The sequence below is a fragment of the Phyllostomus discolor genome, chromosome 11, assembly GCF_004126475.2.
Source record: "Phyllostomus discolor isolate MPI-MPIP mPhyDis1 chromosome 11, mPhyDis1.pri.v3, whole genome shotgun sequence".
NCBI lineage: Eukaryota > Metazoa > Chordata > Mammalia > Chiroptera > Phyllostomidae > Phyllostomus > Phyllostomus discolor.
The window spans coordinates 77,394,234-77,466,322 of record NC_040913.2 but is presented as its reverse complement, the minus strand read 5'-3'; the positions used below and the strand labels follow the sequence as shown (position 1 = coordinate 77,466,322).

The 72,089-nt window shown below is 41.4% G+C and overlaps 1 pseudogene; it reads left to right on the top strand.

Moving 5' to 3' along the window:
• Positions 1-25,322: 25,322 nt before the first annotated feature.
• Positions 25,323-66,511, top strand: LOC118497251 (annotated as a pseudogene).
• The last annotated feature ends 5,578 nt before the right edge of the window (positions 66,512-72,089 follow it).

The window sequence follows — 72,089 nt, the reverse complement described above, 5'->3', positions numbered from 1 at the left end:
GTTATTTAAGAAACAGGGGGCATTGGGTCCTGGCTGGCGTAGCTCAGTGGATTGAGTGTGGGCTGTGAACCAAAGTGTCGCAGGTTCAATTCCCAGTCAGGTCACATGCCTGGGTTGCAGGCCATGGCCCCCAGCAACTGCACATTGATGTTTCTCTCTCTCTTTCTCCCTCCCTTCCCTCTCTAAAAATAAATAAAATCTTAAAAAAAAAAGAAACAGGGGAAATTGAGAAATGATTGCAGTGCAGCAGTAATTAGGGTGTACTTTTTGCTATTTAAGTTGGCTAATTCTCTACATTTCTGAAACAATTTGTAGGGTTTTTTTGTCCTAGAAAATTCAGGCCATGTTTTCACAAAATTAAGTGTAAAGCGATTTGAAATACAATGAATGAAAGCAATGCATAGCCTTCCAAAAAAAATATTTGAAGACTGAAAAAAAAAAGAAAGAATATTACGGAACACTCTAAAGTGCTTTTAAAATCTTAAATTCTCACAATGTGGATCTACTGGCCATTGAATACCTTCAACCCAGCTTTATTAGGTCACTGAACATATATTTTTTTGCCATAAAAGAGCCTAAGGGAAATATTTTCCTTTAAATGCTAAAAATGTGCTCTTTTTCTGTTGAGTAGTACTTGCTTGAAAAGAACATCCCTGGGAGAGGATGGATTCTTGTTTTAAAAGTAGCTCCTTGAATTTTGCAGGACAGGCGGTGGGAGAGGGGGGCGGCTGGAGTGGGGGGCTGGTGTTCAGATGGAGCGTCTGCATTTAACCTATGGCTCCTCGTGTCTGGGATCTTTTGCTCCCGTAGCCATTTCATTCCATTTCTTTCTTAAGTGACTAGTTGACAAAGTGCCATAAACTTGACACAGCACGGCCTTCTGAAGCAACAGTGCTCATGTTAGCAGCGCCACACGACCCAAAGTCACGGCGAGCGAGGAATTTCAGTCAAAGGGAAGGCAAGGGCGATCACGACTGAAGTGTCACGGGAGGATGGAGTGAAAGTGGTGTCATACCTGAAGCGTCCACTGTGCGTGCGTGCGTGCGTTTGAAGGAGAGCGAGCTCGGCAAGAAGTTGTTTAATTGCTGCTAGTTCCCTGTGAACATGTTGCTCCCTTTGACTCTCAAATAACCAGTTCACCCAGAACTTTTTGGAAGCGGTGACCCGCATCTCCCGTGTCCCCACTTCCTCACCAGCCCGCCTCCCCTGCCCCCTCCCCCCCTCCGCGTTTGGGCTAACAGGTCCCCGATTACTGAAGCGTCACCTCTCACTCCCCAGTAAATCTGCGCAGCCCACTCGGACTGCAGCCTGTCTGCCGCCCGGCCTCCCATTGCAGCAACCAGGGCAGCAGAGAGGGAGGCGGCGCGCAGGGCAGGGAAGACGGAGGAGGACCGACCCGGCCTCAGCATGGGGAAGGCGAGCGCGGGGCGAGTTCGCAGCACAGGTAAACAGGCTGGCGCGGCGCAGGGCGCTGCCGCCGCGGCCACCCAGCGATTTCCAGGCACGCAACTCCGCCTCCAGGGCGCTCTCCCTCGCGCGCTCGCCCAGCCGCTCGCTCGCAGCCTCAGCAGCCGCCGCAGCATCACTTCACACAAAGGACTGTTACCCGCTGAGCAGCTCCGCCACCTCCACGTTCTCCTCCAGTGACAGCAGCCCCGACAGCAGGGTTCGGGCGCAGCGGCGGCGCCAGGAGGACCTGTCACTCCCAGCAACCCAGGAGGTGGCAGCGGTTTTTTTTTCTTTTGCTTTAATTTTTTACCCTTATACCTCTTCGCCTTTCTGTGGTTCCACCCACCTCCTCCCTCCCTGCCTCCTCCTCCTCCTCCAGCTCCCATAAACAACTCTCCTACACCGCCCCCCAATAAATAAATAAAAGGAGGGGGGCAAGGGCGGGAGAAGTGGGGGGTGGGTGGGGGAGAGGAAAAGGGAGGCTAGGCAGCACAAGAGAGCGAGGCAGAGTCCGAATCGAGACAGTCCGGAGTCCGCACGCACCTCGCACCATGAGATGGCAACGCGCCCCGCACCGCTCCGGGGGTGCCAGCCCTCGGGCCCCGCGGCCCGGCCACGCCACCGGCTCTTCGCTGCCGCCTCTGCCGCTGCTGCTGCTGCCGCTGCTGCTATGGACCGCGGCCTTGGCGCCGGGGGCGGCCGCCGGCGACGACGCGGTTCCCGCGGGGGCCTCGGTGTGCTACTCGTCCCCGCCCAGCGTGGGTTCGGTGCAGGAGCTGGCTCAGCGCGCCGCGGTGGTGATCGAGGGAAAGGTGCACCCGCCGCGGCGGCAGCAGGGGGCACTCGACAGGCAGGCGGCGGCGGCGGCGGGCGAGGCAGGGGCGTGGGAAGGCGAGCGTCAGCTGCCAGCCGCTGGCCGCGGAGCGCTGGGGTCGCGCGCCCAGGATCCGCTGCCCACTGCCAACGGGACCGTGCCCTCTTGGCCCACCGCCGCGGCGACCAGCGTCGGACCCCCGGGGGAAGAGGCGCCCTATCTCGTGAAGGTGCACCAGGTGTGGGCGGTGAAAGCCGGGGGCTTGAAGAAGGACTCGCTGCTCACCGTGCGCCTGGGCGCTTGGGACCACCCGGCTTTCCCCTCCTGCGGGAGGCTCAAGGAAGACAGCAGGTACATCTTCTTCATGGAGCCCGACGCCAACAGCAGCAGCCTTGCGCCGGCCGCCTTCCGAGCATCTTTCCCCCCTCTAGAGACTGGCCGGAACCTCAAGAAGGAGGTCAGCAGGGTGCTGTGCAAGCGGTGCGGTAAGTCCCGCGCCCCTGGGGCGTGCTTTGGCCGGGTCCAGCGGGGAGGCGGCGAGCGGAGCGCGGCGGGCGCACTCCCGGGGTTCGACGGCTGCGGAGCAGATGCGGTCTTGCAAGTTCAGTTTCGGGGTTGCAGACTTATCTAAGCGAACCTCAAGAGACTGAGGTTTCGCCGGTTGAATTCCACAGGCAGCGCCTTCTCCAGTTTCCTGTTTTCTAGGCTTTGCCATTGATGAAAGCTTAAGTTTGGTGTTTGGTTGGGCCACCTGAAACTTTTTAATCCCTTGGTTTCGTTCACCAAGCAGAAGGGAAATGGCCCATTGCTTTCTTGTGAGTGCAGTATTGAACTTGGCTTGGGTTAGAAACTGCTGATTATGGGCTGTCTTGGTGGTGCTTTTTCTTTGAAAGAAGAAGGATGAGTCCAACAGGGTTTTCACACCTTGCCTTCACTTGGAGAGGACGGGGGCTTGTGTCTGCGGAGAGCCCGGACAAGGGAAGGACAGCGCACTGAGATTTCTGTAAATGTGGCAGGTTTGGGTGAACTCCATGTTCAACAGATAGGTTTAATGTGTACCTTTCGAATGTGTGAGGACTATAAAGTTGGTGGGTTTTGTGCGTGTGTGTGTGTGTGTGAGTGAGAGTGAGAGAGAGAGATCATTTCAAGCATTGTTGTTTTCGGTTTGGAGTATATTTTGGCACGGGAGTGGATCAGAACAGATGAATGTAATTATGGAGCTTCACGTGTAGGCCCTGAAGAATTTTGGGAGATAAGTTTAGCAGTTGATTTCTCAGACCTTTCTGCGTTACCACTGATAAGTGATATTTCCATGGCTCCTTAATATGGATCACGTGTGAGAAATTAGCTGATAATCTAATTACGTTTTTGAGGTAGCATTACATTTACAAAATAATTTCTAGGTTCTAAGTATCTGTAGAATTTCCTGATTATCACATCATCAGGAAAACATAGCAGAGTTTCTTTTCAAACCCCAAATTAACATGATTACACGTCACAAATGCTAATATGGGTAACAGCTTCTTCCTGGGTCTTTATGTATCTGTCTAAGAGATGGTTATGTTAATTGCATGTTTTTTACAAAACTCAGCATCATGCTGTGGTCAGTCTGCCTGAGATGCAGAGTGTGTCCGTTCCTTTAAACTTGTATCTGAGATGGCCAATAATTTAAGTTTCTGGTTGGCATTTGTGGTGGTTATATCCTGCAGTTAATTAACGTCTCATGATTTGGTTTTAATGGCAGGAAAGAGCATTGTTCACCCACCGTTTCCTTGTCTTAACACTGCACTTTGGGCGCCAGAGACCTGTTAAGATTGCACCACTCTGTGGACAGAAGCTGTTCCCGGGCGGTGGTGCTGAAGGCAGCTGAGTGACGTTGGGATTCCCTAGGTCCGGCTGATAGGTGTCACTGTAAAACATGGGGAGCGCTCTGCTGGGAGTTGTCTCACTAGGAAACGCAAGAGCTCCACACCATTGTGCTGCAATGCATATGTTGTTCTGCTACAGAATCTGAGACAAAACCTTTTTAAAGCCATGCCATCGCCCCATTTCGATGTTTTATTATCTGTAATTCAGGAAGGATTTTTGCCTGTCCCCAAACCATATGGGTTGTGAATCATTTACTGTCCATGGTGGGAAGTTAATATAAAGGGGATTGTAGTTGGCACTGATGCCTAGGGTTGGGGGTGTGACTAGATTAGCAGTGGTGTTGGATTGCCTGCCTCCTAACTGGAAATAAATGCTGGGCTTCAGGGGTGAAGTTCTTATAAGGGAAATGGAAAAATCATGCTGTCTGGTGGAATACTATACTTCTGAGGCAAAAAAAAAAAAAAACTTTGTCGAAGGTAGTTTTACCCTTTTGTTCTGATAATCAAAAGAAACACATAGTTAAGTTAGTTGTAGGTTGTGGCATGGTCAATAAAGGAGAGGTTTTTTTTTTTTTTTTTTTTTTTTTAATGAACTGGAAATCTCCCTGCTTGTAATTGAGGAGATTAGGAAATCATGGGGTTACTGATCCAGGTTTGTGTAATTATTGGATATGTTTGGTAATTTTAGTGTTACGTGCTTTAAAGTAGGATATCACTTGAAATGTTAGCAGGAGTAGCTAAGGACTAAGTGAAATCCTGCTAAAAGTTTCTCTTCCATTTTTATGGACATAGTAGCTGTTGTAACATTGTAGGATAAAAGTAAATCATGTAAGCTATTTTAAAGTAAACTCAGTAAATCCGCACCTGCAATGTGAGGGGTGAAAGTGTATGGGGGCTTGTGAATTCTCCGAGTTGTATGGTCACAGTTGCAGTGTCATTCAGAACCTACCAGGCAAAGGAACACAAACAATTGGGAAAAAATATACAGGGAGAATAGGGGCTGGTTTGTCCTGGTTGAGCTGCTTCTGTGCACTGTTGGTCGGATTTCAAGGGCAGCCATGGGGCAGAGAGTTCTTATCTAACAACAGAAAGCTGCCCTGGGGGCGTGATGCTGTGTTCCTGCCTGAGCTGTGAGGTGAGGCTGGAGAGGGAATGTGGCAAAGTCATTCTGCGATCTCATCCCCAGGGGAACAGTTTCCAGCTTTGTTGCATTCGGCTGCAGTGTTGTGTTTTTTTTTTTTTTTTTTTACAAGTTGCTCACTAGTGTAGAAACCACACATGCAACAGATTAGCCTTAGCACTGAGCTGATAGAAGTTTTCCCTGAGTCTTTTTTCCCCCCTCATCTAAGCTAAACTCCTGAGTAATGTCTGCAAAAAAAAGCTCTTCTCTGAAGAATAGACTTTTTGAAACAGAAACTGTTTAGAATCTTTTAGAAGACAACCCAGAATTTCATAGCTTGTTTGCTTTATATTTGAAGTTTGTGTAAATTACACTTCCTTTACAGTTGTCTAAATTCTTGCTAGCCTTTGCTTTTTCTCTTATTCACAGAATGAGCTAAAAAATGTGTCTAGGTTTTATATTCACCATACTCCAAAATAACTAGCTGTTCAATCAAATTCCTATTAAACCGATCATTGTTTGAAGTGCTCTTTTTAGTTTTCGAAGCATTGCTGTTATAACAGGCAGAAGCTAATTTCCAACAAGGAGTAAAAATTGGGGTGAATAATATCTATTATTGGGCCACACAAGATTTATATATCAGTCGTATTCTTATAAGCCAATCTAAATACTTGTTATATCTATCATGTAGTATCTAATATGTTGATAATGTAAACATGTTTATCAAATATTTATGATAGCTTGGCTTTTTCTTATATCCTCAATAACTATTTAATAAAGTGTGCTGGCCTGACGGTGTTATGAACATGAGAAAAATGTTGGGATTTTCCAGCCAGCTTTGAAGAAAATTATTCTTGATAAAAGCTGCATTAGGGAAGTAGCAATAGAAACAGATACAGCTTGACTGGTTATTTTTCATAAATACACATGCAAATTTAATTTCCCAAGTGTTTGTGACTGCTCTCTTTAGACTGTATAAATCTTACTTTCAAAAAGCTATCCTATATTTAAAACACTTCTTTCTGATGAGTAGTGAAACTGTATTTTTGTTAAAAAAATGAAACAAAGTTATTTGGAAAAACAACCCCTTAAAATATTTTAAAATATTTTAGGAGGGTAATTTAAAATATATGAATTAGAATATTTTACAAGCACTAGGGGATAGTTCTCATCCACTGTGGGGGATGTTTTACCATATGTCTTAATGTATTAGGTAAGGCTGGGAAGCTTAAGTAGCACTGAGGGTCAAAACCATGGGCCGTGCTCCTGCTGGCCTGTATATTTATAGCAAATGAGAGCAAAAGACGTGATTGGGTGGGTTAATGCCCTTGTCAAATGTGATCTATTCACTGTCTAGGAAATCTTCTTTGCTTCAATGCCCATTTTTCCTGTTATTTTTTCTTAATTATAAATTTAACATCTTTTAAAACCTATTTTAGAATTTAAGTGACAATATATGAACTGGCCAGATGTCCAAAGATCCTCAAACTCTCATCTGCCCCTTAGTACTTTGCAATCCTTGGGGTTTTTGTTTGGTTGTTTTTGATATGCTCAAATGGTACCAAAACTTTATCCCTATAGATAGCTCTTATTGAATGGTCATTTTGATTAGCCTTGTGGAAATAAGTGATAATAATGAAAACAAAAAGTATATAATGAGTAGTAGTGGTGGGGATTCATTGACTGTTACATCGATCGGAAGTACATAATGGAAATAGGATATAATGGAAATAGAAGGTAAAAATGTACGGCTCTTGCTGACTTATGCAATTTGTTACCAAAAATAACAGTGTAACATGCCTCAGTCAAAAATTTTCATGAGGAAATAAAATGTAATTTTTAATGTTCTTATTCGTAAATAACAGAAATGGCTGCTTTAGAGTTTTCTATTTATATGTTAGTGCTCTAGATTTGTGTAACACGTGTTACTTTGTGCTCATATGTTGTCACAAATAACTTAAAAATAAAGTAACATTCTGAATGATTGTATGCCCCAGATACTCCCCTGACTAATATCAGTCACTTTATAATACTTGCACAACTGATTAGTGATACATGCATCCTCTTATACTGTTAAATCTAAAGTTGAATTATTTGAGAACTTAAATAATTCTCAGCATACGGACGTAAGTGTTCCTGAGTTAAGTATTAGTCAGGAGCTTTGTTTTCATATTGTTTAGTGCCTGTGAAGCTTACCTCCTGCTCTCCATCCCCAAATGACCCGTGCAGATTGAAGTACATACAGTAAAAGACATTTCGGTGAAGTTAATACAAAATGATTCCCCCCAATATAGACTTGCATCCAGAAATCCTAGAAAGAGATATGTAGGTGGTAGTCTACGTTATTATTATTTTTTGTTCTTCAAGAGAACCAGATTCTTTTCTCTATGGCTTGGTTCCCCCCATTAGTACCTAGTGAAATTTATATTTTTTTTCATAATCACTGAAAACAAAACCAGCAAACAAAAACAAAGAGAAGAGATTTAGTTCACTCACAGCTCGTGTGGTACATGGGAGACAGTCCTAACAGCTCCCAATTCGGGTTTCAACGGTGTTTGCCCTTCGTGTTTCCCTGGGAGGCCACCACAGCAGAAGGCTCAGGTAGATGTGAGTGGATTCACGAGTGGAGCTCAGGCTGTGAGAGACCAAAATGTATGATTGCGGCTCATCATCACACTAACTAGTCCTTCCCTGGACACCGTGGAACCAGCTGTCTGGGTCCAACTATGACAGAAAACCAGGTCTTAGACCACCAGCCTGTGAAGGTGGATGGTCTCTCAGTTTCTGACAGGCTTTCTGTCCATCCCAGAGGGACAGCGATGGTAACCTCAACTGCTTCTCTGCCCCAGAGGCCTTGCCCTCCAAAGCCCGAGGCCCCGGCTTTGGGGATCTGCCCCAGTGTGCTGTGAGAAAGCAGCTCAGAGTGGTGTGTGATTCCAGAGCTGGTAGCTGGATTTCGGAGGTAATGCCGGGCCAAGAGAACCTACAGGATGCAATCATTTCTTTCTTTCTGCTCCGCTTTGCCAGAATGTGTGAGCTGAACTGAGCCCAGCACAAGGGGACATGCCTGAGGAGGGCACTAGAGTCTTGGTCGTGGGTGTACCCGGGAGCCCAATGCAAGGGCAGCAAGACCTAAGGGAGGTGCCACATTGTCTGCTTTGTTCATTTGGAAAGCCTTCAGCAGTAATACTGTCGTTCCAACGGTTGTCTCTAATTTGGGAATTCCTGTTAAGGCAAAGGAAGCTAAGACATTGAGGGACTAACTAAAACCACATGGTTATATGACTACCACCCGTTGAATTTCTGTCTTTTTGCCTCTTTGTTATGCACCTGTAACTTGATTGCTATATGTAGATTCCATGTCTGTTCAATAATTAATTAAATGAATAAAGGACTAAAGCTCTCTAGCTCATTAGGTAGTGGCAATCACTGTTTTAGGCTACATTCTGAAAGAAAAGGAAAAAAATTCTTTTCTGATTGTCTCTCTGTGATGTGGTGAGCTGGGTGTGCACAGGAAGTGGCATTTGGAGACATTTCCTTCCCTCCCCACCGGGAGCCTCACCTCTGAATCCACCTTTGGGCTTCGGAGAAAGGCTGTTTAATTTCCTAAAATTTGTGTCTCCTCAATTATTTATGGACATCATTTATGCTGGGGAAAAAGCATTTTCTGAAATCCTTCTGGCTCACTTTGGGTGCTAATGCTCAGTACTCAGGGATCCTCTTTCCTCCACCTCCATGCAAGTATTAACTATCTCCACCTGATAAGTTCAGTTCTTTTAATTGAGGATAGAAGAGTTCCACTTCTATCCCGAAGGAGTACTAAAAAAGATTTTGGATGAGTTACTTTTCACTCTTTTTTCCCCTTGTTTTTTATATCTTGTCAGCCCTCGGCTAGACTGCAGGGGGGCATGGCAATGTCCATTTGGGCTCCGGTGAATAATGAGATCCTCCCCCTCCACTCTCTCAGCCGGCCCTGGAGACACTGTGGGTGGGATGTGTTGTCAGCAGCAGCATTTTCTCTCCCCGCGGGGAGTGTCCTGGCTGCACCTCTGTACCGAACATGGAGGCTGGCTACCGAGGGGGACAAGGATGGCTGCGTTGGCTTCAGACAGAACTTGTCTCGAGATGTCACCCTTGGGAGGTGATTCTGGCCGCCAGGGCTCTTGGGTGACTGCCGGGACAGCCGGGTTCAGCTCAGAGTGAGTGTGCTCAGCATTGTCCTGTCACCAGCACAGAAGGGTCACTGCTGTGGACTTGCCCAGGCGCCCCGCTTCTCCGCCAGCCAGGGCACTGGTGGCATGCCCTGTCCTTCGCGGTCTTCTGCCCACCACCGCGCGCGCCCACTGCTTGTTCTCTGCGGCACTAGCAACTCTTCTCTCGTTGGAGTGAGGATTTCATTAAGAATGCTAACATTTTGAAGATAGTCTTATCTGATGAGCAGTTTTTTCACCTTAAATTTTATAACGACATAAAGTTTACCAATGTAACCATTTTTAAGTAGGCAGTTCAATGTCATGAAGTATAGTCACACTGTTGGGCAACCATCATCATCATCATCATCATCCCTCTCCAAAACTCTTCCATCATCTCAAACTGAAACTGCATCCCCATTAAAGAAGTACCAACTCCTCATTTCTCCTCCTCCCCCCAGCCCCTGGTAACTACCATTCTACCTTGATTATTCAAGGACCTTATATAAGTGGCAAAATATAGTCATTGCCTTTTTGTGACTGGCTTATTTCATTTAGCACAATGTCTAAGATTCATTCACGTGTTCACATGTGTCAGTGTTTCCTTTTCAAGGCTGGCTAATATTCCATTGTGTGCACACACACAGTTTGTTTCTCCACTCATCAGTGGGCACCTGGGTGGCTTTCACCTTCTGGCTGTTGTGAATAATGATGCTGTGAGCCTGGCTGCACAAATAGCTATTCAAGACCCTGCTTTCAGTTATTTTGGGTCTATACCCAGACTTGGAATTGCTGGCTCAGATGGTAATTCCATGCTTAATGTTTTGAGGAGCGACCATCCTGTTTCTCACAACTGAACCATTTTTCATTCCCAGCGGCTAAACACAGGGGTTCCCATTTCCCCGCATCCTCACCGATGAGCACTGTTTTCTGTCGTTTCGATAATAGCGATCCTAATGGGTGTGCAGTGGCAGCGAGCAGTTTTGTGTTGTTTTCTATTCAAATCTAGTGCCTCCACTTACACTGGCATTAATGAGGGCAAAAGTTCTTGGAATAATACAGAGGTGTCTATCTGTTTAGCTTTTAATTTACCCAGCATTTAGGCTCCTGAATCTGAAGCCACCAAATGACAAAATTATAACAGATAATGGCTTTATAAAAAAATAAAAGGTTTAAAGAGTAAATTTACATATACATAAGAGTATGTTTTTCTAGTCACATTGCTATTGATGTGGTTCAGAAAGGTATCTTATCACACTTGGATTAGTATCAGAATCTTTTGACTGATTTATTTATTGATTTTTCATTAAAAAATTTTTTCCCTTCCTATATTCTGTCCACTACTCCAAATCACCTTCCATTTTAACACTGCCCTGGTGGATGAGTCATTCTAAAATACTAAATTTTATTACAATTTTTTCCTGGCTTAGAAACTTTCAATGGATGCATCATAGTTAACTCTAGATCCTAACATTCAGTGCCCTCTTGAGTCCACATTACATCTAATCTTTCTCACTTTTACTGTACGAACGCTTTCATGTGGTCTGTAGCAGTTGAACAAGCCACACACTTCCCTAATGCTCCTATTCGTACACTCGCCCTTCCTCTGCCTGGATCTCCTTCCTCCCTCGTTTCCGCCCCTGGAAACTCTACATCTTCTTCGGGGCATGGCTCCCACCCTGTTGCTTTCTTGGCGGCCCCAGTGACGATCCTTGAACACAGAGCACCTTTGCTGTATACTTTGTATACCTGGTGCTATTACAAACTTTCCTTATGTCATGTTGTGTGTGTGTGTTTTTTTAACTGAAGTAGTTAATATTCTGGATGTGGCTGTGTCTTGCCTCACCCAGTAGGCCACAGCATCCTTGTGGTCAGACACTGGAGTGTCCTCAGCTTACTCACAAATGGAAAGTGCCCCATCTTCAGAGTCAGAACTCCTCTCCACTCCCAGCTTTGCAGTTTGGTCCCTGTGTGGTTTGGGGTACATAACCTTGCTTCTTTGGTGCAAAGCGAGAAGGTAGAACTAAAGTGCTTTTCGTGGTCCAAAGTGCATCTGGTCCTCAGCTCAGAAAGGACCCGAGTGACAAACCACATCTGCTCCTGCTCCTGGAGCTCGTCTTTTCCTTTCTTCTCGTGTCAGTGTGGTTCTGAGGAGAATAATCTCAGAGCATCAACTGGGAAACTTTTAGACGATTTGGAAGGGGAGTAAGAGACCTCAATGAGAGGGAGGAGAACATGTCTCCTTCTTCCCCCAAACCTTCTTACCCCGCCATCGCCCTTCTGTGTCATTTTTGTTCTACTGTCTAAATACTAATTTATTTGTATTCATGAACATCACCAGGAAGCAAATGCCACAGTTTCTGCAGGCCTGTTGTGGAAATTATAAAGTATGAGTAATCGATTAATCCACAACTATAAGCTTAAAAAGCAAGACAGTTCAGTCATTTGTTTTAATAAAACACAGAAGATTCAAAGACTTTTACTGTGAATTTTCACTACTTTAACAAATGTCCTTCTGGCACTGTTTGGGTTCTGAGAATCAGCACTGCTGTGGAAACAGATGAAGCCAGCACAGAGAGCAGTGAGAGCGTGGTTTCCAGGTAATGGCCCCAGTTCTGCTGATGGCTGGGAGGGGGTTCCAGCCTGAATGCAGGCTCGGGTTAAGAGACCTTCTTTTTCAGCTCGTGATTCTTGTGACTTGAGGAAAAAAAAGATATATTTTCATCATTGTGTGAGTAGAGTGAGCAATGTAGAAACAAGTTCTGGAATGAGGAATGCTCTGATCTGAATATTTAAATTCCTGCCCAAAGAGACCCTGGTCGTGCCACAGGGGCCCTGCAGGGCGGGGCAGGACTCAGCCAGGCTCCCTCCAGTTTTATTTCGTCCTTCTGTTTGGCCTCCCTCAGCCCCTGGTGAGCTCCTCTCACCCAGGAGATCCAATGCTGCTTATAAATTGTGGTTCCGAAATCCATATCTGGCCCAACCCGGTTTTTGGCTCCAGATCCAGGTATCCAACTACTTACCAAGTAATCCATCTAAGTGTCCTATAGACACTTTCTATGAAACATTTTAAACAGTGTCTCACCATCTCCCCTGCCAGTTCATCTGTATAACACGGAAATTACTACCACTGCTGCTGTCATAATCAGTCCTGTTGCTACCAGTGGTTTCCTTGATTGACAGCTTCTTCTGTGCCAGATAGAGTAGTAGGTGCTGCTGCGCATTCAGTTAATCCCTCGCCATGTAATAGTGTCAATGTCTTGATTTCTCGAAACCAGGAACCTGTCCTTCTGCTACAGATCAGTTTAGTGATCAGATCCCATTGATTCTACCTCCTAACATGTCCCAAATGCTTCCCTTCTGCCCCAACTTCATTGTTTCTGTAGTACCTCTTCTTACTGTAATGGCGACAGCATCTTATCTTGGCTCATGGATTCTTCTTTTCTTAAGTCGATTCTCTGTACTGTTGCTTGGGTGATGTTTCTGAAACAGAAAAGATCATCCCATACTCTTGCAGAAGGCTCCAGAGTTGCCCGTAGGAGAAAATCTGGACTCCTTGGAAGGGCATATAAAGTCTTTCAACTGTTGTCCAAGTGTTCTTGTCCAACTTGGAACCCTGTGCCACACTGATGACAGTGCTCCACATGTACCAAGTGGCTTCAGGGCTCCGTGCATCTGCATGTGCTGTTCCTCTTCCCAGAAGGTTGGGTAAATAGAGCTTAGAGATAGATAACATATTATCCCATAGTCCTAAGAAATGTTGGGGTAGAAGAAAGTATAATGCCTTAGATATGTTCATTGTATATTGCCACATGGAAAAGAGTTTTATACAATATGTATGTGATTACTTTTATTTACCTAGCAATCATTTACTTACCTCATCAATCTGTCTGTGATTCTAAAGAGAAATAAAAGTCTAGAAAGCTATGTAACAAAATGTTAACAGTTGGGCATTGGAATTATCGATGCTTAGAATTTTCTTCATTTTGTTTCTCCAATGAATGTGCATTACTTTTGAGCAAGGGAAAGCAATAAATGCTATTTTTAATAGAACTACTGATTTTTCAGAAGGACCAAGTCTTACTTAAGGGACTTTGCCCTTTAAAATATCACCTTTCTTAGAGTAGATGTATTAGGGTAGACTGACTGCTGTAACAAGCGGTACCCCAAATACATAATGGCTCAACTGCAATCATTTATTTCTGCCCAGCGAGTGGACAGTGCATGAGATGTTCTAGTCTTTCCTTTCCTCTGAAAGAGACCTGTGCTAACACCTGAGGCATAGCTGAACCTCACTTCAGACTAGATTGGTTGAAATAGGCAGGATTCCCATTTGCGATGGTCATTTTATTGTTAATGGCACGGCTATTCTCTGAAAAGTGAACACATTTACCTTCTGCTGCCTCGTTGCAGTGGGAGAGTCCAACAGCTCTGTGCAGAGCAGACCGGACCAGCCATCTATGTTTATTATCGGTGAATAGCACATTAACGACGTGCTCATTCTGATGCTCAAGTAAGCATGTTATGGGTTAGTTTTGCAATAAGTATTTAAAGTTTAATGCGCACCAAGTCTGGTGTCATTTGATATTGAAAATGCAGAGGGTCAGACCAACCTTCACTGTTTACTTTTCTGGAGTGTTCGGATGCCTTTTAGAGCTCCATGCTTAATAAATCATTTTGATATAGGGACTGTGGAGAAATATTCTGAGGCGTTATCACTGCTGACTTAATTGTGTTTCATGATGTACACATCTTAGTAGGATACATTAAAGTGGTTGATAAAGCTGCCTGTGAAAGCAAAATTTGTCAGGTTAAACCTGCCTGGTGTGTTAAATGTATTGATGAGTAATTTTCCTACTGTTTTAATCACTTTTATTAACTTTTCAGTAGCTTTATTTCTAGTAATTTGCTAAATAATGGTCATTAGGTACTTAGTAATATTTCTTTTTAAAATGCTGTTGAAAAGTCTATGAAAATGATTAAGGTGCCAACACCATCCACCTACTTCCTGTTAGTGAGACTTGTTGGTGATTTTACAGTCAGCTGGGTGGATGCTTGGACTTCTTTGTGCAATCCAAGAGGAAAGGGAACCAATTCTTAACACGTGAGTAGAGACAATGGGTTAATGGGCTTGAAGCTGTGTAAAATAGTCTTTTGTGCACCTGTGTTATTGTTATGATCTCTTTATTTTGTTAAATATTGAAGATAAAAAGGATGCTTCAGAACTGAGTGTAAAATATAAATAATGATGCATGTGCTGTGCTCTTCTTTAGTTTCTCTTTGTCATGGGTCATTTGGCTTTGTAAGGTCTTCAGTTGCAGGTGGCCGTAGAATAGCTTAAGGCATTGTCCTATCTGCAGGTCATTCAGGGACATATCTATTATTTAATTAAAATGAATTTGAAGTTTATTATTAACTTACCCCTTATTTTTTCAATCAGTTTGTGTAGCCCCCAAATCCCATTTGTTTCCTCTGAGATTTAGGCATTTCTGACATGTGAGAGGAATTGTAGGGGCCATTCTGAAGATGTTGCTTGAATAAATTCTGAGAATCATGAGAATGTTAGACAAAGGTAGGTACCCAATAGAAAAAGAAAATCAATGAAGGTACTTTATGAGTTTATTTATTTGATAAATATTTATTGGGTAGCTTTTATTTGCTAGTCTTTGGACTGATTTCTGGGATGATAGTGAGGTGATGAACAAATCAGACATGGCCCTTTCTGAGCTACTAGGGTAGAAGGACAGGAGAGTCACACAATGTATTGTATGATATGCATATATTTACTATTGTCCTAAGATGTATAAGGAAAAATACAAGGTATTGTGAGAACATGTAACAGAAGAATCTAAGTTTGAAGGGTACAGGGAAGTCTTGTTGAGAAACACAGTTCTGATGGGGGAGTAGGAGAAAGGAGGAGAGAGGGACATTGCCAGTCCTGAGATAGTGATGAGGACCAGCAGAGAGGAGAGTCCGTGTGAAGGAGGCGAGAATGAGATCTGAGAGGTAAGGAAGAACAAATATGCCATTGTGGAATTTTTAGGATGATGGCCTTTGTCCTAAAAGCATGAGAAACACTGCAGGGTTTTGTTGGGTTGGCCAAAAAGTTCATTTAGTTTTTTCCACAAAATGAAAGACATTTTTAGTTTTACCAATAACTTTATTGATTTGGATGTTTTGAGTATGTCAGCTGTCTCCCACGTGGCATCACGTTCATTGGTCTCAATGTTTCAATTTGATCAATATCAACTTCAACTGGTCTACCTGACTGTGGAGCATCGTCCAGCGAGCCCACAAACTGCATGAGTCTTTTTTGTGTTTCAGTTGTCAGTTTTGCCTTTCTTGAAATAACAAAGCATAATATGCTGAAAATGTTGCACATTTTCTTCCATCTTCAACATTAAAATGGCTACACAAAAATTCAATTTCGATGTGTTTTTTTTTAAATGCACACTGATATGACAGCCATCACAATACAATCTAACAAAACTGTTTTGACTGAAGTTAAACACAACTAAGCGCTACTAAAGCCATCTTCTGGGGAAAAACCCAAATGAACTTTTTGGCCAACCCAATCAATGTGGGAGTTATGAGATTTCCATTTAAAAAATGTCATGACTCACTTCTGTGTAGAGAATGGACTAGAAGGGGCCTAGAGTGCATGCGGCGAGCTCCGGCAGGGCTCCTACCTGAGTGAGGCCAGCATGTGGGGGCTTGCACTGGAGTGGCAGCAGAAGACATGAAGAAGCATAGAGATTTGAGACTATTTTGGAGGCATCTTTCTGTCTTTGCTTTGAAGGGGGAGTGCTCTCGTGGGGGTTGGGTGGGGAGGATGGCTCCCGGGTTTCTCCCTGAGCAGTTACCCGGGAGTAAGATGGAAAGGGAGTGGTAGGGAATGAGATGGAAAATATTGTAGGAGGAGGAGGACTGGGTTCAGTTTGCTTTTAATTTGTCCAAATGGAAATGCCAAGTCAGCACTTGAATGGGTGGAGCTCCGAAGAGAAGGCTGGGTTGGGTGTATGAACGTGGGCGTTTTAGACAAGGACTTGATATTTCTGTCTCCATGGAGTAGATGCAGTTGCTTAGGGCACGTGGGTAGGGGATGAGGAAGAGTGGGTAGAAAATGAAGCATGAGGAACAGTAACCTTTAGAGACGAGGCAGAGGAGGAGCCAGAGGAGTCAGAATGTGATCAGCTGTGTCTGAGTTCCCAGAGAATCCTTTTGAAAGATGGGGAAGGGAAAGCCCAAAGCAGCATTGCCTACTACTACTGCCAAACACTTTCCATTTAAAAGTGCTCATTGTTGGTAGGGATATAGAGGCCTTCTAAAGCAAGCTGCTGGTGGAGCCCAGACTGGGTGGGCTGAAGTTAAAGGCCAATCTGGATTGTTAAGAGTGGGTTTAGTAATATTTGGATTTATTTGAACATAAGTAGCAGGAAGCTCTTTTAAGAACCTCAACCTTTTTTTTGGCAGGGGGGGCATGGAGGTAGAAGAATGACCGTACTTGGGTAGTTTGTATAAAGATATAATTTTTGTTTTAAAAAATGATTAACTTGATTAAGTTATGTATAGTGTTACCCAAGTGTTGCTGAAGGTCACCATTATATCGGTGTTTTTCCCCGTGGCTAAAAATTCTTTCCTACGTCCCATGGAAGCCACTTTAATGACAAATTATTGTTCAAATTTTTCTTGACACACCAACTTGAGAACCAACTGCTGTTTCTATAGTTGGTACCCAGGTCTTAAGGGAATTTAATGCATCACATCAACACTTGTGAAGTGACATCTATCAATCTAATTTAAACAAATATTTGAGTCAAAAGGTCCTTGGACTGTGTATGTGGTTGACACAGAGCCACCTTTATTTGAAGCTATGACTGAGCATTTTAATGAGCCCCAGTCAAGAAGTGCAAAGTTATTATTCTGACACTCACTGAGTGCATTTTCCTGCCTGTCTATATAAAGACTTTTTATTGTCTAGTAAGCTGCTGAATTGATGCATTCATAGCTATTATTTGCATAAGGAGTTTCAACTACTATGGGAAGAATGGTTTTGAATATCCTGTTTTCATTTGTTTACTTTCTGTGAAATAATAGTGTTTTCATATAAGGATTTTTTACCCTGGGTTTTCCTAATTTTAATTCAGTATAAATATGCTGGGAGCCATATTTATGAAAATTGCATATTGTAAATCAAAGGAAATGGGGGAAAGGATGAAAACAAAATCTCTAAAAGACAGGAAGAGAAGCTCTGAGCCCTCCAGCCTCTGCAGCAGGCTACTCAGTCCAGTTCACCTTGAAGAACCATGGATAGGTTTTTGGACCTGATGTTTTCTGACCTGGGACAGACCAGTGGTTTGCAAAAATGATTTGTAGGTTAGAATATGAAAATCCTTGGCCTAGCCTCCTGGAGGGAATCATCGATTTGGTTCAGGGAACCTGCATTTTGGGCCATCTCTCCAGGCGGTTTTGGCATGCACTTAGATTTGGGAGCACTTGGACTCTGCAGCCACTGAAATTTTCTCAACTAATAAAGTCAACGATTCTCTGGAAGGCCAAGCGATGGTAGGAAAAGACAGAATTATAATTTACTGAGTTCTTATTATGTGCCGAGCATTTTTGCATGTTTTACCTCCTTTGTTCCTTCACTCCATCTTGTGAGCTGTATCATTTTATTCCAATTTTAATTTGAGATTCGGAAAGGTTTGCAGAACTTTAAAGGTCACACAGCTGCTGAGTGACAGAACCTGTATTTGCATTCAGGTCATTTGATTTCCTCTGTTAGAACCACAACGAGGCAGGACAGTGCCGCCTGGTAGAATTCTAGTCACTCCATCATCCCAGGTGTTGTCGTCTTGCTTTCTCCAGCGTAGTGGGCACCCATTGGGAATGGTAAACTTTGCTGTTTCTCTTCAAAGATAAACACGTGGGTGATTGGGTAGGGAGGACTGGCTGTCTTTTGAGAGCACTGAAGTCAGATCCCCTTGGACGAAACTAGGTCTTCAGCAGTCTGCAATGAATAAGCTGGGTTATTGTGTCCAGAGATGACATTGTGTCTCTCAAAGGTCATTGTCATCACATGTCAACATTCATGTTTCTCCAGGAAGGGAATGAGACATGGCTGGGTCCAGCAGGGGAAGACCTGGAGGCTGGAGTGGATTTAGCACACGGCTTGGGGGTCAGGCCTTGGCTCCTAGACCTTCATGTGTCACTTGCGACCTTGGAAACATTGCCTGATGTTTCTAAACTTGACGTGAAATGAGAACAGTGTGTCTCTCTTAGTGATGAGTGTGGGCTGAAGTAATAATGATGTGTGCACACACCTAGGTCACAGTATAAGTGCCCTATACATGCTAATTGGGAGGGCTCAGGGGTAGTCTCCATGAGGCCGACCAGAGGCAGGGAGGCTACGGTGTAGCCGGGGACATGGAAGGAAGTAGCATTAGAGGCAGAAATAAAGGGGAACATCATCTACTTGAGCACGATGCTCTCCATTCCCATGTGAATTCACATGCTCCTCATCTGTGGTGCCAGGGGTCCTTGAACAGGGTGCTGCTATGCCAAGTGTGGTCTGTGATCAGCAGCATTGCACAGTAGTAAGTCCTGGCTGACAGGCTCTTGGAAGCCATGACCCGAAGGAAAATGATGTACAACACAACCAGTTTTACCATAGGTTAATTGATATATAAACAAGAGTCTAGTTTCTGCTGCATATTTCCAGTTACAAGAAACATCACCCAACTTCTAAATAAAGACCCCAAACACTTCTGATATTAAACATCGAAATAAACGTGAGCTACACACACACTAAAGAATGATTAACAAAAACAAGTACGAGAATTGTTTTCCCACCTGCTCAGGGTCATGGGTGGCCTGAACCCATTAAGGTGACTTAGGGTGTAAGTCAGGACTCACTTCTATCACAGGGTACGCGCCTCTGTCACAGGGTACGCTCACACACACATACTCACTCACACTGGGACAATGTAGACACCCCAGCTGACCCAGAGTGAACAGCTTTGGGATGTGGGAGGAAAGTGGGTTCTCCGAGAAAACCCAAGCAGACGTGGGGAGACTGTGCAGACTCCATACAGACAGAGGCCCTGGCTGGGAATCAGTTTTTTTTTTCCCTCTAATCAACATGATCGTGAGACAATGTTATTGGAAGACCTCGTTAGGACTGCACACCCCTAAGTCGTCCCCCAGCCTTTTGCTCTCCAGGGGTTTCTGATGCTCTGTGAAGTTTCAGCAGCTCTGCTTCGACAGGCGGGCTCCCTGGGGTGGGAGGTGTGACTCCTGTCTGGGGAAGGCGTTGGGTGAGAGAGGAGTGTTCTTCCAGGCTCAGCCTGTGCGGGCTCTCCTGTAGGTCTCTCTCTGTATAGGGCGCCGGCAGCAAGAGCAGGTGAGAGACAGTGACAGGGAGACAGAGACAGAGAGACAGAGAACTTTTTCTAGAAAAGTTAAATGACAACTTGGCCTTTCTGGACTCCAGGACTTAGCCCCACTAATGAGTGATACTGAAAGACTAAGGAGGATACTGCCCCTCTGAACCTCACACCGAGTCCTGAGACTAGGCAGCACCATGCGGGGGTAGGTGCCCCTGGGGAAGAGATTGAAACCGTCCCATTCCCTGAATGACTGACGGAGTTTTCTGGCACATACTGAGTAAACACATCTGCCAGACTCCCCGTGCCTAACTGGAGTGCGGTGTGGTCCTCACATGTTTTGGGTTCAGGGCTTTCGGAAGATTTCCCATCCTGCTGTGTGGTCCATGGAACCATCCTGAGAGCAGAATTTTTGTATTCAGAATATCTTAAGGGAATTGCATAAGATGAAAACCAACCTTTTGTAGCTACAAAATGAATATATGCTGCTGTCTTTTCCCTACTAATGATTTGAACTTATTCAGTGTGCTCACTCTGTGCTAAGTAAGCACTTCGTATTACTTTTTATCTCACTAAATCCCACTACTAACCCAGTGGTTGACATCATTATACCCATTTTATAGATGAAACGGTCTCAAAGCAGTTAGGGTGTAAACAAGTGGAGAAACCAGGATTCAGATCCAAAACAGACTTGTTAGAAAGTTTCCTCATCTACCTGGCTTGTAGGATAAAAATATCAAAGGCGATATGTGTGCAACTACTGTAATGTAAATAATAAAAGCCATAGTATGTACTCCTTGCTCTCCCTCACTCAGCAAGTACTTAGTGATCGCTTCCTTCAGTAATTGTTCCAGGAGAAAGGGAGCAGCCTGAGGACGTTATAATGCAGTCGAGGAGGAAGGACACGTGCACGTTTAGCCCGAGTGGAGACATCCTGTGTTCGAGTGTGCAGACACGTGAATTTCTGTGACGGAGAGGCTACATCTGGGGAGGTGCGCATGGGCACACACACACACACACACACACACACAAATGTCTAGGGAGGCTATTACTTTAACATGGTCGTTTTTCTGGTCAGTGGTGTCGTGTTTCATTTTGTTTGCAGGGTGTGTTGAAAGCCCTTTGCAGAAGCATGTTGCCTGTGTTTCTTGAGTTGGAAAAGTTAGAACAGTGCGAGTCTTGTCAAGGTGAGAAAAGGGCACTTTTTGCCCCTTCCTTGCGTCACTTCTATTCTGACAGACACAGGCCCACCTGCCACTGGAGATGATAAAATTCTCACGAAAGAACCTTGCCATGTGGGGCAAATGGACGAGAGGTTATTTCTGTGTGTGTTTTTACATTTTTGGATGAGAAAAATGTATATTAACACTTTTCCGGGGAAGAAATGTAATTTCTGTTTTAGTAGGAGAAAATAGATTAACACCCTAGTTTAAATTCTGTTCTCAGAAAACATACCTTTGTTTTTATTTTGAGGGTTTTTTTCTCCATATATGGTTGGGAGTTTGTAGTAATATAGTCATTTTCTATGCTATTATTTGGCCCTCATTCATTCTTTTAAATTCATGTCTCTGGTCTCATTTATAATTGTTTTTATGCGTTTTGTTACTAGCATTTAATAGAGACCACCCATTAAAATGATTGCAGTACCTAAGTATATTATAAACTTATCTGACATGTTATTACTTCTGGATTATAAGCTGGAAAATAATTATAATTCTTGTTCTTGTCGTAATGCTATTATTATGATGATTTAATACTTCCCCAAACAGTTTATGTAATTTGGTTCTTTTCTTCATTTGTATGTTTCTTTATTTGCTGGACAGGATATTTGCATAGTTATGTTTAAAAGGAATAAACTCTCAGAGCTGTTGATTTGAGAAATCCTTTTACAATGCTGTATTAATTTATTTAGCTCCCAGACGTTTCTCAGCAAATCAAAGGGATTTCCTGGCCACTCCCAGAGGTCTGACTGGACTTTTATCTACCTTAATGAAGGTCACTGAAGTTCCTCAGCTTAACAGGGTCTGGTGTGGCCCTAAGTGAATTAGTCCCCACCAGAATCTTGGAAGAGGAGTGTAAGCAATGCATTGACTTCTAAATTTTTACCTTTCTATCCCTGTAGGTTGAGGCTACAGTAGTTCCTGCAGTGGGGTGGTGGACGGAGGTCTACATCACCTGTAGTTGACAATATTTCGGGGAAATAAGGGTCTTTTTATTACAGACTCTAATGATTGTTTGGATTCCTGTGCCATTCATTTCAAATGCATATGCAGCACTCTGTGGATACGTAAGAATGGGGCAGATCTTTCTTCAGCCACGCAACCCAACAACCAGCCGGCACGTTCACTGTGTCAGTGATTTCCCATCCACAACACCATTAATTAAATGATTGGTCTGACCTGTCCCAAGCAGTGCCCTGTGGGTGTCCACAGTTTTAAACTCTCAGCAAACAAAATGTTAGAAGTCAACAAAAAGTCTTCAGCATAGCGCTGTCTATGGTCTCCATATTCACGGTCGTTCATTCCATAAGCATGCTTGAGCACTCATCATGCACCAGACGTTGTGCTACAGGTACGATGCTGTGTGAGGACCTTGCCCTTATGGTGCCTGTTCATATCGTACAATAAGTCAGCTCAGCCTGTCTCAGAAAAGGCATCTTTTCCTGATGTAGTTCCTGAAGTTAAAAGGCAGAGGGGTCATCTTAGGATTTAACCTGAGGTCTAGCTTTTGTCTTTTCCTGACCACACTAAGGGCCTTAGGAAGAAGAGGGAGCAGGAGAATACCTTCCCAGAGCAAGGACTGTCCAACACAGGACACAGGCTGGCGCTTGCAGGACAATGAATCCACACAGGGTGTGTAGTTGGTGGGCTGGGGGCAGGTGATTTGTGGGCATAGGGGAGGTTTCCAAATTTTCACAAGATCAAGAACTTTAAGGGACATTTAGGTCTTTTCATCCATAGCTTTGAAATTTGAAGTACTTAAATTAAAACATATAGGTTGATATTGTGCAGCTAACTGAGAATGAGCTGTCCTTCAATGAAAGCCCTCGTCTACGGGAATGAACATGTGATGAAAAGGCTGTAATGGGCTTGGCTTAGCCCATGTGGTTGCTAACATTGTTTCAAAAAGACAAGAAAGCAAACATTGAAGCCATTGCGTTTTCATGTCTGCCACTTCCACTTGCTATACTTGCATTCCTGGATTCCACTTCTGCCCATTTGTAGCTCTCTTTCGGTTTACAAATGTCTGATTACTTCGGTGGACCAGGTCCCAGTTACACGATACCAGTGCAATGGTAAATAAGCCAAGTCTCCATCTTTTAGGGTCTCGTCCAGCTACCAACTTCTCACAGGTCTAATTGCATAAGATACATATGAGCGATGGTCCTTCTTAGTTAGACTCTATCATTGTTACTGGGAGGAAATGGATTTTTGAATGTTAAAAACTCTTAATTAAAGTAAGAGAATGAACACCTATCAAGAATTGGTTGTTGGGATGTGGGAAGAGAAACAGGGAACCCTTTGTGTCCCTCCTCCCACCATCCTCATTAATAAGCTGCTTCCATGTTAGGAGGAGTTGGTCATATGATTGATTCAGGTTGTCATTCGCTGGGCCATGTGTCATTATGGGCCTTCTTTCCCTGCTTGTGGTCAAGTGTGGAAGGGCCTGTGTTCACAGGGACGACTCAGCACACCTCTTGCCTGCTATGCACAGCAGGCCCTCCTGCCTTGCCTGCTCGTGGTGCGGATGGGGCACCAGGCAGTGATCAGGGGACTATGTCAGTGCCACGTGGGGCTGGTTTGCTGGAGGGGCTATTGGTTCACTTCCCAGACCCAGGATAGCTTGCACTGGAGAAAGGAAACCTCAGCCAGCCTTTGTGGCTAAGCTTTGAACTCACATGCTATTTACCAAAGGAGGTCTGATTTGGAAGTAGTCAGGTATTTAAAACTTGTTCAACTATTTATAAAAACAATACAGGCTGTTTGTGTTTATTTCACTCAGTAGGGAAGTATAGAGAGGAATAGAGGTGAGGGACAGGTGGGACACAGAATCCATGCCAACCCTTACCCTCTACCTCCAAGCTACCAGCGCAGTCCAAGAGGGTCAAGTGCTGTAACCTTCACAGTTTATTTCATACCCATTATACTATTAGCCGTGTCTGTGTGCTGCTTTTCCTTGTTCAAGTCTAGGTGGGAGATTGAAGGTCACACTTCTTTGGGTCTCTGACGGCACCTCTGTAAAGCATGACTATGCTTTTTCAACTAGGAGATTTTTATGTAACATCTTGCTGATTTAGGAGGGCAGAGGGCTGGGTTGTGACTAATTATTGGGCTGTACCACACTTTTGAGTAGGTGAGGGACTCTCCAAAATACTGGCCTGCATCCTCTGGTGGGTGGTTTTCTTTTCCCATTTCCCAATTCTTTTCTAGTTTTGGAGTTGGAAATCCGAGGAGGAGGGTGCTGCAGGTTGAGGTGATGGGGAGAAGATAGGAGAGAAAGCAAAGAGATAGATGTATTCGACTTGCTTATTTCATTTGCAACTCTTAAGTCTGGTTAGGAGCGTGTGGCCTTTCCCTATGAAATAATTAGTAAGATTCTCTGTTTGATCAGCTGAGAGAAAAGAGAGGCTAGGAGCAATGCTTACTCTTTGGCAATGCGGTAGACATGACGGGCTGTTTCGCACCTACCTTCTTCCTAACCACCCCCTTTCCTCTTAGTTCCCTTTCTCACTTCTCCGACAGAGAGAAGCAGACAGTAATTCCCCCGCAGTCAAGGCTTCACACCACTGGGAATTCCCCTTAAAGGAAGAGGTAGTCAATTAACTAATTATACATTTCCAGTCCAAAATTGTTTTTGGCACCTTTGAGGAAGAGATGACTTGAATGAGTGGTGAAGGGATGAACTGGGTGTGGGCATAGGGAGGCGGTGGGCACCCATGCAGAGGGCGGGGAAAGGTAGAAAAAATGTGTGTGAGAGAGAGAAGGTATAGTTGATAAAGAAACGTCGCTGAAAAGGTAGATGGGGAGTTATTCAGAGCCAGGGACAGGGGTTGTTCTAGCAGTTCATTAAAGTTTTTTTGCTATAGTCTTCATTATCTGGTTCTGTAACTTTTTCTCTCTAACCTCTCAAGCAGTAGTTAGTAATGTCATATTTTAATTCATGTTCACATTATAACGAGAAACAAATTGTTCTTACTAAATTCTTTGTGCCAAGTGGTAATACCCCGAAGGAGGATGGATTGCAACTGCGTGGAGAGGGGCACGGTGGTTGGTCTGCGCCATCAGGCCTGGCATCGCTGACTTCTTCGAGAGAGGGGGAGAGAACAAGCCGCAACGCAGTGGCAAAACAACAGACCGAGAGTTGATCAAGGCCCCAGACTCTGCTTGGGACTGTGACGGATAAAGAGAGATAGAAAGCCTGGTTAATGACACGTGGGCTCTTTGTGAAGGTGTCTGGGCCTTGGAAAAGGCTCCACTGCAGGATATTTTTGGCAAAATGTCAAATGAGCAAGTTGTGGATAAACGACGTAGACATTCAGAGGAGGTAGAGCTCGTTTCCACCTGGAAGGGTCAGAAGGAGCTTTTTTTGACGGGGGTTAGGTTGGCGCTGGACCTTCAATGGTGGGTGGTGTCAAAGCAAAATCAGAGCTGGCCAGTCACTGGAACAGTAAGAAGAGATTTTATTCAGGACAATCGGAAGAGGGAAAGGAGACCTCAGTAGAGAGTCGGGATCAATTCTGAATATGGCACGAGTGGGTGGGGATTTGTAGCCAAGGAGCAGGGTGAGCGGTGGATGGAAAATCACTGAAAGGAAGGATCAGGGGTGAGGTGGGTTTCTGGCTATGACCTAACAGGATTCTTACTGAGGACATGCCAGGGTGATCATACATCACCTGGGGTGGGGGGTGGGTGAGGGGGTAGGGGGTGGTGGACGGTGAGGAACCTGATCAGATACCAGGGAGACCAGGGTGCTGGTCAAACTGACCTAGTCCAGTTCTTACTAAAAATGCACAGATGGGTCTAGGAGAAGCTCAGGGGCCTGCCTAAAGTTTAGTCACGCAAAGAATCTTCATCAGTGGGGCAGAGGGAGGAACAGACATGAGTGGTTGACGCTGGGTTGGGCACTGTAGGTACCTACACAGTGGTATGGATCCTTACAACAGTGCGGGAGAAAGTGCTCTTACCCTCACTTTACAGTAGGAAAGATGCAGGTTCAGAAAGTATAACTGTGTGACCCACCCTTTCCTACCTATTAACGGTAAATGTCAGAGCTGCATTTTAAACCCAGGGTCCCTTCCAGCACCAGCTTGCTTGTGGCTGTTCTGTACAAAGACGTGGTCTGGGGGCGAGAATGCATACCTGTTGCACCGGAATGGGAACCTGCTCAGTTTGGTGAAGACGCAGTCATTGTGGAAGAGCTGGAGGCCCAGTTTGGGAAGGTGGGCTGGGCCCAGCTGCAGCGGGCAGGAGCGGAGACTGTACGTCTTACACAAGGAAGGAGCCGCTGAGGAGTTCCAGGCAGAGGGGACCAGCCAGACTGTTGTCCTTTAGGTCTCTCTCAGAGAGAAGAACGAGGTTCTGTAGACATGGCCGAAGGTTTCTGGAACAGGCTGCATTCCCAACTTGATTACCTTAAGTTTCGACCTGCATCGGAAAATCAGTTATTCATCTAGTCAATCTTTATTAAATCTTTCAAGTTACCTGTCAATATAGCAAAGCTCAGGCTTTAAAAAAAAAACCACACAACTTTTTAATTCTCCTGGTGTTGTCGTGGTATACTGCCTTCATCCTGGTTGCAGTAATGAAGTGGCGTGCTATGACCCAGGGCTTCCATCTGTTTAATGCTGCTAATTTGCTCCGTTGTGAAATGAGTTTTCTCAGCCGCAGGAGCAGCAGCAGAGCATGAACGCCACTGAGAGGATTTTGCCGGGTACACCTTGAGTGCGACCTCGGAGGGGGCCCCCCAGGATTTTTTTCTTATCTTCTCCTTGCCATTTGGGAACACAGCCACGTTGTTTGCAATTGAAATATAGTTTTTAACTGTGCCTCCTACTGTGTTTTTATAGAAAGAGAGCCTCTTCTCCTGGAAAATAAAACACCGCTGATTGAACCAAGGGACCTTTGGAAGCGCTTTAATTACTGTATTAATTGCAAACTTCACGACAAACCAGGGCCCAGTAGTAACGAGCTGCTGGGCAGGTTCCTGGGCTGCTTTAATGCAAGGAAGAGGCCAGAGTTGAGAGAAGGAGGTTGGCTCGAAGAAGGCACTACCTTCCTTCAGGCTGTGAGCTTTGCATTTTTAAAGAAGCCCTTCTTCTCTCTGTAATTTGCACTTCCTGGGAAGTCGGAGGACTCCCTGCTTCCAGTTCTCTGCATTTCCTACCTTGATGTGGATCAGAGGAAAGTGGAGAGGTGATCCCAGTTTTGTAGATTAGAATTTCTCTGGAAAATAGGTGGCCGGGAAACAAGAAATGTACTCGGGATAGTCCTTTTGTATAGCAGTCTTTGAAATGATCACTTTTGATTTCGAAGGGGGAAGAAAAAGCCAAGTAAACTCCTTCACTGGCAGAACACCTGCCGAAGTCTTTCCTTCGCATTCAGTTTCTGGTGGTTGGCCTTGGGCAAGGTACCACCATGTGAGCACGGGTGTGGGAGCTGCTGGCCGATTGTATTAGTCAGTTTTTATAGCATTTAGCTTGGTCTGTTTCCCAAGGAAAATAACTGATTAAGTACTGAGGTGTCTAGATGGAATTGAGTTCCATGCACCACTGATTCATTCAGAATGCTGTCTTCCCGCTAACACACTCTGGGCAGGAAATGGCCACACCTGTCCTTCCTGGCAGGGCTACGACTGGCAGCCAGACAGAGTTCCCTGATTCATGGTATTTTAGTGTGCACTCTGTCCAGCACTACTCCAGACCTTTGAACACCTTAACTCATTGGATCCTCACAACAACCCTGTAAGGTTTGGGATTATCATTAATCCTACTTGGCAAATGAAGGAACTGAGCCTCACTTCGTCCATGGTGGAGAGAGCAGGCTGTTTGGGTTTGTGTCAGCTTTTTCGAACCTAGTACACTAGAAGACATTTATTTAATGTCACCTTGAGTATTCACTGACAGTTGATGATTGTTATCATTGTCTCCCCCAGATGACTTTATCTGGTATTTGCCCGCTTATCCATGTATCTGTCTATGAACCTAGCCACCTACTGAACAAATTTTATTGAACAGTGTTCTGCAAACAAGATTAGGCATGATGATATGAGGAAAGACCCCATCCGTACATGGAGGAGCTCCTAATCCAGTGTGGAGGACAGATAAGCAAATGGGGTACTGGAAGGTGAAGCATCTGACCCAGGCTTGGGGATGCTCACTCATCACTTCATTGTTTTAACAAAGCGTAGTGCTAGTATATGCCCAGCACTGTAGACAAGTACGCGAGGCTCCCCTGTCTTCCACAGTTACAGTCTAGTTAGAGGTGATGGACAAGTAAACACACAATGCAGTTTGGTGTGATAAATGCCGTGGTTATGCCCAAGTGTCAGCAGGGGAACAGCATTTGTAAATGCACAAGGCACAGATCCAAGGGAGGAAACAGGCTGTTCAGGGAACTGAACACTGATTTAGAGTGACTGGAGGGTAGGGTGTAAATGGAGAGGAGGCAGGAGGAGAGGCTGGAGAGGTAGTCAAAGGGCTGCGGGTCAAGGGTATTGCTTGCTATGTTAGGGACCCTAGATCTCTGGAGATGGTGAGAATGGTGCTTTGTGCCTGCCACTGCAGTCTCAGATCTCTTTAATTGCAAAGTAGAAAAGCGGAACTGCAGAGTAACCTAACATTAAGCAGTGATAGGCTACTGCAAATTTCAGAAGATTGGAAATCACTGCTGTTATTTATAGGTCGTGGCTATTTTCTCATCAGACAAACCGAAGAAGAGGAGTCCCTGTCTTGTGTCTGGTGCTGGGCTGGTTTAGTAATAACGATGTTGTTAGAAAAGGAAGAAAAGGAGGGGGTTGAAAAATCAATGCATTTCCAATTAATTTTTGATTTTTCTCTCAAGAGAACAGTCATGTTTCAAGGTCATATATAGAACAATGAGACTTACAGAGATAGTTTATGGTAGATCTTTGAAATTTCACTGTAAGCAAGCAATGAGAACGTTACAAAGCAGCCAGGTTTTCTACTATTCAGGATTAAAAGGAATGAAGTGGAATTGGATAATGGGTTATGGAATCGCTTATTCTTGGATCATTGGTTTAGATAGATCCCAGACTGGCAGTAACGGCACATTATCTCAACGTTATGTTTGCTCAGTGGCTGAAGTGAAGTGGGTTAATAGATGCACTTTTGCTTTTGGGGGAGGAACGCCCCAGCCACAGAAGTTCCTAACTCTACCTGCCCTTCCTTGAGTCTCCTGGGCATTTCCCCAGGATGAAGAGCCAGTGAGAGAGGCGCCCCTTTGTCTCAGACTGCCTTCTTACTGGTTCAGAATGGACAGTGAACCCAGAGTACCACTTAGGCATGTGTCTAATTTTAGTTTATTGTGAAATTCAGTGGATCAGAAAGTACTGTGTCCCCAACCAAAAACAGATGATTAGAAAATTTTAGATTGATTGGCTATTTGGAACTAAGTGCTGGAGAAAGGTATGGCTAAGGGGCGGGAAGCCTGGCTTCCCGCCCCTTAGCCATGTGTACCTGACGTTCTTTTATGTTTTGCCTCAGTGCTTTACCTCCATAGTAGGTATGGACTGTAAGCTGTCATAAAAACTATTTGTTTTATGCAACTTTATATACATAGTCCCTGATACAATGTGTGTGACATGGTAGGAGTTCAGTAATTATGAATAGATGATGAATGAATGAATGAAGTCATCATCATGCAACAGTTTGGCTGTACTATGTATAACAAAGCTACTATTGGAATGATGAGTCTTGGTATAACATGTGCATTACAGAAAGGAAAACTTTAGGTATCAGATAGTTATGGACTCCAAGAAATTCAGGACTAAGACATTGCATGTAGCTCATTTTTTATTTTTTCCTATTATCCTCCTGAAGTCAGCCTTCAGCTTTTTCTCTTAAAGCTCTACTAGTCATTGAAAAAAAATTCATGTTATTTTTGGGTCAACAGAAGTATACTAAAAACAATCCACCCAGCATTGAGTCCTTCCTACTCACTGAAATCACCATTGCTCTAACTCCTTTTCCCAGCCTTTTTTTTGGGGGGGGTGGGGGTGGGGGTTTACTGGAATGTTCTAACAGTTCCTGTCCAGTTCTCCTGAGCTCCTAGGCTGCAGGCCTTTCTTTTCACCCCTTTTCTACTGTCCAAACCAGATTTTACCTCTTCAATAAAAATTCCTTAGTTCATCTTGCATTGCCTGATTATAAAATAGTTATTTCATTTATTAGCATATAAAGAGTAATAAATAAACTAATATCACTATATATAGTAATCTAAAATCAATAAAAACATAGCCTTGGGTGAGGATTAAAAAAATCATTGATGACATATTGCTGACATAATCAAGACATTTTATGAAAAATTCTTAGGATGCAGTGACGACATCATGACAGGGACAAAGGGAACACAAAGCTGCTGACATCCTTGTGGAAGAGAAGCGACGATTCCACGAGGTGGAGGCGTTCACAGCCCACCTCTCCTCTTACCGGAGGATAAAACCAGCGTCACTGGCAAAGAGACACAGACCCGAATCAGGCTTCCCGATCTGAGGAACAATTCTCAATAGCCGAAAATAGAGTTGTTCTCGAGACATATGTTAGGTCTCTCACAATCTATCAGAAATAAAAAAAAGATAGCAGTAGAGAGATGAAAGCAAGCAAGAGAGAAAAAAGATTGAGATTGTCAAAATGTTGCATACAAGAATGCATTGAAGTCACTATTATACAAGGCCTCACTGTAATTACCTTTCCTATTTGGATTTGCTCATCCTAAAATCTCTTTGGTTGCCAGTTTTGGAAATAACCTCCTATCTAGGCGTTTTTTCTCCCTTGTTAAATGCCAGCACAGCATCATTGAACAAAATTGGGCAGGGTCACACTGGGAGCGTTCCCTCCCTTGGCAAGCCCAATACATCATGGATGCTGGTAGATGTGCGTGTTTTCTGTTTCTACCATGAAGAAAATATCAGCCACCAGCCTAGTAGTAGACAAGCCATTAGATCAATATTCCTAGATCTACAGAGTTCTAATATTGGCTTTCATTATTTTTCCCATTTTAAAAAATGACAAAATCATTCTGCAAAGATGGAGCACAGATAATTTCACTGAAGCTCAGAGTGTGTTAAAAGGCTGTGGACAAAAGATTTCTGTGAAGTAACAGTCTGGGGTGGCTTAAGCATTTGGGTTTCCAGGCTTCTGTATCAGAGCTGTGCCCACTCGCTCATGTGTTAGGACCCACGCACAGGAGAACCGAGGCTGGATTAATAGAAAAATATGACTTGTAGTACCAGAGATGTCTCTTCAGAGTAAATGATGACTTAACGCTAGTGATTTGCAAGAATGCTGACTTTTTTTTTTTTTTTTTGGTCCATCCAAACTATGTACTTTTTCAAGGAAGGTAGGTTTGGGGAAATGGTGCAGTAATTAAACTGAAGAAGATACAAAAAAGTAAAAATAATTTAACTATTATGATGACTCATTTAGTTAGCACCTTCAGGTAATGAGGTGCCCTGGATTCATTTTCCTGAGAGCAGAAACATATCTCTTCAAGTGATTGAGCATTTTATCTTCATTAATCTTTGAAGACAATATTTCCAAGGTACATTATACATTCCCTCATGTCTATAAATATGCTCGACAATTTATAAGACGAGAGTTACAGGGTTTTTTTTTTAACAGTGTAAATAAATCTTTGAGGATAGTAGAATATAATGTTACCTCGTTGTTCTCCATGTTCTTATTTACATTATATGAGGTGTGGATTAGGTGATGATCAAGGTTCCTTCCATCTCTAATATTCTCTAAGAATAGATCCCTTATGTGTTACATTTTAACATGCGTAAGAGTCACCTAGGGTGCTTATTAAAAATGCAGACACTCAGGCACCATTCCTGGAGGTTCTGGAGTGAGGATGAGAACCTGTATCATGCATAAGCACCACGGCCATTCTCATGACCTCCTTTTGAGAAACACTGTTCATTTTCCCACCTTGTGTAAGAGACGTGGTTATCCTGTCGGCCACATGGTCCGGGAGGCATCAGCTGCCCTGCCCTCAGTGGTGTTCCATGATGAGGGGCTGGCCAGGCCCAGATGGACAGGCTGTGGTACTAGTCCCTGTGTCTGATCCTTCCACCAGTACCGACGGACACTGTGTGCATGTCAGCCTTAGAGGGAAACAAGGCTTACAATGTAATCAAGCTTACTAAATCAGGTGCCCTCTGTTTAGACATATATTAAGTCATTAAGTTCAAATCTTGGGCCTGGGGAGGGGTGAGGGGAGAGTTTCCCATTTTTTCTTATAGTCGTTAAGTATATACATTTAGGGATGGCCGTCTTTTTCCCTGTCGGGGGTGTTTTCTCCTTTGTCATGTTCCTTGTCCTAAGAGCCAAGTTTCCTAGAAGTGTGACACCAGGATAAATGACACATTACTGTATAAATATCTTAACATGTCGTAGTGAGATTTGTAGTCAGGGTTATCCACGGCATCTTTTTAAAATCTCTTTAATTTTTAAACAGGTTTAGTGGGATGTAATTCGCATACCATAAAATTCACCCTGTTAAAGTGTATAATTCAATGACTATCATAAAATCTGTGAATTTATATAGAATTGGGTGCAACTATCACATCACCTAAGTTTGAAACATTTGCATCCTCCCCCCAAAGAAATTTTGTGCCACTTTACAGTCACTTCTGCTCCTACCTCCAGATCCATTCAACCAATAATTTATTTCTCATGTCTATAGAGTTGCCTTTTATGGACGTGCCATATAAATGGGACCCTACAGTATGTGGTCTTTTGAATCTGGCTTCTGTCACCTAATGTTTCTGAGGTTCAGCCATGTTGTGGCATGCATTATTGCCAAAGAATATTCTATCATATGGGTATACTGCATTTTATTTATCCGTTCACCAGGTAATTGGGCATTTGGATTGTTTCCACTTCTTTATGGCTTTTATGGCTAATGTGTACAAGTCATTTTAATTTTACCTGGGAAGTTCCTTAGCAGTGGGATTGCTGGGTCATATGCTAAATTTGTGTTTCAATGTGGCCGTTTCAAATACTGTGGGTCTCCCAGTAGTGTATGAGTAATGTGTTCTGGTTTTCTCTACATCCTTGCAAGCACTTGATATTCTTGGATAAAGTCCCTTTCTGCATGTATGATTTTCAGATATTTTCTCTTAGCCTGTGGCTTGTTTTTCACTTTTTAAGTGGTCTTAATGTTTCACTTGAAGTGCAATGTTTTTCATTTTGATGAAGCCTGATTTATCATTTCTTTCTTTTATCAGTGTGCTTTTGGTGGGTCTAAGAAGTCTTTGCCTATCCCAACATGCATGGCTTTGTGACGCTTACCTAAAATCTTACAGTGTAGAATGACCAGTGATACTACTATATAGTGATACCTTGTTAACACAGATTAAAGATTCGTATTCAAGTTTGTGACCAGAGTCTACTGTAATGAAAACCTGCCAACAGTTACCTGAAGGTCTTGAGGATGGCCAGAACCTAGCTAGGCTCACCCACCAACCCCCACCATCCCCCACCATCCCGCCGTGGCTGTGTCCTTCTGAGCATTCTTTCCTCATTTTAGTCTGCCATCACCGATGAAGGAGGAGGTAGGTCTTCACCTTGTTGCATTGTGAGGAAGCGGAGTCCTTATTCTCGTTTCAGAGCCTGGGGTGCAGGGCCCCTGCATGAGGCTGCATAGTTGTAGGAACACAGCCCGTACCTCTTACAGGCTTCAGAGGAAGGTGCCGGGAGTAGCTCACAATCAGGCAAGCCCCCGCTGAAAGACAAAAGCACTGCCTCGGCGTTGGTCATAAGAACGTGCTGGTTGTAGTCTCTGTATCAGAGATCGGGCCTCACTTGGTACTTGTCCTCAGTCTTGTTTCTGTCCTTCTTTGTCTAAAACACTAAGCTGTGTGCATTCTCTTTTAGTTCTAGGGTTTTCCCATTGAGTTCGTCCTTGGGGAAACATTGCCAAGTCCCACACCAGGAAAGCCTGATTTTCACTCAGAGTTTCGTCTCATAAACTGAAATAAAATGCACACCTAGAAACAGCCCGTATGAAATGTATTATTCTCCAAAGTAGTAATAACTAAACTCACAAGTGAGAAAGTGTCTAGTAGTTGACCAAATGCCTTCACAAATATGATCACACTTGACCCTTACATCGCTGTGAAGAAATGTCTTTTTTATAGGTGAAGAGAGTGACTCATCAGAAGTCATTTATTTTCAGATACAGGACTTCCGAAACCAAATTTGATGCCATTTCCATGCCCATGCTTCCTCTCCAAAGTAATATCACTGAATTTTTGTAATTTTAAGAAAATTAGATATGCCATTTATATTAGACTGATAGGTAATTTATGTGCAATCATTTACATTTTGGATGAAATCTATAGAAAATATATATATTCATTTTTTTAGGGCTTATTTCCTTCTTAAGCCTCTATTTCTGTAACTTTTAATTTTTCCTTTTTTATTGTCTTTTTTCCATTACCATTTACCCCTACATACCCTCTTTCACCTCCACCTACGCTCTGGCCCCTGCAGTCACCACCCTGACTACAGTGTGAACGGTTTTATTTCCTGGGAAAGGAAGTCTAGGCAGTGGACGGTAGGTGGGTACAATGTGTGGCGGTAGCTAGAGAAGGGAGTTCCTGCACGTGGAAACACCCTTTGCTACCAAATTTACAGGCTCAAGGCTGGTTTGAATAGTTCTAGGCTGTTTGGAGTCCCAAGAAGGCTTTATGCTCACCAAGGGAGGAAAAGGTGCACAAGTGTTTCCATGTAATTTTAGCTTGAGTCCAATTACTGGCTGTTTCGTCCTTTTTCCCCCGTTAATTCCATGCCATCTTTCCTCACCAACCTTTACTTCTCTTCTAGAGGCCATTCTTTCTGTGATCTCTTTCTTCCTCTGTTTCACCCCCTGTGGCTGAGACCATTTGGCACAGGACGGCAGCATCAATTTGTTTGGAATATGAATTCGGGATCCATGCAGTCTACTGCATCAGAATCTCTGGGGCATGGGCCCGGGAATCTGCATTTTACACACCCTCTGGGGTTGTAATGCATGCTCAAATTTGAGAACCCTTGGTGCCGTGGTTCAGAGTAAGGATTCTGGGGTCACTTGCCAGGTTTCAAATTTTAGCTCTACCACTTAGTAGCTATTATTACTGACACATACTTATCTAAATGATCTTTGGGGAAGTCACTGCCCACTCTAAGCTTAAATTGTCTAGTCTGCGAACTTGTGGAATAAAGCGGTAATTACTTCTGTAGGAAATTGTGAAGACTAAACAAAGCGATGTATAGAAAGCACTTCCCATGGTGTCTGGCACACGGTGAGTGTCCCAGAAGGGGAGCTGTCACGGCTGAGACTGGCTCTGAGTCTCATCATTACCGGGACTGCGAGGTAACCCTCCATCACTTGTCCCTGGCAGCTTGAAATTTCATTACTTATTTCTAAACCTGAATATTTGCTGTGTGTCCCATTTCCAATATTATGAAAATGAGAGTAGCTTTCAAACTAAAATCCCTGGATGAGCTGTATTTGAAATTTTGCTTATGCCTTCTTTCGTTTTCTGCCACCAAGCCAGCTTCCTATCTGGGGCACAATCTCTCTCTCTCTCTGGTAATAATTTAAAGCCTTTGTTTCAGAATGTTGTCTAAGACACGTTGAAAGCCTACATAAGCATTATTTCCTGCCTTAATTTATTTACCACTTTGCAAATTTCTGGTGTTTTATATCTGTATTTATAGATACCAAATTTACCCATAGATAGAGAGAATCTATACAGATACAGATAGTGATGGATTCTATATCAATATTTATAGCTTGTCTTCAATGAGATTATTCTTGTTTTAGTCCAGAGTCTATTGTCTGTTGGAAGTGTCATCAACATTCCCTATACTTCCAACAAATTCATGCTGAATTTTAGTTTATGGGAGCTTTTTCAGAGCTTTTGTAGGAGACAATTCTCGCATCCTTTGTATGACTTGAACTAACTTTGCATATAAATTTGTAGTTGTTTCCAAGATCATCTAGGACTCTGGTTGGACACCATCCCACCCTGGTGATTCATTTTATTTTTATTTTTTTCGCTAGGCTTGTCCAACCCTTGTATTTATCTTTTTCTGATTTAGCAATTTGGACTGCTTACTTCAAAAGAAAATTTGTACCCAAATATCCTCTTGGATATTTGTACAAAAACATTTCTCAGTATTTTAATCTTATCCTGAGATAAGATTATCTTTCTGTATCTTTGATTCGTTTGTATGTACATGTTTGTAAGTCTAGTCGATTCTTTGGCTGGCTTCCTGCCAAAAATGATTAGAAGAAAAGAAATGCAACCACCATAATATTCCTTTAAATTTTCTTTTTCTTTTTTAAAGCATTTCGTAAACTCTTCAATGTATCTCAAGAATTCCATCTGACCATACCATCTTTTAGTGCAGCATTTCTCTAATAGCACCTTGTTTCTGCCAGAAATAAAGGGCTCCATGGTCAAGGGGTGTGGGAAGGGCTGCCTGCCTCTGCATACCTGTTGCGTGCCCCCCACACCCTACCCCGGAAATACAGCTTAGTGATTCATTGATTCACAGTGGCCTTTTAAAAGACCCTGGGATGTCTTGCATAAAAAAATCCAGGTGTTTTTTTACCCTAAATAAACTACTATTAACATCCCCTCAACTGACGTGTTCCATAACATACCATTGAATCCTTTGAGTTTATGAATTTCCTTATTCTGTTTGGCCAACTGTGTGTGTTCAGATGTACTTCTTTTTATTTTTTCTTCACTTTATTTATTTTTGCCTAGTTAGACTTGCTGAGTCTTTTTTTTTTTTCATCCTTAGCATTAATTTTAAGGTTTTGGGCCCATATTTATCCTTAAAAATTTTTATTTATACATTTTAAAAATATTTTACTTATTCATTTTTAGAGAGAGGGGAACGGGGGGAGAAAGAGAGGGGGGGAAACATCAATGTGTGGTTGTCTATCACACACCCCTCACTGGGGACCTGGCCCACAACCCAGGGATATGCCCTGACTGGGAATCGAACTAGCAACCCTTTGGTTCGGAGGCCGGCACTCAATCCACTGAGCCACACCAGCCAGGGCCCCATATTCATCTTGAACTCTAACACATTTGAAATTATTACTTTTCTTTTTTGGTAATGTGGTCTTGAGTGATTGTCTTGTTTTGATCATGTTTCTTTAGGGTGTTAGTTATGGATTGGGTCAGATGATTTATAGGGAATATCTCTAATGAGTATAATGAGTTTTAGGTCTTGTACTTGTGAATAGCTTTCTTTCCCTTTTACATTTTTCTCTCGTTTATTTTTTTGACAGGCTCGTGTGACCCAAGTTGAACTTTTCTAATGACATTTACTCTGAATGAAAGGATAATTTTGTCCCTTACTTAACTTTCTATGTTTTATATTGAAATGGTTATTTAGTATTTTTAACAAAAACGTTACTTTATCTTTACTGATGGTTGTAATGTTTTTTTAAAGCTGTTTTTGTTATTACTTAATAGCTCATGTGAAATATTTAAGCTTCATTGCTTGTGACAGGCACTAAATAACTAAATTAGCATATTAACATTTATGTATATGTCCCTATTAACCTATCCAGCTGTGAACTTTTTATCTTTAAAATTTGTACTGGAACTTTATATTGCCTTAGGTCCTTTATATGGCCTTAGTCATATTGTATTCGTATTCACTCTTTCTTCTCTGATCGAAGGCGCATGTCAGATGCCACTTTCTCAATGAGACCATTTCTTACCACTGCATTTAAAGTCACAGCCCCCCTTTCCCAACACTACCTAGTCCTCTTGGTACTTCATTTTTGGCTTTTGTGGTGATCAAGTGTAACACACTATGCTTTTAATTTATTCATTATGTTTGCTCTCCCTTAATAAAAGCTAAACTCCCAAGGGCAAGAATTTCCATCTGATTTGTTACGGCTTTATCTCTACTGTTAGAAAAGTGTGACACATTATAGGTACTTAATAAATTTTTCTATTAAATGAATAAATAACATCTCAGTAGATGTAGAAAATACATTCCATAAAATTTGATATTTATTCATGATACAAAATCAACAAATGATGATTAGAAAGTACAAACACTCAGCAAATGTAATATTTAATGGTGAGACATTGGAAGCATTCCATTTTAATTTTTGGAAACAAGATACATACACCCTTAGTATGACAAGACAATACTGCTATTCAGTATTATGTTGGAAGTCCTAACTAAAATCATAGGCTGTACAAGAAGTAAGGATTCTAAGCATTGGAGAGGAAGAAGCAATGAAATCACTAGTCACTGAGGATATTTTGTTTGTGTAGAAAAACCAAAAAATCTATAGATAAAGTATTAGGATGAGTGAAAGAGGTTAGCCAACATACTGCAAACAAAATCAATATGATACAAAATTTATTGCATTTTTGTACTCTACTACAACTATTTGGAAAAGGCAATGAAATACCATTTATACTAGTATCATCATAAATATAACATACCTAGGAATAACTCCAGGGAAAATCAGGCAACACCTACATAAAGGAAATTATAAAACAAAGACACTTAGGGAAATCAAAATGAATGGAAAAATAAATCATACTTATGAGAAAAATCTCAATCTACAAGTGATGTGATTCTCACCAAAATATTTTTTAAAATTTTATGAAACTAAAAATTCTTTTAGCTCCCTTCACTCATGGATCATGGAAGCTGATTCTTAACTGCAAATGGGAGAGTCATGGGGAGTCTTGACCTATGAGATATTAAGACTCCCTGTTATAAAATTATAGCAATTAAAACAGTATGGGACTGAGAAGAAACAGAAAAATAAATGATTGGAAAAGAATAGAGAACATAGGCACACACGTACATGTAGGGAAACTTTGTTTTATAAAGAGCTGGCTTTGAGATAGGTGGGACAAGAAAGAATTGTCAATAAACGGTACTGCAACAATTGGCTGTATATGCAGGGAAAAAATGGACATCACCTGATATGCATTAAAAAATCAGTTCAGGTTGTATAAGGCAAAGCTAAAACTTGTTAGGAAGAAATATAGAGAGAGGAAAATATTTTTTATGATCCTAAGGGAAGGAAGAATTTTTAAAACACAATCAGCATCAGCCATAAAGGGAAAAATTAATTTTACTACAGGAATACACTATCAGAGGACTCAAGTGAAAAAAATACCACAACCTTGGAGCAGATATATGTATAAAATATCATAGGGATTGGCAAAAGTAGGTTTGCAGTTATTTGTATGGAAAACAATACAATAATTAACGAATAACAATACAAGAATAAACTGTGTTTCGTGTGCTCACAACTGTAAACCTACTTTTGTCCGCCATGTATTACTAGAAAATGATCAGTGTCTATAATAAGGAAATAACAAGCTGTGTTATAAAGACCGGCGACCTTAAACACGATGGGCAAAGGACTTGAATCAGCACCTCATAAAAGCGAAGACACAAATGGCCAGAAATCCTATGAGGAGATTCACAATCTCATTAGTTATCAAGGAGACCGAGACAGAAAGCACGATGGCGCACCCTTTCTCCGTGTGCCGGACGGACAGCTGAAGTCAGCAGTAATGAGCTGCAGAAACTGGGGAATGCGAACTGCTGGAGAGAAAGAAAGTTCTTACTACCAATTTGGAAAACTTTGACTTTACCTTTGCAAGTTTAAGATACACTTTGGTCTACCAATCTCATTCCTGGGTACATACTCTGGAGAAACTTTTATGCATATAACCAGATGATCATAATATTCACAGAATAGTTGTTTAAAAAGTAGATTTTAATATTATTTTTTGCTCAGTAGCTAATTAATTATTTTTTGTTTTATTGATGTATAACTGACAAAATGGTAAGATACTTAAAGTGTACATTGTATTGATTTAATATATATACATTATGAAAGGATCCCTCCCATCTAGCTAATGGATATATCCAGCCATGTCATATGAAAAATAGAGACATTTATTGAAGCTACTAGATACAAGGAAAGTACACAGAGCAATGGCACCTGAGTCCCCTTTGAGGTTGGCACCTTGGGATCTCACACAATTCTCCCAGGGTCTCTTCCACAGTTCAAAACACTTTGCAAAATACATTTTTGGAATTGTCAGCAGCTGCCCCATCATATTTTCCTGAATCTCATTGATGGTCTGAAATCTCATCCCTTACAAAGGTGAGTTTTGGGAAAAGCCAGAAGTTGCAGGGCACCAAAACTAGGCTGTATAGGGGCTGAGTCACTTGGGATATTTGATGTTTTGCCAAAAAAACTCTGCATGAGATGTGATGCATGAGCAGGCACATTGTCATGATGAAGCTGCCAATCACCAGTTGCCCGTGGCTGAGGCCATTTTCATCGTATTGCATCTCTCACCTGACAAAGAACATTGAGATAGTACTTCTTATTAATTGTTTGGCCTGGAGGGGTGTACTCACGATGGATACCACCTTCCAAATCAAAAAACACAGTTAACATGGTCTTGGTCTTGCTGTGACTTTGCTGCACCTTCTTGGGTGTGGAGAACCAGGAGACTTCCACTGGGACAACTGAGCCTTCATATGAGTACTGTAGACTCATGATTCATCTTCTTATGACTTTCTTAAGGAAGTCTTGTTCATCAGTGGCTTTTTGAATCATCATTAGCAACATCAGCACGATGTTCCTGCTGCTCTGGTAGCAGAAGCTGCAGAATTAATTTTGCCAGGACATGTTTCATGCCAAGATCCTGCGTCAAAATCTTGGAACTCAGACGTTTTTGGAAACCTCACATCAACTTCTAGTTCTCACACTGTCAGCCACTGATCTTCGTCGACTGCAGCCCGTACATGTTCAGCATTCTCAGGTGCTCTGCTTGTTGCAGGCCTTCCAGAATGTGGATCACTTCCAAAAGATTCTCAACCATCTTTGAAGTGTTTGTGCCACACTTTTACTTGCGCTGTGCACATTGCATCATCCCTGAAAGCCTGACTCATCCAAATAGTTTCTGTGGAGGAATGTTCAAGCCTAACACAAAATTTGATGCAGATTCATCATTCTTTTTGCTCCGTCATTTTGAATGCGATGGCCACACAGTACACATGTTCACTCAACAGCATCTACTGCCCCCACTGACTAGTACAGTGAAGTCATCATTGTTCACACATACGCATTCCAGTCCTCTCTCCTTGGCTGCCAGGTTACATTGATATCATGCAAACAATTCTTGTTATATTAACAATAGCTGAACTTTTTCCAGACTCATCTCGTATTTGTATATACTTTTATTATTTTTGTGATAACATTTAAGTTCTTTTGGCAAATTTCAATTATTCAATACAGAGTTACCAACTGTAGTCACCATGTTATATACTGTAGCCTTAGGCCTTACTCATCTTATAGTTGAAAGTTTTCAGACTTTATTTTTTAGAGAAGTTTCAGGGTCACAGCAAAGTTGAATTGGGAGTTACAAAGATTTCTTATATCCCCATGGTCCCCACAGGTGTATAACTGTCCCCCCCATTATCAACATCTGTCACCAGCATAGTATTTCTGTTACAAATGATGAACCTACATCTACACATCATTGTCATCCAATGTACAAGTCTGTGTTTGTGTTTAGTTTTGGTGTACATTCTGTGGGTTCTTACTAAGTATAATGACATTATCCACCATCATAGTATCATACAGAATACGATTTTTAGAGCAGTGAAACATTCATCTTTTTGTTGTGCTCCATTTACTCATCTCTTCCTGCCCCAGAAACCCCTGATCTGTTTTGCAGTCTGCAGAGTTTGCTTTCTCCAGGACGTCATATAGTCGGAATCACACAGCGTGTAGCCTTTTCACATTGGCTTCTTTCGCTTAATGTGCATTCGAGTTCCCCCCATGTCTTTTCATGACTTGATGGTTTATTTCTTTTTAGCACTGAATAATATTCCTCTGTCTAGATGTACCACCATTTATTTATCAGTCCATTTAAGGCATCTTGGTTGCTTCCAAGTTTTGGCAATTATGAGTAAAGCTTTGGGTTTGTATGTGGATGTGATTTTTCAACTCCTTTGTATAAGTACCAAGGGGTATGATTGCTGGACTGTATGATAAGATATATTTATTTTTGTAAGAAACTGTCAAACTATCTTCCAGAATGACTGTGCTATTTTGCCTTCTCACCAGAGTTCCCGTCTTTCGCGTACTTACCGGCATTTGATGGTGTCAGTGTTTGGATTTTCATTTTTTCTAATAGGTAGAATCATTGTTTTCAACTGCAGGAAAGAAACAGATAAAGGACATCACTCAGATGTTTATTAATAGCATGATTTAAAATTGAGCTTCATGTATATAATAAGTTGGCATAAAACTATAAACATTGTGTCAAAGCCAATTTACTGGTTTTGATATTAAACTATAAACAGCTAAGATGCAACCATTGGAAGGAACTTGGTGAAGGGTAAATAGGACTTCTCTGTGATATTTTTTGCAACTTCCTGTATACCTATCATTTTTTCAAAATAAAAATTTAAAAAAATGTGAGAGTTGTTTTCTCATAGTGAAATCCTATCCAGCTGCAAAAGCAATGAACTGTTCGTAAAAACCACTGGGCTACATCTCAAAAACATCAGAATGAGTGAAAAAGTAATTTGCGTAAAAAGATAACATAAAAAGCTCAAAACACAACCTAAATGATACATTGCTTTGAGAAACAACCATGATAAAACCACCGAGAAAAGCAGGTGGAAGATAAACGAAGTTGAAGATAAGGTTTATCTCAGGGGTACGGGAGGGTATGTGAACAAGGGAAAGGACTCAGGGTCCTCAGCGGGGGTTGTAATGTTCTTTCAAAATTTGATAAATCACTACCCTAAAGCAACTCTTTTCAGAGGTCTTAAAAATGCAGAAACCTGATTTTTAGCATTTGACAATAACTTTTGAGGGGTAGAGAATACAATGAAGTGAAAATTAAATAGAATTTAGCAAAATTAAACATCTTTTTAAAGATTTTATTTATTTTTAGAGAGGGAAGGGAGGGAGAAAGAGAGAGAGAGAAACATCAATGTGCGGTTGCTGGAGTCCATGGCCTGCAACCCAGGCATGTGCCCTGACTGGGAATCGAACCTGCGACACTTTGGTTCGCAGCCTGCGCTCAATCCACTGAGCTACACCAGCCAGGGCTAAATTAAACATTTTTGATCAAGCATATATGTATAGAGCATCTAAGAGAAGACTGAGTTCTAGTTTAGATTTGGGTCTGACTCTCACTGTCGGTAAGTGGGTTTTGGTCAGTGGTTCCCGGGTGGTTCCTGGACCTGCAGCACCAGTACCACTTGGTTTACAAGGTAAATTCTCACACCTCGCTCCAGACCTGCCCTCTGGAAGAGGAACCCCACAAGCCATGTTGTAATGCAAGCCCTCTAGGTGAGTCTGATGTGCATGGATTTTTGGGAGTCACTTGCAAGTTCAACTTTCTCATCCATAAAATTAGAAGGTAAAACTAGATCAGTTCTGTTCGAAAAGTCTGACGTATATGCTACTGATCATGTGCAAGGTGTTTTTAGGCGATATACATGTCAGCATTTTAAATTTTACTGTGCATTTATTTTGGTGTTTGTTAGAGTAATATGAACAGCTTGCCAAACCTACAGGTTCACTGATACTATTGCTTCATGTGTGGCTAAGTTAAAAAAAAGAAAAGAAAAAAAGGAAAGGAATCAACTTGACTTAATGTAAATAGCAGTAGTAAGTCAAAGGAGTAAGGTTATATGAGAAGATCACAAAATTCATGGAATCAGTTCTCAAATATTGAAGTTTCAGTAATCCTGAGTGAATGAATGTTTAAAATATTTTCTACTCTAAAGTTATGAGACTCATATACTTTTTTGGTTACAGATTTGCCATCTTAGTTTTACTTTTTAAAATTCAAGCTAATATATTAAAATTGAGTCCACTCAGCTTGTGCTTGGGGAAAAGGTCTGTTCATGCGCTTTTGCACTGAGGGCTACTTACCCGAGATTCAAAACTTAACTGTGGCTAATGGAGAGTGTGGGTTTATTTACATTTAGATCCCAAAAATTAAATCTGTCAAGGAGAAGCTGGTTTCAAAACACCATTTAATTTTAGAAACAATTTCTTCTTTTCACTTCTTGCAGTATTTTTAGTGGGCTAGGCAGATGTTTTTTATATAAGGAAATGGAATGGGACTTGGGGACAGTAACAAACATTTTGATAATTAGGGGTTTATATTTTGTAAAAGTCTACATAAGTTATAAGCAGCTACAGCAGAACTGGCCTTTCCAACTAACATTTTTAAACCACTTTGCTGAGCTGTAATTCACATGGCATGCAGTTCATGCATTTAAAGTGTCCAGTTCAGGGGTTTTGCATGTTCACAGTTACACATCTGTCCCCGTGCACGATTTGAGAACATTTCATCACCCCCACAAAGAAAGCCCTTACCCATTAGCAGTTACTCCCCATCCCCTCTCCACACCCAACCCCAGGCAACCCCTCATCTACTTTTTGTCTCCACAGGTTTGCCTGTTTTGGATATTTTATATAGCTAGAATTATATCATACATGGTTTTTTATGACTGGCTTTCTTAGTGTATATTTTCAAGGTTCATTTGTGTTCTAGTATGTATCAGTACTTTATTTTATTTTACTCTTTGCTGCTGAATGACAATATGTTGTATTGATATGTCAAGTTTTGTGTATCCATCCGTCAGTTGATGGACATTTGGGTTTTTCCCTGTTTGGCCATTATGAGTAATGCTGCTATGTACACTCATGTACAGATCTGTGTGTGAATGTGTTTTCCTCTTGGATTTGTACCTAGGAGTGGAATTACTGGGTCAGATAATAACTACATTTTAACATTTTAAACCACTGGATCTAAAGAGCATGGTCTTTCCAAGTAAAATTATAATTTTATTTAAAACCACATATATTTCTACTCTAATTTTTAATGAATTACCAATTTTGTTTGACGTTGATTTTTATACAAAATATCTCTCCAAAATGATATTTGGAAAAATCATGATTAAAATAAATGTTTTTGAAAACAGCAGCTTGGACACTGCTGTTCTACATCATAATTTATCATCATTTATCAAAATTGTCACACCCTTCTGTGACATGTTTCTTTCTCTGTGTATTTCATCGCTGCCCGTGTCATTTAGCATTTAGGAAAAATGGCATGGTGTCCGCTTCCTGAGCTGATGATGGAATTCGTGTTTTTGGGGGGTTGACTTTTACAAAGTAATTACATGTTGTTAAGAAACTGATGGTAGTTTTATTTTTAAAATTCTCATTTCAGCAGCAACAACAAAACATGTTGCTAAACTGAAAACAACATTTTGGTGCCTCTCTGTATCTGATGCATACATTTGGCTGTGCTACCTTCCTAACATTTTGAAGTTTGAAGAAGAGATAGATTTTTATATAATGAGACTTTATGTTCAGTAAATTATTAGTATTTGACTTTGTCTTACTTTGTCACGATGGTTTCCTAAAGGCTTTTGTGCCACATGAGCTACCTGAAGATTCTTTTTTAGGAAAGGCTTTCAGAATGTTTCCTTCTCATCCACTTATGAAATTAGGTTTTGGTCTCTTGCCCCGAGAAAGAAATATTTCTGGGAAAAGAAGGAAACAACTAACTGCAGCGAGGAGACGGAGGAATGGAAAGAGAGGCAGCAGCGTAGAGAAAAGATGCTCCTTAGGGAAGAGACAGACAAGACGCCAATTAGACTTGAATGGGTCAGATCTGTTTATTGACAAAGAAAGCTGCCCTTGTCATGGCTACCCTGAAGAAAAGTAAGAACAGTAAGGCAGCATGAGGCATTCAGTGTCCTTGTCAACAAGACAAGAATATAGAACTGTATGATTCCACACACAGATCCACTGAAATCATCCTTGGTTGTGTTTCTGGTGAAGATAACCAATCCCATGCATGACATAGTAGAGTAATGGACGTCCATACCGAAGACGTGGAGCTTCACAGTTTGGGTCGTCTGGGAGGGAGACTCTGGGACGGGGTTTGGTGTGCAGGGTGTTTGTTAGCGAGTGTCCTGGGGAACAACATAATGGAAGGGTGGCCCAGGAGCGAGGCTTGGGCAGAGGGAAAGGTCAAGGTGTCTCCTTGGCCAATGACATGGGGAGTTTGGGAGCTGACATGGTTTATTAGTATAGTCCCATGTTGTGCCAAAATGACCAAATATTTATACTCTACTTCCATTAGTCAGTGGTTGAGGCTGTCTTCCATTCCCCAAGGGTATGACCTTGAGTGAGGTAGTCTGAAGTTCAGGCAATTCCAATCAATAAAGAGGTTTGCAGCTGGGACAAGAGGTTCTTCCCCAAAGATCGGTCCTAGTACTACATGTATGTCTCCCATGGTCACCACACCGTATCAGTTACAATCCCCTTACTCTTTACAAAAGCTTTTCAAAATATACTTTTTATGCTCATGAAGTAGTATAATTAGATCCATCTTAAGTGTGTATTTCACATGGGAATGGTTAAATTCAATTTTTGTGTTTTCATAGTTAGAGATTATGTGGCATTAAAAAAATGTAGTGCATCTATGTATACTGCCAGGAAAATATGCTATAATATTGTGGGAAAATACCAGGTTGTGGAACTGCACAGGCATATGCACCATAGTTCTATCTTTATTTAAAAAAGCTATAAAGTGCACACAACACACAGACACACGTACATTCCCGTTCTGCAGACTGAATTGGGGTGAGCAACAAGAGAGGGATAGTGGTTTCACTTTTCTCTGTATTCTTGAAATTGTTGTGCATTTGGTATAGTTGTGTGCTCAGTAGATGTATTAGTTTTTATTGCTGATGTAAGAAACTACTATAAATTTGACTTAACACAGCATACACCTGTTTCTTACAGTGCGGGAGGTCAGAAGTCTAAGATGGTCTCACTGGGCTGAAGTCGGGATACCAACTGGATTGTGCACCTTTCTGGAGCCTCTAGGGAAGAACCCGTTTTCTTGCCTTTTTTCCAGCTTCTAAAGGCTGCCTGCTTCCTTGGTTGTAGCCCCTTCCTTCACCTTCAAAGCCAACAGGGTAGCATCTTCACTCTGATTCTTTCTTCTGCCTCTATCTTCCACGTATGTGGATCCTTGTGATTATGTCAGACACACCCAGTTAATCCTGGATGATCTTATTTTAAGGTCTGGTGATGGGGAACCCTAATTCCAATTGCCACCTTACTTCCCACATGTCCTGTAACCTGACATATTCACGGGTTCCAGGATTAGATGTGGACATCTGTGGAGGTTCATTAGTCAGTCTACCACAATAAACTAAACAAACAATGGCCTTCTCACAACTGTATGCTAGCTGTTCCTACCTCTTAGTCAGATAACGTGAGGTAAGTAAGAACAGAGAAAATAGATGAGTAAGTATGTAATTCAATACATAATTTTTCTTTATATCGTATTTTTAATAAAGCTCAGTAAGGAATCATACAATCAAAGCCATCTTGGTTAGAAAAAATGTACCTCTTATACTTTTGCATGTTTTTTCATGCGGGTGTGTATTAGAAGCCTTACTATTGAAATTTAATCATTGCTTTTCTTGTCTTTCTCCTACTTTCCTGGGAGATACTTGAAGGTGAGGGTCTGTGTTCTTAATTTCAATTTACCTGCCCATTTAATGAATATTTATTAAGCACCTTCTATGTGCCAAGTATTTTTTTGAAACTTTTGATATATCTGTAGACAAAAACTAAAAATTTTACCTCTCTATTGGGTAGAAGACCATTTAGTTATAAGAGGTGACGGATGGAAAAATAACTAGAACAGGTCAGGAAGGATTGTGAGTGTCAGAGTCAGGTACGGTTTGCGATTCTAAACGGGTTATCAGAGTAGGCCTTGTTAGGGGGATTGTATCTGAGGAAAGACTTGGAGGACTTTAAGGATTTAGCTGTGTGGGTAGCTGGGGAAATTGTGTTAGACATGGAGGGAATAGTCAGTGTAAAGCCCTTAAAGCTGGAACCTCCCAGGACTGTTTAAGGAACAGCAGGAGGTTGCACATGGATGCCTTTGGCTGTGATGTTGAATATAGACCAAAGGGTGCTAAGTATGAAAGCAGGGAGATCATCCCACTGAAGTCATCAAGGAGAGAGATTTTGTAGCTTGGACCAGGGTGGTAGTAGTGAAATTGTGTAAAGTCATCAGATTCTGGAAATGCTGCCTTTCCAAATATGGCCAATAAGTTTGTCGCTATGTTAGATGTAGGATGTGTCAGAAAGAGGTGTCAAGGATGATTTCAGGGTTTTCAGTCTGGCTAACAAGAAGGTTGACCTTACCATCAACTGAAATAGGGAAGACTGTGGGAGGAGCAGGCTCGGTGGAGAAGATCTGGAGTTAGTGATGGGCTTGTTAAAAGTTTGAGATTCTGTGAGACATCCTGCAGCAGATGATGACTAGGCAATTCCATACATGAATTTGAAGTTCAGGAAAGAGGCCTGCAATATATTCGTACATAGATATGGGAGTCATCCGCATAAGATAGATGCTAACCAAACCAGGAGACTGTCTGAACCACCAAGTGAGTGGGTGTGGACTGACTTGAGAATGAGACTGAGGGCTGAGTCCTGGGGCCCTGGAGAGGGTGGGACAGGGCAGGGGCACCAGATGGACCCCCCACACCCAGCACACTGCTTGGCAGCAGTGAGTAATGTTTACTTAGTGGATAAATGCACAAAGGGGAAGTAACATAGCAAGGGGCAATGGTGAATTTTATTTCACTAGGTAGAATAAATTAAAAGGTGAAAAATAGGATTGATTGTTATCTATGTCATCAGTGAGTCCTAGAAAGCAGAGTAAAAATAGGTTTGGTCTTTTTTATTCTACAAATATATTATGCATAAGGAAATAAGAACAGTTCATTTTAATAAATTAAAATTTTTTTTTCCCAATGCAGTTACTTCCTTTTAATCTTCATGGTACTTAATGTGTTTCTAATTCCTCAAGAAAATATGTAAAAATGTCTCATGTATAGAGATGAATTCATTTCTTCATATTGATGATTCTGTTGTTTGTGAATATACTTTACAGTAGCCAAACTAAACAGCTGAAACTCATTTAGAAATTATCTCATATATGTACCTACTAATACACTCACACTAAACTATGAAACAACTTCTAAAATCAACTTTGTAAAACTCATTGATTTTCATTCACATGATTTGGTTCCATGTAGTTGAAAACTTATACTAGAATTTTTAATATTCTTCATGGTGGTAATTTGTATTAATGGTGACTTGGAAGTTGTATTGAGCATGTGTCTTGCTAGTGTATAGAAGACAGACATTTTCTTCCAGGGTTTTATATTCTAGGTTAAAAAGTTAAAACATTCATGAAAATGTACATAAGCAATTTAGTTGGGAAAATGTAACATGATGTTGTTGAACATCTGTTTAACTCCTGTCTTATTATCTCTGTTGAGAGGGAAATTTATTAAAGAATAGGCTGACAAAGTAGAAATATCTATAAACTTGAGTTTTACAGAATGGAAGAATATAAAATCAGAATCAAACTCAATCTTAGCTGTCTTGATATGGATGCAATTTCTATGAATAGAACAGCTACCATAGTTAAATAGTAGATCACATATCTTTTCTATTTTTTAAAATTTTACTTTTAAATTGCAGTTTACATTCCAGATTATTTTGTATTCATTTCAGGTGTATAGCACAGTGGTTACATAATCATATACTTTACAAAGTGGTTCCCCCAGTAAATGTAGTACCCACCTGGCACCGTACGTAGCTGTTACAATATTATTGACTGTGTTCCCTATGCCGTACTTTATAGTCCCATGACTGCCCATCTGTACTTCTCAATCCCTTCACCTTTGTCATTCACTTCCCCAGCCCCTGTCTCCTTTGGCGATCATCATTCTGTTCTTCGTATCTGTAAATCTGTTCCTATTTTGATTATTTGTATTTGTCTTTCTCTGACTGACTTATTTCTCTTAGCATAATACCCTCCAGGTCCATCCATGCTGTTGCAAAGGGTAAGATTGCATTCTTTTTTTTACAGCTGGGCAATATATATATATATATATATATATATATATATATATATCTTTTTATCCACTCATTTATTGATGGGCACTTGGCTTGCTTCCATAGCCTGGCTATTGTAAATAATGCTGCAGTGAATACAGGGGTGCATGTAGGCTTTTTAATTAGTAATGAAACTGCCTTATGACCCGGTGATTCCACTTCTGGGTATATGTCTGAAGAATCTGAAACACTAATTTGGAAGTAGTTCACATATCTTTGAACAGGAGTTAAGTTTTGGTCATGCTAGACCTGATCAGAGAAGTGTCAGCTGGCTCAGTGTGGGACGGGAGGGGAGCTTTCTCAAGGCGGAGGAGAGCCCTTGAGGACCGAAGCAAGTAGTGGAACCTCTGTCCAGGGCTGACACACAACTCGGAGCCAGCGGTTTAACAACGCGCCTCTGTAACTTTAAGCCTTTTTTTTTGAACCAGAAACCTCAGTGTTTTATGAGAATTTTAGATTCCCTGAAGATATTACCTGGTTTTGACAATTACCCAAGATCTACCATATATTTCACCCCAGGAAAGTTATGTGAACTGTGTTATTGCTTCTTGCTTTTTATTTTTGGTGCAGGCTTTCCGAGAGGCCTTAGCTGAACCCTAGGACAAAGCCTCTGGTGATTGTCGTTGCTGATCCTTGCCACAGTCCCCTCTCTGTGGTTCTTTCCTCTGTTCAGGGACTTTGTGTCCTACCTCCTCTCGTACTGGGTTGCGTGATGTGTATGAGGGTGTCCTTGCTTTATGATATGTAAATTCTGTAATCGTTGGGCCTTGGGTGGAGATGGTAAATACGGAAATCTTCCTGAAAGTAGAATCTGTCCCAAGCTATTTTGAGACAACACACAAGACATTAAAATTTACATTTTCAATCAAAGCATAGGAAAACCATTCACAACAAGAGTACAGAAGTCGATGCTGTTGTTTATTGTGTTATATCTGGTTATAGACCCTCATTTTACTGTGAAATGCGGTGAAAAAAGAAAGCCTAGCACCATAGCAACCCCCCTGAAAGGAGGCATATGCTGTTTCCAAGACTCACAATATGTTTTTCTGATGCTGTGATTGCTCATAAACATGTTTATTGTAGGTGCCGTCTGAGGCAGGGACTGCTTTCCTATGGAAATTCTCTCCGGAACATAGTAGTTTTTGGTTCCCCTTGAGGAAAAACGAAGCTTTTGGGGGCTACCTTAGAGAATTTGATACTTTGAGTTTCGAGAACATAGGCAATGGCTGATACATGTCTTTATGACTTCTGACTGTCTTACCATCTTAGCTTCAGAGTACACTGGACATCACCCTCTAGTTTGAGGAGGGAGGGCGGTGAGGCGTAGTGAACTAGACACTCTGCGCACCATACTGGTGCCTTAATTATAAATCATCTTGCTGTCTCTCTTAAACAGCGTCAGATGTGAAGTCTGACCTGGGGTCACGTTCTGGGTTTGTCATTATAAGCTTCATGCCTTTGGTCTTAACACTTCTGTGAATCTAGAGGATTGTGAAATTACTAACTTAAAGCAAATTTCTGGGGTCCTTTTGATGTAGCAGAATGCAATGCCTGCCGAGTGCCCAGATTCACTCCTTTCGCGGAGAAGGCATGCAGTACGTGGTAAGGGAGAGGCTGCCTTTGAAGAAGAGTGCCATTAGATGGTACGTCTGGGAGTCTGGTTTATAAGGCAGGCCTCTGAGGAGCTGAGCGTCCTGTAAACCTGAACTTGTGATGTAGCAAAGCTGGTTTGTTTGTGCAATGGTCTGTGTGGGGCATCCCCAATTGGGAGTGTGTGAAAACAGTCACTGGAGCCTAGTGACGTTTGCTGCGTCTGACCGAGTAGTGTTCATTCAGGGCCCCAGACAAGGGGGCCGAGGTTATCTTCTGAAAGATGCTAGGCGTGATTGTCTTGCTGCTCTAAAAATGAAATAGTCCAAATTTTGTTGGTTTAGGGAAATGATTACCTCCGTGTTTTAAACATCACTCTTGACTGCTAGCTTTCTATGTGGGGGAAAGTGTATGGAAATTTAGGTTGGGGAAATGGCAAGACTTGCTTAGGAATGACCTAATTTAGATAGTCTGTGAGTGCATGTGACAATAAAGTTTTCCTATAAAAAAGCCATTCTATTTTTTAAAATTCAAATATTTTACTTTCCTTAAAGAGAGGAATAGAAAGTAGATTTTATAGTTTGAGAAGCTTGTTATTATTTAACCAATAATCAACAAATATGTGTAAGTAGTAATTATTTAGGAAGAATGATATAAAGCTTAAGTATCAGAAAATATAAGAATCTTAATTGTATGGAGTTAGAAGTGACTGATCACCTAACTTTATAGATAGAATGTATCTCATTATTCAGTCCCCTTGCTATAAAAGGATAAAAAATATTAGAGTTATTTTAAGGATTAAGAGATGATTTATTTATTCAACAAGTAAATTTTTTAGGTACTGAGGCATATGCAGATTCACAGGATGAATCTGTATACTAGAAAGAAGAAACTACCAACCTTGATGGATTTTGTAGACTAGGAGGGAAGATGCTTTGCTTTACCTAGGAATGACAAAGGAGATGAGAAATTCTAAAGCATTCACTGTAGGGGGCGTCAGGCCTAACGCAGGCCTGGCAGGAGAGGACTGGAACCCATGTGTTCTGGATGCAAAAACACCCATTGTCTCACTGACACCCATTAAATAAACTAGGTCTAACTCCCCGCTTTTACAGCTGAGAAAAGTTGTGTTCTTGTAGGTCTGTATTCAACTGACATGTTAAATAATTTAATGCCTAAACTTAAACCTAGAGCAGTTATGTAGTTTGCCCGAGGTCTTCCACAAGGTAGTGACAGAGCTCGGACTAACCCATTCCTGACTCCAGCCAGGGCTCCTTCCGTTAGACACGCCGCCCCTCAGAGTGTGCTAGGCACGTGCAGCCATCCCTTCATTTAGACACGGGGTTCGTTCCAGGACCGCCACAGATGCCCAAATTGGAGGATGCTCAAGTATCTTCTATAGGATGGCGTAGTGTTTGCGTGTAACCTATGCATGTGCCCCCATATACTTAGAATTACCTCGAGATTTCTCATAATATCTAGTACAATGTCAAAGTTGTTACACTACATTGCTTAGGGAATACTACCAAGAGAAAATAAGTCTGTGCATGTTCAGTACAGATGCGACCATCGTAGGCCTAACTGTGCCAGCCACAACATCACATTTTTTTCTGAGTATTTTCTATCTGTGGTGGATGGAATCTGTGCATGAGGAACAGCAGGTGCAGAGGGCCCACTGCATATCTGCAGGGCAGACAGGAAAGGTATAGAGTTTTATATATTTCACATTTCCCTCTATGAAATCGTTTCACCCACTCCAAACATTTTAGTGATTTTGAAGTTAGGGCTCACAGCATAATCAGTTTTAATTCCCATCACTAGCTATAGATACATTCAGTTACCCAGATAGATTGACTTCGAACTGTGGATTTAGTGTATTAAATAATAGGATCCAATTTTGGGATGCTTTGTTTGGCAAGCTATTGGCTGTACTGTAAATTCAAGCCAAAATTCAAGGCCATTCACCCCAAATTTAAGGTGTCCTGAGAGAGAAGGTGTATATGTCATTTTGTCACGTGTGGGTTGTGTGGGAGATTTTTCTTTGCAAATTGAGTTGTTGGAAACCAGTGTTCGCATAACTGCATTTGAAATCCTGCAGCTGGTAAACCTCCAGCAGTTTCAATTTCTGTCTCTTAGAAAACATCTGTTATGGGTATTTGTAGTCTAGTTGTGTATGGGTTACGCATCTTAATTAGTAAAGCTATAATGATTTTCTTGGGATTTTATAGGAACTCCAGGAATTAAAAATGAGCACTTCTGATCCTTTTTAGTGATTCCCATGATCAATTCCAAGTGAGTTTCTACCATATGCCATGTACCCACCAACTCCCAACTGTCTTGGAATAATTTTTTTCTGAACACCGTTGATAGGAAGTTACTTGGAGTGAGTGGGTCCCTTTCTTTCAGGTCAGGAGGAGACAGTGTTGGAGGGCTCTCCTTCTGCACATCATCTGTTGGATACTTGCAATGTTTGGTGATGTCCTTAGTCCCCAAAAAAGGATATGGGACTCCTCAAGTTTTCTACGATTTCTAGAAAACAAGTGAGGTATTAACAGTACCTGTGTCCCTCCTATAATTTATTTGGGCTCTGAAAATTGCTGTGTGTATCTAACAGGGAAATATAAGACATATGCCTGTTTTCTTAAAAACAGCCTTAATTTCACGCCTCTCCAATCTGCCAATGCTCTACCCAATAATTAGGATTTTAAGACTATTAAATGGTTAGTAGTCCTGGTGCAAAAAGGAGATGCCACCCCAAGATACTACATGTGTTGGCACTGCCTCTACAGTGCTTTGGGCTCCTGACTGGCTGCTGGAGTCCAGCAAGGTCATGCATCTTCACCACTTTCTACTACAACCTTTCAAAGGAAAAATACCATGTTAGGGAATAATTAACATCACTAGGACACAGATTTTAGGGGGCATCAATATTATCTGGGTTTTACATTCTTAGATTAGCTTAGTCCCAATTCCTAGATATTTCCAGTCATAGTAATAATGGGCAGTGGCCAGCCATTGTTACCCAGGTTGTTTGGCAGCATGGTTCTTGGGGATGCGAAGGTGCTTAGCAGTACCTTCATGTACGCTGCCATCGCTGTTGAAGAGAAGCAATGTTATTACAGGGATCTCATTCTCTATCTAGATTCATAGAATGTTGCTCTACTCCATAAAAAATTACATTGTCATTAAACAAAGAATTGAGTTTGGATAATACGTTTACAAAACTTCGTGTAAATAAATTCACAGAGAAATAATCCCTTATCAGACTGATCTAGGATTTAGAAACATGCAAAAGATAAATGCTGCCCCTTATATGTCTCAACAGCTATAACTTCTAATATCTGAAAGTTTAGTTAATTTTTGCTAAAGCATATTGATGAAGAAATGCACATTAGCTCTTGTTGTTATTTTTCAACTGTTTACAAGGTCTCTAATGTCAATCAGCTGACTCTGTGCTTATGTTTTTCTGCTGGGAGGTTTTCTTCCTGTAGCATGATCCATCTGTGTTGTGACTCTCTATAAAATGATGAGGAGTTTTTTTATTTAACAAATAAATTTAACAAATACATTTGTGAAATAAATTTAATTTGAAATTTATTTCTCAAAATTTATTAGGGTATTCAACAGGTATTCCAAAGACAGATATTTGGCACACCATTTAGATGATAATTTATTATGTTCTTTCTATCAAAATGTAGCTTAAATATAAATATGTATAAGAACCCTTGTGAAGATTTCAGGGTGATGCATATCACACTGTAAGATCTCTGATCAAGAATTCACCTCAAGCGTCTGCTGCAATTTGTAACCTTTCCAGAAGCAATACGGTGGTGAGTCTTCTCATTTATAACTTAAAAAAAATTCCCCATTTTTATGCAGAAAATTGGAAAGAGGCAGATGTTTTTTCCTAAGCTAGAATTTTGAAGGCCAACAATGAAAATAAACATGTCTCTGCCAAAACTTGAACTAAATTAAAAATTTAGCATATAAATTAAAGCTTACTTAAAACTAAATTTATCAAGGAACTGCATTTGTTTGACATTACTCATTTCAATTATTCTGGAAAGGCTTTCATTTTTATAGAACACTGAAGATTTTAAAAAAGTTCCCAACAATTTATTGGACAGTTGCACCATTTAAAATGAGTTTTGACTGTCTGGCTTAAATATGTGAACTGTTAGCACACCGTTGATGAGCTTGTAGAGACATGTTAAAGCAACCATTACCCTCCAGTCTGACACCCATGTTCCCCGGGGCTTACCAGGACCTGCTCTGTAGATGGAAATAAAGCTGTGGACTGAGGCTGTATGTAGCATTCTCTTCTCTCCTAATCATTTGTTCTTTTTGTTGGGAATCTGAATTTTGACACATCTTCTGTTCCAAGACAAATGTTTGCACTCCTAGGTTGTTGCCATGAAGGAAAGAGAGACTGCCTGCTCTTGTCCTGATTGTACGGTGTTGCCTGGTTAGTATGTCTTAAACAGCTCCCTCCGTAATTGTTTTCTTACATTTAATAGATGCTTTAGTTCTTTCCCCCACTTTATTGAAGTATAATTGACAAATAAAATTGTGTATATTGATAAAGTGTAGAATGTGATGATTTGATAAACATGTGTGTCATAAAATGTTTACTGCAGTCAAGTTAACAAATCCATCACCTTTTTTATTTTTGGGGGTGGGAACACAAGATCTCTCAGCAAATGTCAAGTATAAGATTCAGTATTACTAACTACAGTCACCATGCCATAGATCAGAGCCTCAGAACTCATCTATATCCACCTTATAACTGAAAGTCTGTACCTTTGACCACTATTTCCCCACTTTCTCTATACCCCAGATCCTGACAACAACTGTGTTGCTGTTACTACGAATTTGATGTTTTTCAAAGATTCCACATAAAAGCAGCATCATAACAGTATTTGTCTTTTTCTGTCTTGCTTATTTTACTTTGCATAATGCCCTTCAGTTTTATCCATGTTGTTGCAAATGGCAGTTCCTTTCTTACGGATGAATAATATCCCCTTGTGTGTATATCTGTATATCTGTGTCTAGCTATGTTCTCTCTCCATTCATTCATGGGTGGACACTTAAGTTGTGTCCACATTTGGGATATTGTGAATAATGCTACAGTGGACATGGGGATGCAGATATCTCTTTAAGGTACAGATTTTTTTCCTTTGGATATACGCCCAGAAGTGAAATATCCAGCTGGATCTTATGGTAATTGTATTTTTAATTTGGGGGGGAAACTTCATGCTGTTTCCATAGTGGCTGCACCAGTTTATATATATCCCACCAGCAGTGAACAGTGGTTCCCTTTTCTCCACATCTTCACCCACATTTGTTGTCTTTTATTATTTTTATAATAAATGTCCTTTCAAGCACGAGGGGGTATTTCTTTCATTGTGGTTTTGGTTTGCATTTCCCTGGTGAGTAGGGACACTGAGCACCTTTCCGTGTCCCTCTTGGCCACCACCTTGTAGGTCTTCTCTGGAGCGATGTCTGTCCAGGTCCTCAGCCCATTTTTTAATTGGCTTGTTTGTTTTTTTGCTATTGAGTTGTATGAATTCTTTATATATTTTGGATATTAGCCTTTATCAGCTATATGGTTTGCAAATATTTTCTCCCATTTTGTTCGTTGATTTTTCACTTTTTGATCATTTGCTTTGGTCTGCCAAAGTGTTTTAGTTGATGTAGCCTGACTTGTGGATTTTTGCTTTTGTTGTCCTTGCGTTAGTGTCATATCCAAAAAAATCAGTGCCAAGACTTATGTCAAGGAGATTTTCCCTTAAGTTTTCTTTAAGTCCTTAATCCACTTCAAGTTATTTTTTGTGTGTGGTATAGGATATGGGCCCCATTTCCTTGGTTTTGCACGTGCATAGCAGTTTCCCAACACTACTTATTGAATCGACTGTTTTTCTCTTATTGTATGTTCTTGGCGCCCTTGTCAGAGATTAGCTGACTATGCGTGTGCATGTCCCTACACTTTCTTTACCTGAAGAAATTCTTTACCTAAAACTTTCATTGACTCCTGCTTGCATGCTAGGGTTCAGTGGTCTTGGTTTACTGTTTGTTTGTTTTTTTAATCCTCACCAAGGACATTTTTTCATTGCTATCAGAGATGGAGGAAGAGAGGGAGGGAGGGTGGGAGAAAGAAGGGAGGGAGAGAGAGAGGAACATTGATGTGAGAGAGAGACATTAGTTTGTTGCCTCCCGTGTGTGCTTCTGCCATGGATTGAACCCACCATCTACATAACCTAGGTCTGTGCCCAGAGCTGAGATCGAACCTGCAACATTTTGGTTTACAGCACAGGTGGCAAACACAAGGCTCGCAGGTCGAATTCAGCCCGCCACCTTGTTTCTACCTGGTGGCAGTGCCGAGCTCCTTGCCCCTAGTTAAGGAGAGTTATGTTTATACAGTCCTAAAATTACATTCGGCCCTTTGAAGGCAACCGCGAGGCTGATGTGGCCCCCGGTGAAAATGAGTTTGACACTGGCTATGGCATGAGGCTCCGACCAACTGAGCCCCAATGGCCAGGACTCATTGCAGTGTTTTTACCTGACTTTCATTAACCTGCAGCTCTTCCTAATGATCGCTCCTCTGCTTCAACTAGTCTAAGGACTTTTCTTTTTTTCCAATACATGTTAGGTTCATGCAAAGTAGCTTCTTGGGGTAAGTTGCTCTTTCTTCCTAAACAGGTCCAGTCAGATCGTCAAATACAACTTCCTGTACACATATAGGAAGGTGGCTGCATCTGAAAACTATCGCAGGAGTTCTGTGTTGTATACATTTTAACTAACAAGCTTTTAAATTTAACCAGTTTGTTGAATTTTTTTCTCAGTTATACTACATGCTTCTTAAAGAGAAAGTGCTAAACACAATTTATTTCCAGATAGTTTAGGGGGACATCACACACATTAAAAATAAGGTGTAACATAGTGATTTCTACCAGGAGGGTAAGGCATTAAGGACTATTTGTCCATGTATTAAGTGGATCGGCGCTGTGCTTCCTTGTTTCATGTTTTTTGCATATTCTTATTTTAATGTTTTTTTTAAAAAACGCTTTCTCTAGTGTTATATCTATCCTTACTGCTGAATCTGTCTCTAAATAGATGCACTTTCCTTTCTAATATAATTTTTCAGTTTGCTTTTGGTAAAACTTCAAAAAACTTTTTAGATAACACAAACTGACTTTGAATAAAGTCTAAGGAACTAGCTTATGAATAAGTGCATGAGTTGGTAGTGCTATTTTATTTGTCTGCCCTGGATAAATTTACTGTTTGCTTACTTCTGAATTCATATTTATTATCTGAATAGTACAGCATATTATTAAGTAACCTCCAAATGAGTGGAACATTTCTGTTTTGGGATGGTAAGGTGTGGTAAGCTGTGTGATAAATTGATATTTTCAAGTGAAGCCTACTCAAATATGATTTATTAGACTTATAACCAAAGTTCCTATCCAACTTGAAAGATCATTAATATTCATGACTCTTTTTGATTGGTTAGAAAAATTAATATGATTCCATCTGTTAAATAAGATTTTAGTTACTTTTTCTTGATCAACTCTTAAGTAGACACATATTTCTGATTTATTGTTTTAAGATAACACATTAGGTATTTTATTTATTTTTTTACATTTTAAAAAATTACTTTATTGTTCAATTACAGTTGTCTGCATTTTCTCCCCACCACTTCCTTCCCCCCACCCAGCTAAACTTGCCTCCCTCCCTTGCTTCCTCCCTCCCCCTTGGTTTTTTTTTTTAAAGATTTTATTTATTTATTTATTTTTAGAGAGGGAAGGGAGGGAGAGAGAGAGAGAGAGAGAGAGAGAGAAACATCAATGTGCGGTTGCTGGAGTCCATGGCCTGCCACCCAGGAATGTACCCTGGCTGGGAATCGAACCTGGGACACCTTGGTTCCCAGCCTGCGCTCGATCCACTGAGCTACGCCAGCCAGGGCTCCCTCCCCCTTGGTTTTATCCACGTGTCCTTTATAGTAGTTCCTGAAAAACCTTCCTCCCACTGTCTCCTCCTCCTTCTCCTCTGTCTTTGTTAGATTGTTCTTAATTTCAGTGTCTCTGGTTATATTTTGTTTTTTTCTTTTGTTGATTATGTTCTGGTTAAAGGTGAGATCATATGGTATTTGTCCCCCACTGCCTGGCTTATTTCACTTAGCATAATGCTCTCCAGTTCCATCCTTGCTGTCGCAAAGGGTAGGAGCTCCTTCTTTCTCTCTGCTGTGTATTAGGTATTCTAAAATAAAAAACCCTTGCCTATTTCACAGAACACACAGCTACATGAAGGGAGTGGTTTTCTTTCTTTCTTTCTTTTCCTTTCTTTTTAACTTAAAATTTTTTATTCATTGATTTTAGAGAGAGAAAAGGGTGAGGGGGAGAGAGAAAAAGATTGATTTGTTGTTTGTTGTTCACTTATTTTATGCATTCATTGGTTGCTTCTTGTATGTGCCCTGATAGGGGATCAAACCTACAACCTTCGTGTATCCAGATGATACTCTAACCAACTGAGCTACCTGGCCAGGGGGAGGAGAGCAGCTTTCAAAAGAATATCTCAACTCTGAAAATGTCTCTCCTTTGCTCTTCCATCCTCCATCTTCTCCCGCCAGCCTCAACCAGCCCTACACTTCTTACCCGGTCTTGCCACTGTGGGACAAGAGAAGTGATGAAAGTTGCAAAATAGTAATTTATGCAGAAAGCCTGTGTTCCATGCTTTATGAAAGTAAATTATAGAAAATTAATGTTGTGACAGATGAATCTATTTTGATGAATAAAGTCATTGAAAAGCTATCAAGCCCCACTGTTTCTCTGCTGAGAGAATGTTCCCTCTCTATTCTGCATTTGTTTTCTTGGCCTCCTTCTCAATTAGTCTTTACCAAAGAGTGATAATTAGGGAGATAGGATTTTGACCTACCTTGTGAACGGTAAAAATACTTACCACTCATTTTTCCACTTGCCAATTCTATGTGTGCTAGTACTCTGTGCTTTCAGAAGGAAAACTCCACACTTCTGCTATTTCTGCCTAACACAGGGGGTAGTCAAATACTCCCCCAAAACAAAACAGCTTTATGAGCTCCAAGGACCAATGGCCAAAAGAAGTGCAATTGTTTGTTTCATGTGTGATGACTGAGTTATTGTACATCTCAGAGGCTAAATTAGATTGATAATTTCTTATATCCTCTCAAATTCCTTAGAACAAGAGCAGTATATTAAAATTAAATTTTTACCTCTAAATTCATGAGTTTTTTTTCACATGGGTAATACTTTTACATGTTTGGAAAATGTGGCAGAGTAAATGAATATATAGTAACAGATACGTCCTTAGGTTCCGGTATTCTCAGTTCCCTTTCCTTTCCTTCCCCTCCCCACAAAAGCAGAGAAAGACAAATACTGTGTGATTTCACGTATATGTGGAGTCTTAAAAATACCCACAGTGAAAACTCACTCATAGTTACAGAGAAAAGTTCTCAGAGGCAGGTGTTAGGGGGTGGGTAATAGGGATGCAATAATGTACAGCTTGGTGAGTGCCTATAGCTAACAATACTGTATTGTGTATTTGAAGGTTGGCAAGAGAGTAGATATTAAAAGTTCTCATCACAAGAAAATAAATGTTTTAGTTCTTAGGTTCCTATGTCTTTCATAGATTTATTTACCCTAAGGTAATTTTATTTTTTATCATCATTTCTGAGATTTTTTCATGTACTTTTTCTTGGGTGCTGACAGCCCGTATTTGAGCTCTTTTTGTTTACTTCCCATTTTTTTTCTTCATGATCTTCCTTGTTAAGGGCATGCATTCCATTTATTTTATAAAATTAATGACAAGTTTTGGGGTATGATTTTTAATCTGTTCTACAGCAGAAAAAAATCTTGTGTTCCTTATCTAGCAATAAATTTTACTGCTCTGTCTCCAGTGTTTTCCTCACAGTCACGTTGTATCAGTGCCATTTCCTCTCCTTCTGTGATAGTCGGTATTGAATGAAGAGGGTCTCCCTGCCTTAGCTGTATTAGCAGAGGTATTGCGAGGGGGGGATCCAGGTAGCCTTGTAAGCTTTACAGCCTAAAGGCTTTCTCTTTAGTTGCTTCCACAGCAGCAGAGTGCTTGCCTCTAATACGGCTCCTTCTTGTATGGCTCTTTTATTTGTTCAGTGGGTTGACTTCTTGTGTATCTCTGTGGACGCCCCTCCCCCCACTTCTCTGCTTCACACTGTATCCAGCGGGGTTTCTGCGCCACCCCTGCACACTGCCACAGTCCCTCACATTGTAACACAGGGTGCGGTATTGGGGTGGGGCTATCTTCTGCTTTTCCTGTGAGTTCCTCTGCACGATGGTGTGTTTTGCCTGGTGTTTTCCAGGAACTGTCACTGCTATTTATTTAAACTCACTCACTCTTCCCTTTACTTTGTCTTTATGTCTGTCTTCTCACTTCTGCTCGGACCTCTACTCTATGGACAAGACAGCTTTGCCTACAGAAAATGTAGTTTGAGCACTTCAGGGTACGACACAAGCAGAGAAAATGTTTTAGCTGGTATCGTTGGTAATCAACCATGGGGAGGCCAAATTACTGTTCTCTTTGTTTCTTTACAATTGTTTCTGTGTAAGATTGTTATCCAATTGCAGTTGCTTTGGGGAGCTTACACAGTTTGGTGAAGACTGTATCTTTCCAAGTTGGCTGAAAACAGAGTTTAATTTTGTGTCTTTTTATCCTGTTCCTTTGGTGTAACATCCAGGAAGTGAAATATTCTCTCTTCTGATAACATGTTCACACTAAAAGATGAAAATTGACATTTTCTGTATTCATTTTGTTTACTTTGGATTTTAAAAGATTGATGGCCACGTGTGTAGTTCAAAATGAGCTGTGCAGAATTGTGTATAAAACTAGCTGGGCTTCAGAACAGTGGGGCAAACAGGCACATTCGTGTCTTTCCCTTCCCACCCCCAGCCCCTCAGTGCTGCTGAAAGTTATCTTTTTCTCATTTTTCAGTGGGTTTTTTTCTCTTTTCACTTATGGACTGTTTTGTTGTTGTGTAACCATATAAAGGTTGAACTTAGAGTTCAGTGTGAGAAAATAGCCCTTGGTCTGTCATCATCATGACTAAGCATTTCATGTACCATGGGTAGAAAATAAAAAGCACTTTGAGTATAGATATAATTTATGTCATCTATCTATCTATCTATCCATCTCATCTACTCTTTGCCTAGCACTAGTCCCCCAAGTTAGGGAAATCTTGAGTTCTTCCTTGTGTCTCTAACTTTCTAATGGAAACAATTCATTCACTGAATTTTGCAAAACCAGTGTCTGCAGGTATTGGAGTTCCTTGCCCATACGATGAAACAGCGAGGAAACTGCTGGTTCCACCGTGAAAAGAATACTTGTTACCTTGGTAGCTGTGTGGATTTTTTTTCTCTACCTGTTGTTAAAAATCCTTACAAAAGTTAAAAATTTGGAATAAAAATACATTTTGGAATGGCTCTGTCCCTGTGTTTGCCTTTTATCTGTGACCTTTTGCTTAACGACAAGAACCAAAAATTATTCCTGCTATGTTTATGGATGGATAGATATAAAGAATTAATTAGGAAGACTCATTTAATATAAAGCTTAAGATCAGAGCCATGATAAAGTCTTTGGCAATGTTCACTGTGTCTATTAAGGGCGCTAACATGCAGAAATGAGGCGAGGGCCCACGGGCAACATGGGGCGTGTACGTAGGCCGAGGCTGGAGGCTGGCTACTGCTGTGAAAAGTGAGCCGATCTGATTGGCAGAGATTCATGGTCCATGGTGAGGTAAAGAAAAAGTCTAGCTATTCAGTTCAGAGGTCACGTGGTCACTTGGACCACTGTCCTGCTCTTTGCACAAGCACAGGGCAGCTTCCTAGCAGAGGTGTGGGTAAAGATGAGCATCTATTAATCTCTGAAACAATTTTACTACAATCGAACGAAGGAAATAATTAGAGGATATAATAGCCTTCTATTTAAATTCATTCTTAACAGTGCAGTTTTTTTGGTTAAAGTTTGTGTCATGAATTAAATTATTTCTGTCAAGATTTTTAAAACATCATTATGTAACCACCTGGCACCATAATTACTTTTAGGGAAGGAACTATGGTTTGGGGGGGGAACCTTGATAAAAAGCCATTGGGATGCACTTGAAAACCTCTGGAAATAGTAACCACTGAAAAGGATTTCGGTTGTTCAGTAGAAGGTGGGTTAACGCGGGGGCCTGGGCGGGAAGAAAAAGTCCCCAGGGAGACCCGTAGAAAGGGCCCGCCGGTCAGTTCTGCCACTTCCAACATCCCTGCTCTGGCCTCACACGGTGGGCGGGTCCTTTGGGTTCCTCGGATGTGGCCCACGGCTGTGAGAACAAACCATGTCATCCAGGGCTATTTGCAAAGGAGCCACAGCTTCATATTTTTTCCCCTAACATTGTTTTGAAAGTGTAAAACAATTGGTTTTAACGATGCCTTTTTGTCATTTTAATTATTTGTTTTTAGAGAGGGGGAGAGAAACATTGCTGTGAGAGACAAACACCCCCCCACTGGTTCCCCTCTCACCACCCCCCACCCCGGTGGGGGCCCCGGCCTGCAACCCAGCCTTGACAGGGAATCGGACCTTCTGGTTTGCAGGCTGGCACTCAGTTCACTGAGCTACACCAGCCTGGGCGCCTTTTTGTCATTTTAATGTCCTCCCACAAAGTGCTGCACACACAGCATCATAAAAATTTTGTGACATTTTTGTTGTTATTGTTGATGATGATATTTTTATAGCAATCCTTGAGATACCTCGGAATACCCTAAATTGTTCAAAAACTGTATTCAGGAATTACCTCTTTGGAAACAGATTGCTGTGGTTACTGTGATTAATGCTTCTTTTAGTCGTGTGTGTGTGCGTGTGTATACATTTAGACTTCTTTTTATATTCCAGTTCGGTTAGCATGCTAGATTTTTCCCTATCAGAGAAATAAAAAAATTCTCCAGGGTCTTAAAAAACAAGATCATTTACATTCTTTAATCGAATGGATATTTGCTGCCAAGATTCATCTTTTCTGTGTGTGTGTGTGAGGAGTGAAATACTCATAAAATTAAACTGGTTATAGAAGATAACTGCTAGTTCTGCATTTCTTATCTGAAATTGTGTTTGCATTTACTTTCTTTTAGCATTTAGTTTGGAAAGAACATGCATACATTATGAATGAGAATTCTATATTCGGTCTCTTCCTTAGCACATGCTTCGGTTAATGCGTACAACCAGACGAGGTGGCTGTGCATGGTCCGTGGAACGTGGTTTCATTCATGTCATGCATGCTGCTTCTACTAATCCTTTAATGCACTCACAGTCACCGAGAGCAGTTAAAGGTCTAAGCTGCTTCCTGCGTTACAGCAGAACACAGTCACTCCCACAATATTGAGCTCTCCCAAGTAAACCCGGAATGTTTGCAGCAAGATTTCTGCACCATCCCCAACTCGCCTTTTTCTGTGATAAAGTCCTTGCACACATTTGTTTGACTGTGTTTATCTTTTGGAATTCATAAATAATGCCAGTGGTGAAACAAACTTAAGAAATACCCTCTTGGAACCTTTTAGGTAGAAGGCCATAAAATTCCAAGAACTGGCAGCTTGATCTTGAGTCTTGGCTTCTCACCTTTTCCCGTGAACAGCACCCACTCCAGTTTCTCCACAAACTACCGGACCCTGAATGACGGCACCATGGGGTCCAGCCAGCCAGCAGCATGACCAGTGTCTATGCAGGTGCCAGGGGTTCAGGTGCCTGTGTCCCTTTCCACCAGCATATGGGGTAGCCTGGGATCGGGAGGCCTGGCTGCAGGGAGGGCCAGAAGTCTGCCAGACATGGGGGCACACAGAGTGAGAAGGAGGCTAGGCAATGCCTCAATGACCACCTGGCCTCCTACCTGGAGAGGGTGAGGAGCCTGGAGGCTGACAATTGGGGACTGGAGAGGAAAGTCCAGGAACACCTGGAGGAGAAGGGACCCTGATCAGAGACTGGGGACATTATTTCTAGACCATCGAGAACCTGAGGAATCAGCTCTATGCAAAATCTGTGGACAGTGCCTACATCATTCTGCAGATTGACAATGTCCATCTTGCTGCTGATGACTTCAGGTCAAGTATGGCTGTGTGCCAGTCTGTGGAGAGTGACATCAGTGAGCTCTGAAAGGTCACTGATGTCCCCAATATCACCGGGCTGCTGCTGGAGACAGATTGAGGCTCACAAGGAGGAGCTGCTCTTCACGAAGAAAAACCACGAGGAGGAAGTAAATGGTCTACAAAACCAGACCTCCAACTCTGGGTTGACTGTGGAGTTGGAAGCTCCCAACTCTCATGACCTTGGCAACAGCATGGCAGACATCTGGGCCCAGAGTGACAAGCTGGCTTGGAAGAACCGAGAGGAGCTGGACAAGTACTGGTCCCAGCAGACTGAAGAGAGCACCAGAGTGGGCACCTCGCAGACCGCTGAGATGACACTCACAGACCTGAGACATATGGTCTTGTCCTTGGAGATCGACCTGGACCCATGAGAAACCTGCAGGCCAGCTTGGAGAACAGCCCGAGGGAGGCGGAGACACAGTGCCATGCAGACGGAACAGCTCAGCGGGATCTGGAGTCAGAGCTGGCCCAGACCCTGCCAGAGGGGCAGGGCCAGACCCAGGAGTACCAGGTCCCGCTGGACATCAAGGGCAAGCTGGAGGCTGAGATTGCGGACTTCAGTCTTGGTGCCACACTTGGCAATAGCCACCCCATACACTCCATCCAAAGACCTCCACCAAAGTTCTGAGGTTTTAAAGGCAGCAGAAGCGGGGCACCCGTTGGGGAACAGCAGGTCAATAAAAAGTTCAGAGATTGAAAAATTTAAGGACTGAAGCCTTTCTTATTGGGCGATAGTGTTTCTACCTCTAACAAGGTAAAATACGAGGTCTATCTAGAAGGTATCCGGCCATGTAATATGAAAAAGAGACATTTATTGATGAAGATACATGATACAAGAAACACTGCACATAGGACAATGATGCCTCAGTCCCCTTCAAAGTAGGCACCTTGGGACCTCACACAGTTCTTCCAATCACCATCAGCTACCCTATCATATTTTCCTGAATCTCATCAATGGTCTGAAATCTCTTCTCTTTCAAAGGTGATTTTAGTTTTGGGAAAAGCCAGAAGTCTCAGGGTGCCAAATTTGGCTAATTCACTTGGGTGATTTGATGTTTCGCCAAAAAACTCTGCAAGAGATGTGATGCATGAGTAGGTGCGTTGTTGTAATGAAGCTGCCAATCACCAGTTGACCATAGCTGTGGCCTTCTGAATCATCTGAATAGTTTCTGTGGAGGAATGTTCAAACTTCACACAAAATTTGATGCAGGTTCTTTGTTCTACTGGCTTAGTCATTTTGAATGTGATGGCCACACAGTACACAAGCTCACTCAATGGCATCTGTACGGCCCCCACTGACTAGCACAGCTAAGTCATCATTGTTCACTCATGCCCATTCCAGTCCACTCTCCTTGGCAGCCAGGTTACATCGATGTTGCACAAACTGTTCTCATTGTATTAACAATGGATGAACATTTTCTGGACGGACCCCATATTTCTACAATGAGATATTTTATGTGTGTGTGAATAAGGAGGAGGAGCGTATAGAGGGGGTACAGAGAGAGAGATTGAGAGTATTTGTTTTCATTGTAGGTTCCTATGTCCAACAGTAAGTCCACAAAACTTTAGAAAACTAGTTAGGGGAAAATTCTGTGTGTGTGTGTGTGTGTGTGTGTGTAGGTCTATGTATATTATTTGGATATTCCTGTCAGTGTTAGCTAATGCCCGTGCTGAGGCACAGTTGTCCTAAGAAATAAATATATATGTGAATAAGATCTGACTAAAACCTTTATCACACTGGTGGATCACCCGGGTGTGATTTATTAACCCCGGTTGCCTGGTAGGTGGTCACTGTTGTTCTTCCTCATCTGTGTTCCCTTCTAAAGCCGAAACTTGGTCAGATGCATTTATCTACTGTGACCTGTCCTTTGGATAGTTTTAGATATATATTCTTTTAATATCATCATTTGGTTAACGTGTGAGATCCTTTCCTGTCTGTCAGAGAAATAAAAATGTCTCCAGTGTCTTAAAACAAGATTGATTACCTTCTTTAATCTTACAGTCATTTGCTGTGAAGAATCATTTTAAGTGAGGAGAGAAATACTCAGAAAATTAAACGAGGTATAGAAAGTAATTGCTCCTTTTACAATTCATGTCTGAAATTGTGTTTCCATTTGTTTTCTTTTATCATGCAGTAGCTACATGAACCCCAAAGAATGTGAATATGAAATACATCCTTAAGTTAGTGATGAGAGAAAATGGTGTGGTTTTGGTTAACCCTAGTTAACCCTAGAATCCTAAACATGGATTCTGAAAGTATAAAAGTGCCACTGTTATTCTTGAGAGAGGTCCTGATTATAGTGCTTTCATTATTTCCTTCCCCACGTTTACAGGTAAATTGAGGTTTCTTTTAAGTATACGTGTTATGTAAGAGGGGGCACACCTTCTTCTGGGCCATGAACACTGGAAATGAGCTGTAGTCCTGCATGATATTTGTGAGGTCACAGAGAAATGGATATTTATCTGCAGACTACCATGTACTGTGTGTGTATGTGTGTGTGTGTGTGTGTGTGTGTGTGTGTGTGTATCTCAGTCCTGGGTTTATGATTTTTAAATTAATAATGTTTTTGTTAGGTCCTGATTTTTAGCATGATTTAGTAGAAGAGGATCTTAGAATGGACTTGGCTTTTCTTTAGTCCCAGGGAGAGTAGTCAGTGCATATGGAAAGGCTATCTAAAATGTTCTTGTTTCTGTGTGTGTGTGTGTGTGTGTGTGTGAGAGAGAGAGAGAGAGTGTGTGGTGGGAAAAAAGGCTTTTAAAAATAAATACATAGATAGATAGTCTGGCAGAAGTAACGCCTGCTTGGATGTGGTTTATAGGATAATCATGTGGGTGTAATAATTTATAGATTTAATTTGAACATTTCACCTAAAATATCATATGGTGCTTGAGTGTGATATTGTTATGTTATAGAATTCCATGCTTATGATTTTGTAATGAAAGGGGCATTATTTGTGGATGTATATATATATATACATCCAGCATATGTATATATATATATACATATACACACAAATATATATAATGTATATGCTGTTTACATATAAATATATACGAATAAATATATACACACATATATAAATGAAATAAAATACTAACATTTCTAGTTTATTCTGAATTTTTCTTTAACACCTTTTATCTATTTCTGTCATAGCACCTATCAAATTACATTTTAAAGATATAAAACTGTCTTTTCATAGACACTCCTGCAAGCTTTAGAGCATGCCTTGTGTATTTTTCTATTGCTAATGATACACATACTGAGCACATGGTATAAATGTTTGAGTGGATACATGAATGATTCATTGATGACCTTCCTTAAACCATTTCTTTTTTTGGAAAAGAAAGACAATGCTGTGCAAATGATCTCAGCCCTAATTCAAAACATGAAAGGAAGGTGGAGATCAAGGAAGGAGGAAAGAGGCAGAGCTCACGGAAGGTAAGTGCAGGAATGACAGCTGAGGACGCTTCTTTTTCTCATCATCCTTATTTAGTCTGTGCATGTTCCAAAATTTCTAAATTAACTTATTGCTTTCCCTTTGTATAGGGGTAAAGGAATGCTTCGTGGCTAAGGAGAGGCAAAACCTGGGGCTAATCTTTGTGGGCCATTATGTTTATTTTGATGGATGGAGCTTTGGAGGCAGAACTGATCGAAGAAAGCCAGGGGGTTTTCTCTGCTCCACCAAATCACATATGACTAGAAATTGCAACCAGACAGCAATCTGTGAAGCAAGCAGTAGGAGCTTCGCCGTCTGTGCCTGCTGTGGATGTCTGGCACCCAACCGTACCAGATTTGGTGTAAGTGGGGCTTCTGTTGCAGAAACTTTGCCAATTTTTTTTCTTGAAAAGTGGATTCTGGCTTTGAGTCTGCATATTTACATGGGAACAAAAGTGTCTCATAATTGCAGATATGTTTATTATACCAAAAGCATTAATCTAAGCTCTTATTCCCATAGGGTACTGTAATGCTGTGTGTGAACATTTGCGGCTGCTTCTGACAAAGTAAAGCCGTGTTAACGTCTTTCATTTTGCTGGCTCTTAGGTCCAAATATGGGCATATTTTCTAAGCTGTCTGCCTTCCCCCTAATATATACATTTCAGTATTCAAATCTTGGTAATTTCTGTAAAATATTTTTTGTTACTTTTGGTCTCTTTTACCCTTTGAAATATTTCCTTGTGTGAGAATTCCACCCCTTACCAAATCATCCTGTTCCTTTGACCCGCTCCCTCTGACAAATCACATGTCTTTCTTCCCAGGAACTGGATTAAACCTTGCTTCACGCCTATCCATTTTGGTTTGGACATTGAAACTCAAGAATTGAATTCCCCCTTTTTTTCTCACTTTTCCCACAGCCCATGATGCTGTTTATTCTTCTTGGGCATATGTGAAAGTTTGTCTCGATTTCCTCTCTCCCTGTCTTTTCTGTGTTTAACGTGCTCTTTAGAACGTTTGAAAGTTAATTTAAAAATAAATCTTTCTGATAAGTGATATTCTTTCTATGTAATAAGTAAACATCAAAAATAAAAATCTGATCAATAGTGGATCTCCTATCTTCTCCCTTACAGTGACTAGTGCCACGGTCTATGAAGTTGTCCAAGTTGTACGTAGGAGTTGTTCTAGATTTACACTCGCCCTCTATTCACCCACAGCACCAAATCTTACTAAATGTTTCTTGTTGCATCGCTGTCCCTCTTTCCAGGTTTTCTCTTCCATCGGCTCATAGTTTACTGCCTGCATTATCGCCATGGACTCCTAGATTGTGTATCTTCTTCTAGTTTGTGCCCCTCCCACTCACCCCTGTATCTTTTCTGACCTTTGTTTACATTTTTCTTAATGTCAAAACTGATTAGTCATTCTCCTGCTTAAAATCCCAGAGCTTTCAGACTGAAGTTCAAGCTCATTAGCATGGCTTACATGTCTCTTCATGCCCTGGCATTTTCATCTCTGGCCGCTTTCCCCAAATACTGCATACTCAGATCATGGCTAAATAGCTTTAGCTTCCTATACTGTGTATACCCTGTGCTTTTCCACGTGCATTTACTGTACCTTGAAGTCTCTCTTTACCGCCTCCAACTTCATCTAATTCTCTTCTGGCGCTGTAGCACTGGGCATCACTGTCAGCTTCCTAATGTCTAATTTGCATTACTCTCATCTTTACTCCCGTAGACATGGCCACGTCATCTTCTCAGCATTTATCATCCTCTATTAGTATTAGTTCACTGTCCCTTGATAGTGGGCATTGAGTCTCCAGGGTCTCCTGCAGTATTACTTGCAAATGCCTATTAGGAATAAATGGATAAATGAACCTAAGGAATATTTTAAGTGTTCTTACGTGCTCTGTGTATTTCCATTCACTTTTAATCAAGCCTAGGTTGCATTGAAGTATATTTGTATTTAAATCTTTATGACAGCATCATATTTAAGCAATTGTACCCTTAAATATTGAATCTGAGAGCATTACCAGGTTGTATTGTTGTCCCTACATTCAGAAAAATAATCAGACGCACAGAGTAAAAGATTTAACTCATGGACTGTATGATCTCATGGAAAGAGATTAGAAAAGAACCAAAGAGCACTTGCTCAAAATCAGGTGCTTCTGCTATTTATCCCAATTTCTTCTTTTTATTATTGGTTAGGAAATGTCAATATTTTAAAGGTTAATGTGACGGTGTTAAGCTCTCTCTGGGGTGTGATTGATCAGTTTAAATGTAAACTCCTTTATGATTGTGACGTATGAAGTCATAGTGTTGAAAAAATTCAACAATAGTTATGATTTTTAAAGAAAACTATTGAAATGTAAAGATAATTACAACAATTGAGAAATCATACATTAATGGCCTTTTGAGATTACAAAATATTCTTCAATTTTGAGGTTATACATTTTGGTCTTGAGGCAGAGCTTGTTTTATTGAAACTGCTTCAAAATATCTTGAATTGCCCTGGCCAGTGTTGCTTATTTAGTTGGCATGGCATCTGGTTGACCATGAAACTGCAGGTTTTATTTCCAGTTAGGGCTTACACTCAGGTTGCGGGTTTGGTCCCCAGACAGGGCACATACAAGAAGTCAGCTGATCACTGTTTCTCACACTGATGTCTCTCTTTCTCTCCCCCACCCCTTCCTCTTGCTCTAAAAGCAATGAAAAAATGTCCTTGGGTAAGGGTAAAAAAATATCTTGGGTTATAAAATAAGATACAATAGAAAGAG